This window comes from Callospermophilus lateralis, chromosome 17 (genome assembly GCF_048772815.1).
Source record: "Callospermophilus lateralis isolate mCalLat2 chromosome 17, mCalLat2.hap1, whole genome shotgun sequence".
In the NCBI taxonomy this organism is placed as follows: Eukaryota; Metazoa; Chordata; class Mammalia; order Rodentia; family Sciuridae; genus Callospermophilus; species Callospermophilus lateralis.
This window is the reverse complement of record NC_135321.1, coordinates 37,240,774-37,312,862: the sequence shown is the minus strand read 5'-3', so window position 1 is coordinate 37,312,862 and position 72,089 is coordinate 37,240,774. Positions and strand designations below refer to the sequence as shown.

Below are 72,089 nucleotides of genomic sequence, written 5' to 3'. Positions count from 1 at the left end.
TCTTTGAAACTCTAAAATGTAAAGTCAATAGTGTTACCAACTGGGTATCCTAAGCAGGAAGTTAAGCATGACCAGGGACTAAAAGCAATAGGTTAGAAACTAGTTAACAACACAATATCAGAACAGAACTGGCAAGAGCTCAGAGAGTGGAGAAGGAAATGAAGCTCTGAAAGCATGAGACAGCCATCAAGAAAGCATAGGAGACAGTCCAATCCACAAGGCTGGTACCTGCACAGGCTGGGCTGCGCCTGACTGGGTAGGAGATGCTGCTGCTATCTGGGCCTTATTTTTTCTTAGAATGGGTTCTAAGCTAACTGAATGCTTCTTTCCTTCTTGTGGAAGTAGTTGTAACCCTTCTCTTGTCATTTTGGCTCCCTTTACCTAAGAAGAATCATACATAGGCCCAGTGCAACTTTGCATCTTGCTGACATCATTACCCTGCTCACAATCAAATAGAAGCTAATCTGCATGCAGGGATATGTGTTGTGCAGAAAAAAAAATGTTATGTTTATAGAAGAAAAATTAGGGAAGTGTGCCTGTAAATGAATGAGTGGGCACAGATACCAGAAAAAAATGACATAAAACAAGTAGCTAATAGTTAGAACCAATTTCTACAGAGCTTCAATAGAGCAGCTGTGGCCAAATCATACAATTTAGGACTTTGGATCTTACTATGTATGATAAGAAGTAATCAGAGATTATGAGCAGGAGAAGGAAATAATTTGCTTTCCATTTTAGAAAGAACTCCCTGGTAATTGCTTGGAGAGTTAGATCTAGGGGTCAAGAAAGGAAAATTTCAGAGTTCAGTAGCTATCCTGATGAACAGACTGTTGGAGACTAAACATCATGGAGCCACAGTCAGGGTAATAAATGGTCAAATATAAAATGTATTTTTAAAGACAGAGTGACAGAGCTGGGCACGATAGCATGGGCCTGTAATCCCAGTGGCTTGAGAGGCTGAGGCAGGAGGATCATGAGTTTGAAGCCAGCCTCAGCAAAAGCAAGGTGCTAAGCAGCTCAGTGAGACCTCGTCTCTAAATAAAATACAAAATAGGGCTAGGAGTATGGCTTAGTGGTTGAGTACCTCCAAGCTCAATCCCTAGTACCAAAAAAAAAAAAAAAGAAAGAAAGAAAAAAAGAAAGAAATACAAAATGGCAATAGAAGCAGAAGTTGTGAGATTCCTGGGCTCTAGAATCTTCTGGCTTAGTGATTTTTTTGAAGATAACTTCTATATCACTGTGGAACATGAAGCCCGTGGTGGCGATGGGAGGATTAGGTTAGATAGATGGAACTCCGCTAAATTTCTAGGAGAGAACAGAAATGTACGTCTCATTTGAAAGATTCTGCATATCAAACTTAAAAATCACATAAGACAATATTAAGGAGAGAACCAGCTTACTCCCCATAACTGGAGGTAAATTTATTGCAGCTAACTGGAAAATTAATATCCATTATGCAAAATATTTCAAATAATTATATTTAGAATCCTAGATGATATTTAAGGGATATCTATCAAATGTCTACTCAGTGCAGATAGAATTCACGATTCTAGGTGTTATGAATAGAGTAGAAAAAAAAATGAGACAAAATCATTACCTACAATGGAGCTAAAATTCCAGTAAGTGTGATAATTGAAGAAACCACATCCACAAGAAGATACAAGAAATAATGAAATAGAACAAGAAGAAATGAATCATAAGGAGTCTATATATGGTTGATCAATTGAAATATTAGAAATAAAACAGTCATTGATGTTTTTCAATGCAAAAAAATTAATAAACTGGAAACTTGAAGGGAATCAAAATTGGAATACCAAGAACCCATACAGAAATGTAATATCATTTAAAACTATGAAGAAAGAGTTAAGAAATGTAGAGTAAATATTGCTTCAACACACATTTGAGAGGAGCTTTGGAATAGAGATCAGCAAACTTTTTCTAAAAAGATCCAGATAGCAAACATTTTAAACTTTGCAGACCAGACAATCTCTGTCCTTGAAACTACTCTCAACTCTGCCACTGAGCAGCTATAAAAAAAAAATCATAAACAAATAGGGGGCTGTATTCCTGCAAAAGGAGGCAATAGATCAGCTTAGCCTGTGGGCTTAGTTTATCAGTCTCTGTTCTAGAACTGAAGAAACAAGATTGGTGAAGTAATATTTCAAAGAAAGAGTTTTGTGATAAAGAAATTCTGGTAAATAGTTCAGTGGTAGAGTACCTGCCTAGCATACATGAGGCCCTGGGTTCAATCCCCAAGAACACAATTAATAAATAACTAAAAAGGGCCAGGAATATAGCTCAGTGGTAAAGCCCCCTCACCCTGGGGTTCAATCCCCAGTATTAAAAAATAATAATAATAAAGAAAAAAATCACTACATAGATACATTAAAGTATGACCACAAATACCAAAGATTTAAAAAATCTTAAAACCACCTAGGAAAAGTATTGCTGACTTAATAAAACAGCAGTAATTCTACTCACAGCAGATTTCTTATCTGCTCAGTTGTGCTAGGTAAAAATAAAATAATATGTGCAAACTCTCAGCCTAAATCTAAATATGATACCCTACTAATTATTATTCTAAAAGAAGACCAAAGTTAATCACTTTATAATGAAAAAGATTATGATAGTTTACCACTGATGAATACACTTTGAAATCTATAAAGCATAAACTTTGGCAAGAAGAAAATCCAACACAGAATGAAGAAATGAGACAAAAATATACACAGTTGGTTCTCATTATTCACAGTATTTATGTTCTATTAAGTTACTGGGGTAAACAACAACAACAACAAAAAGTTACTGGGAACCTGAATTCATGAACACTGAACCAATGCTCCTAGTGGGAATATATATTTATAGAGAGAGCTTCAGATACAGATCCACATCTATATTGATGAATATATAGAGATTAAAATCTTAAATCCTGAAAGTAACTTATCCTAGTAGATTCAGTTTTCTTTTACCTAATAAAAGAGAAAATGAGGTTCAGAAATGTTTGATGAATTGTCACCCCATGATTATGTGCCAAGGTTGGGAGTCAAACTCGGTTCCTCTGACCCCTGAACCAGAGCTTCCTGCAGCACATTGTAAACCCCTTTCATCTCCATGCACTGATCATCTCCATGTAAGAGCTAAACAAAGAAGGCAGCCTAGTTTGGCGTCATCTGCGAATGTGTGCATTAGCTGACTCAAATTTCTCTTGATCCTATGCATGCCCACAAATGAACATAAGCTCTGTGAGCATGGATGCAAGGTTCCAAATAAATTTTAGCAAAAAGGCAAATTTACAGATTTATCATCCAGGCATAATGAGGACCAACAATATATCTATCTATATTCAATGATATTAGTATGTTTTACTTTTACTTAAAAAATAAATATTATGTGATATATTTTGTTGTTTAGAAACATAAACTTAAATTGTCATGCAGAAAAAAAAAATATAACAGAGGATCATTGTTTGTAAAAACAGGCAGCTTGTTTTAAGTTCTATATCTCTCTAGGGAATAAATTAAACATATCAAATTGTACAGAAAAAAAATTAACATAATAGGCCCAACACTGCTGTCCTTATAAACTTGTAAGGTGAGCTCTTGGCTGGCATCTGGGAATACACTTTCAGGAGGATTCCCACCATTCCCTAAATGATGAAGGTGGCTCACTGGACCTAAAGGATTTGTGCAAACAATGTGGTTTATGCTGAACACCTGCCTTCCTTCTGGGAGTCTGCCATTTTGACTCAAGTTCAGCAGAGGGCACTGAATCTAAAACCCTTGGCACTGGGTTTCTAACGAACCTCCCTGATAGACACCATTCCACTCGTGTGGTTGGAACTCACTGCTGGGGCAATTAAGTGATCCCCTGGGAAAGGGCACTTGGCAGCTTGTGCCTGGCTTCCTCCAGAATTCACTCCATGTGCCTCTTTCCTGTGCCGATTCCTCTGCATCCTTTTGCTATAATAATCAGTAATTCACAGTCATATGTTTGTGAGTCACCAAAACTACTTAAGGAATCACCAAAACTACAGGTGGCCTTGGGGACCACCACACACAAATGAATTTGAATATTTTATTTACTCTAGACAAAGAGGAAGATACAGACATTTTTGAGAAGCTGAATGAATCTGAAGGACCCAATGCTAAATGAAGTTAGCCAGACACAGAAAAGAAAATAATGCATAATCTCACTTCTGTGGACATCTCACATCCCTGTGGTTACCAGGGATGAAGATATTGGTCCCAGGTACAAAGTTGCAGTTATTTAGGATAAATAAGTCTAGACATCCAACACACAGTGTGATGACCATAGCGAATGATATTTTATTTTAACTAGAAGTTTGCTGAGTGAGTAAATATCAAGCACTCTTACCACTCACCAAAAAAATGGTCCCTATGTGAGGAGATAGAGTTGTTAATTTTCTTATATATAGCAAGCATCTCACTAGGTAAATGGACATTAAAACATCACATTGTATACCTTCAACATCACAGTATATACCTTCAATACATACAGAATGTGTTTTAAAATCTTGAGTACAGCACAAGAAATATATATAATTGTGAAAAGTTTATAGCCTTAGGGAGTTGCTTCCAGCCATGATGGCATACGTACTAGAGAACTTCTTTTCCTGCCATAAACAATAATAAAGACAAAATATATAAGTAAGTTAATGCTCTTTTAGAGTACCAGGAAATAGGCAGGATCCTAATTCTTAAAAGGAAACAAATAGGTTGGAAGAACTTACATTGGCCCAGTTCTCTACCCAGAAGACCATTTCCAACCATAGTACAGGGAACAGAAGCTCAACTATAATGGCAATCTCAAGGACTGAGAAGCCAAGACATGTTCAAACATGCTGAAACAATTAAATTTGGGGACCAAGGTAGCAGAAAACAGAAAGCTGCATGATATGGTTAGAACTCTGTATTTCCATCAGGGCATTTTTAAGGGTCGGAGACACTAAGAAGCTCTTCAGAAAGAGAGAGAGATGATTTATGAATGTGAACAGGCCATGAAGACTCAGGGCCAGATGCCAGAATCTTTGTATTCAGAGTTCATTCTCACAATCCCTATGCAGTACGGCATAGCCAGGGAAGAACCAGAAAAAGTACAGAGTAGAAGAAAGAGAGTTAAGAACTAACTCTGATAGGCCTTGACAGAATCCGATAGACCCAAGTATTGAAAAATAACCTACTTTCTCCCAGAGGCTTGGGAGGCTGAGGCAGGAGGATTGTGAGTTCAAAGTCAGCCTCGGCAACTTGGCAAGGCCCTAAGTAACTTAGTGAGACCCTATCTCAAAATAAAATATTAAAAAGAGCTGGTGGTGTTGCTCAGTAGTTAAGCACTCTTGTGTTTAATCCCTGGTACAAGAAAAAAGAAAGCATACTTTTATTCACAAGTAGTTACCAGCATGAGATAAAGGCTACAATCAATTAATGGGGAAGCTGGAACAAAAAAAAAAGGCATTATCCTTGGAATAAATTGTCTATGTGACTTTATAGTCTAATGTTTACCTCATTTTACAGAATTTTCCTTTACTGCCTATGTATTATAAAAAAAAATCACCCATCCAGCCTGTTATAATCAAGTTTGTTGAAAATGTACCAGTTTATGATATGGAGTAACCCTTTTCCTATTTCGTCCTCAGCCTCCCTCTCAAGTACACAGCCAAAATATTTAATATTCAGAATATCTCCAAAAATTCTTAAATTGGATATATTTAGAAAATACAATAAGCATCTTTCCCAAACCTGATATTCCTGTATTTCCTTTTGTGATTAGTACAAATTAATATTCGTAGTACCAATAGCCCTAAACCTCAGAGTCATATTTGATGACTCCAAAAGACTCAGAGTTCCAAACTCTTGGAGCCACATTTGAAGATTTTCATTTCGCCTCCTTCCACCCTGCCCTGTTCAGCATCCAATCAGCTGTCAAATCATGTAGATGGCATTCTATACTCCATAACCCTGACAGATTAATGTTCTCAGAGCCCAGCTCTAACCACATCATTTCCCAGCTCCCAAACCACTCTTCACCTAGTGCACATTACTTTAATTGAAGAGGAGCTCTGAAAAATAAATAGTCTCATATACTAAATTTATAATCCTAAATATAGTAAGGGCAGTAATGTTGCAAGAACCCTGAATCATCCCAGCTCTGAAGGTTAAGGAAAGCATTGTGTACTATTAAGCCACTAATGAAGTACAGTAGACAAATTCAGTTATGACACAAAATGGCAGTAATATAAATAACCACAGTCTGTTTAATATGCAAATAGCAAATTTTGCCCTTAGCAGCAGACTTTTGGTTTCTATTTGCTAATTCTCAAAAGCATTAAAAATATTTCCAAATTATGTGTGTGTGAGTGTGTGTGTGTGTGTGTGTGTGTGTGTGTAGGGGAGAGAATTTCATTTATTTTTAGTAATCTATTCTGGTAACAGCAATGCCTACTGGCAAAAATATTTTGGTTTAACAGGACAAAGCATATATTACCAGGCAAATCCATTGAGGATAGAAAGATTGTTCTATTAATCCACTGCAAACATAATATATATTTTTAATATTATAGTTAAGGTCATCCTGTGTTAGTGTTCCATGTTAAATAAAAGAAAAGGGAGAGAAAAATGAGACATAGAAAAAGGCTACATTTTATTTAATGTCAGAAATATTATAAAGAAACAGCAGTCTCCTTAATAACAAATCTTATTTGGATTGGTGCTACGTCGGATATGGTGCTCCTTGCATCTGAGAGCTCTGTGCCATTCAAGTCATTTCACTAATCCACTTTATCTCCCTTCCTCATCACTGCTTACCTGATGCTACCTATATAACCCGTGAGTGTTTAACTGCCTTAGTAATTCACTGGAAAAACAGAAGTGAGATTTACAGCACAAACATGCTCCAATTTCTGCGAATCTTCCTTCAGAAAATTACCCACACTTACACTTATCCCTCTCGTCTACCTTCCTGTAGGTGAGCACGAGGTAGTCATATTCTAGATTAAGCCCTCCACTTGAGTTATGTTTGTAACTAACTTCATTCCTACTGGAAAAGTAATAGACACATATTAACATAAATTTTAAGACTAAACCATAAAAAGATCATCAATGAAAAATAAATCTTGTTAGGACAGGCCCTTAGTACCACTCCACTAACAAGTTCTTTGAAGCCTTCAAGAAATTTAATAACTTTTTACATAAATGAAGGCATATTGTGTCCCTTTGGATTCAATATGCTCTATTTCTCTTCCTATATTTTGGGCCTCTCTTTCTCGTGTTTGTTATTGTTGTTGTTTATATTCTCTTTTACTTGACTCAGATTTTTATGTTCTACAAGTCTTCAGTCCTGCCATTAACATTCTTTCCAAACTACATATAAATATCTTGCCTTTTTTAAAAAACAGTTTTTTAAGTTAATTAATAATTATTTTTTCCATTGTACATAGACACAAGGCCTTATTTTATTTATTTACTTTTATGTGGTGCTGAGGATAGAACCCAGTGCCTCACAGGTGCTAGGCAAGCACTCTACCCCTGAGCCACAGCCCCTGCCCAAATTGTCTTGTTTTTAATTATCAACTATTGCTTGACATTTAAAAACCTCCTATCGTTAAAGGAATTTAAGTTTCCTTGAAAGTAAAAAATGCAGCCTGTAATTCAGCAGCTCACGAAGCTGAGACAGGAAGATGGGGAGTTCAAAGCCAGCCTCAGCAACTTAGTTAGGCCCTAAGCAACTCAGTGAGACCCTGTCTCTAAATAAAATATAAAAAGGACCAGGGATATAACTCAGTGGTTAAGCGACCTAGGTTTAATCCCTGGCACCAAAAAATAAAGCAATAAATACAGCACCTAAGTATATTTCTGATGTATCTAAGACCTTCAAACTCATCCTGCCCCAAACTGAACTTATCTTTAGTAAATTCTTAACTTTTAAAAGTGATGGATTGTTCCTAGTCTGGCCTGGTAATTTTTGGCAATACAATCTTCTCAAAAATTTGGTAGGGTCAAACTTCATTGGCCATGTCATTTTCAAGTGTCTATAAACATGGAGATGGTAAAAACACAATCAATAAATGTCAATCTATCATCTGTTTCTTCTGCTTAATGGCCTTTAACTAAATGCACATTGAAATTCTAGGATTCACTAGGAGAATCTTTATCTCATTGTTTGCTACTGCTTAGTAGATAAACTTAGTAGATAAAGTTCAGTCAGATAAACTTGCTAAGGCTGAGACTTTCTTGCCTCTGTTTTTACCAACTTCAACCTTGAGTAGAAAAGTTGCTTTTCAATATTTAGGGTCTGACCTTACAAATTCAGAAAACTCTAAAAAGCTGCATTTTCTACCCTTCCTATTTTCAGAGCGTCTACTTTTAGCCTGAATTTATGCACTTCTTATAAACCATTGCTAACGATCATTAAATAAAAGTATTACCTGTCAATCTTTTTGATTTTTCCATAATTAAATTCATGAGGCATTAATAAACTTCACCCAGCACCAACTTCACTTAACTTTAAAATAGGATGAAGGACAAGAAACAATAGAGCACATACAGCAAAGCAGAGCAGAAGTCTTGTGATTCCTAGATAGAGCTTCTATTTCCCAGCCTTAATTTTCTCAGATTATGCATGGTCATGAGACATCATGAGACATAAGGTTAAATGTGGGTGGGAAAATCTAGGCTAAGAGAAGCCATCAGCTCCAGGGCATTTTAGTCCTGGCTAGTCAAGCAGTGCTCAGGTATACATGACTAGTTAGGCACACCATTCCCTAATTTTTTTAATCATATGGTAACATAATCTCCTCACCTGTGCAACACTAGTCCCAAATCCCTGGGGCAGCTTGATCTCATCAACACCAGGAAATTATAAGTCATTAATCTTAATGAGAAGTAAAAGAAATTATCCAGTATGCAGTACTTGACCAAATTTCCATTGATCTTGACTCAACTATGAATAATCTACAAAAATTTTTTTGATTTGATGTTGGAATAGAATTCACCTAGAGTCAAATGAAATTTGAAAAAAGGCTAAAAACCAGTCATTAACTTGTCTCTTCATTGAAGAGAAAATGAATGAAGAAGTTTGAATCACAAGTTCAAAGCCAGCCTCAGCAACTTAGCAAGGTGCTAAGTAACTCAGTGAGACCCTGCCTCTAAATAAAATACAAAATAGGGCTGGGGATGTGGCTCATTGGCCAAGTGTCCCTGAGTTCAATCCCCCAGTACCAAAAATAAATAAATAAATAAGAAAGAAAAAAATAAAAGAAAGAAATCATTTGCTGGAAAATGAACAGAATTAGGGATGGTAATTTTGAACAAAATAAGTCAGGTTTACAAAGTCAACAGTCATATATTTTCTTTCATGTAAGAAAGTGAGGAAGAAAAAAATAGGATATCATGAAAATAGAAGGGAGACCAATAGAGGACAGGGATCAGGAGAAGGAGAAAATGAGATTCTGGACAATTAAACTGATCAAATTGTATCATGTGCATGTACAAATACATCACGGTGAATCCTACAATTATAATAAACCAATAAAAATAAAACTAATAAAAATACTAAAATACACTAAAATTTATTTTATACCTAAATGATGTATCTATTATTTTTAATCCTGTTTTTCCTATTCTATTGATCACTTGAGCTGCTCTTATTAACTAATGACATTTGTAATTGGCTCAAGAGTATGTATTTTTCTTTCATTCCTTCAGAATAGAAGAAATATGCTGATACTTCCTAATGTAAGCTAATATTTTTATTTTAGGTGGGAAATAGAGAACTACACCAGAAATTAGAATGCAGTGATCAATGGAAGTGATAAATGGAAGAAATGTGCATCTAAGATTGGGTGAGGAGTGGATATAGTGGTAGATAGAGAAGAGATTAGTAAGAAAACTTTCCCAGAGGGATGATCTATGATATGATGCTAATAATTTTATTAAGCAAAATTCATGTGGGATTTATTAAAGTAAGTAGAACTTTCAATATTATTCTATACTAACAATTTCTAATGTGTAACATTTTAAAATTCCATGTTGAAAATGCCACTTGTATAACAATTATAGCTTCTCTCAACACACTGAAATCTAGGTGTCTAACTTAGCAGACTGTGACCATAAAACCTCATAACAATTTTGAACCCTGTCCTTTTTCTAGTTTTGATTATGTCTAAACAAGAAAATATTTCAATCTTAGATAAATTTTTACTTTTAGGAATGATTGCTGGATTGGCACAGAGTGATTAAATTGTGCTCTTTAGTTTTACTCTGCAAGTTGATACTATAATTTGGTTTCAATTAAGATCCCAGTTTATTCAGATCGCATTTAATTAGCAGGATGAGAAAGAACTGGAGGCTATCTTTTTCTGCATCAACAGAAAATGTGTTGTTTTTACAGACAGCTCACAAAAGCCCTGTGTAAATGACAAAGGAAAATATTGTTTTGTAGATTCATTTCATGTTCTCTTGACGTTGTGTTCATATAATAAATAAGAATAAGAAATCTGGAAGCCAAACTATATTCTGAGATAGCACGTGTGAGGCACAATTTAATTGTTCAAAGATTTCATTGGAGAAAATAAATGCTTCAGATAGAAGAAGACATTTTTATACTAGGTTGTTGCTTTCTTGATAGCATTTGACAGATGATTGCAAAGGTATTTCAAATGGGCTTAGATTTGCACTAACAGAATCTTTTTATGAGTGAAAGGAAGAAAAAACCCTTCACTGGTTCAAAATGTCAGAGAACAGTGTCGTTTAACCTCTGAATGATGCCTGAACTAAGTCACATGGAGAAAGAACCACGGTAAAAACTTATCAGGAGCTATAAATTGTGTCAAGATAAATCTTTGAATGTGGATGACACCTTTGCCCATCTGTTTAAATTACTTGAAAAATGCTTTTGTAGGTGAGCGTGACCTTGATGAATTAGATCCTGGAGGGGAAAAAAAAAAAAAAATAGGCTGTGAGGTTTTTTTCTCTTTAAACAGCAATTTTCGTATTAACACAAGTGTAAACTATTTAAAGAGGAACATGTTACTAGGAGCACTATAGTTTAAAGGAATTACCCAACACTTTTTAGTCACAAATAAACTTTGTAACATATCCTTATTTTTGAAGGATTTTTCTTTTATTTTCAAGTGGAATTACCAGATATAGGAAGGAAAAAATAACCAGGATGCTGAATGCAATTTAAATATTAAATAAATAAGAAACAATTTGTAGAATAAATAGGTTATAGGACACATTTGAGAGATCATTAAACTAAAATAATATTACTCATTTATCCGGAACACAAATTTACCTATACCTATACTCTATTATCAGAGAAAGAAACAACAACAACAAAACATAAACCACTTAATTTTGATGGCAATATACTTGGATTTATAAAGATTATAATCTGATATATATTGTTGTTATTTATATTTTTATTCCCCGATCTCATTTGTCATTAATATTAAGACTAATGGAAATTCATATGACTACAGAAAGTTAAGAGAATAAATGTTTAAAAATTCCCTTCTTGGGCTGGTGATGTGGCTCAAGTGGTAGCGCGCTTGCCTGGCATGCATGCAGCCCGGGTTCGGTCCTCAGCACCACATACAAACAAAGATGTTGTGTCGCCAAAAACTAAAAAATAAATATTAAAATTCTCTCTCTCAAAAAAAAATTCTAAAAAATAAAAATTCCCTTCTAACATAATTGGATATATTCTACAGGTAATCTATTATGGGTGTATCATTCACATTAATAACTGTGACAAAGCCAACAGAAGTATCATTTATTGTAATGCCAATTTGTGTACTTATTAAGACTGTATTTGTTTTCTAAGTTATTTGCAATAATTCTAAAAGCAAGGATTTTAGTGGATAATAGTCAAAGGGCTTGCCAAAGTGTAGCCTGAAGGAAATTTCACAATATTGATCTCAACAATCCCTCCCTTCCAATAAATTCAGTTCAAGGATAACCTCATGGGTGCCATTCCATGCCAGAATATCTCCTATTTGGAAGTATAGGTTCAGTTCTGGCTCTCTCTGAACCACTCAAAGTTTGTTCTCTGTGTTCAGTTTTGGTTAGGAATCAATAGCCTAAAGCATCCTTAGGTTACACCACTGTACTAGACCAATCAATTCTTCACCAGTGCTAACTCTTTGGCACAGTACAATCCTATCATCCCTCTGGAGTTTCCTACCTCCTGGAGATTTTGGTTTCTGCATCAGTGGAAAATATGATGTTCTTATATCAAAATTCACATAAAATAGTGTAACAAAATTTCATCAATTATGACAAAAATTGTAGAATAATAGTAGAACATATTAAGATCACCCAAAGAATTTAACCATTATATTTAACAATATATATCATATTATAATCTTTATAAATCCTATATTGCCATCAAAATGACCAATAAATTAGTCATTTATTGCCCTACACATAAGCATGTAAACAACCCAGATTCACTAGCCTACCTATTGTATGTCATAGACACTCAAAAGGAATAAATCCTCCTAATGAATTATAATAGACTGTGGCATGTATAACTTGCCCCATATATAGCATAACTTTTAAACTAATTGGGCACAGATTCTTTATGAGAGGGGCACACTATACAGATCACGCTAACTTTTCTAAATCATGCATGCTGGGGGCACACTTCTTGATTTTCTGAATTAGCAAATACGGAATAACTAGAAGATATCAGATTAAAGATTCCCAAAGTGAGTTTGATGTCCATACTTAGTTCAGAATTATTTTTCCTTATCTATGTAAGGATATAAATTAAAACTGACTTGCATAAGCAGCCAGGATAATCAATGTATCATTGTTGCTTTATTTATTTCTATTATTTTATTTAGTTATTTTCTCTCAGGAAATTGATGGTGTTAGTGCATAGATATATAATTTTTCTTATGAATATTTATTTTTTACTTTGAAGCATGAGCTTAACATAAATTCTGTAAACTAAAATGAAGTTACCCCCAAAACCTATTTCAAAACCAAGAATATCTGACTATCCTTATATTGTAAATAGAAAGTACAGATTTTCAGTTTTTCCAACTTAAATCCCTTTGAGAAACTGATCTTACAGTCAAATATAAGAGGCTGAACCACAGAATTAGAATTGTCTAAATTCCTTTAACTCCAATTTACTAGTTGACATTTAAATAACAATCTAATCCTCAATTTATTCACCTCTAAAGAAGATTAAGTAACCATAAGCACAAATAAAATAACAAAATTAGTAAAGCCAAAATTTGTATCATCGACATCTTTTTTTTTTTTAAAGTTAAGGACAAAGGGAGGATTTTCATTTTAGGTTTATTTTAATTCAAAACTTCACATACACACAATTTAAAGACCTAAGTAATTGAGAGAGGGAGAGAGGATTTTTAATATTTTATTTTTTAGTTATCGGTGGACACAACATCTTTGTTTGTACGTGGTGCTGAGGATCGAACCCGGGCCGCACGCATGCCAGGCGAGCGTGATACCGCTTGAGCCACATCCCCAGCCCTCATGGACATCTTATTAAAGCATGCTGATCAACAAAAAGAGAGAGAAAAAAAATACAATAATGTATCAGAATCAGAACTGAAAAGATTATATCACTAGAGAGCTTATGAATGTTAATAGAATAATAATGGAATTTGTAAGCAGCTTTATGCTGTAAATTTGACAACATGGATGAACTGGGCAAATTTCCTTGGGGGAAAAACTGTTTTGTTTTTGTTTTATTTGGGGGTTTTTGTTCTGTTTTTTGTTTGTCTGTTTTGTCTTTGTTTTGTACCAGAGATTGAACCCAGGAGCACTTAACCACTGAGCCACATCCCCAGCCCCTGTTTATATTTTATTTAGAGACAGGGTCACCCTGAGTTGCTTAGGGCCTTGATATATTGCTGTGGCTGGCTTTGAATTTACAATTCTCCTGCTTCAGCCTCCTGAGCAGTGGGATTATAGGTGTGCAACACTGCACCCAGATTAACTGTTGTTTTTTTAAAGTTTGTAATCAGACCATCAGCAACTGAAGACAGTTTGGGACGGTCTCGCATGAATTTTCTTCTCTCGTTGCAGTAGCTTAGACCACAAGAATAATATGGAGTCATGAAAGTGATAGGAGTCCTCTTGAATATCTTGATTTTAAAATTTTATTAAAAGTGACTGCTATATCAAAAGTCTTTTCAGTATCAAAAGACATTGCAGCATTGGAATCATTAATTTTGATGAAACATTTCCTTTTTGTTTTTTAAATGGGAATCTTTCTATGTTGCCCAGGTTCTCCTGGAATTCCTGACAAGAAGATCCTTCTGACTCAGCCTCCCAAGTAACCAGGACTACAGGTGTGCATTCTACTCCCTTCATTTCTTAATATTGAATCACCTTTGCATTCCAAGATGAACCCTACTTAAGCCTCATTGTTTTTAAATGTGTTGTTCTAATTTTAATTTGCAAACATTTATATAAAATTTTTGTATTTTTATTTAGAAGTGTCTTGTTTTATTTTCATATGGAGAACTAGAACTATATTGTTTCATCAGATAAACTGAAAATATTTCCATTTTTATATATGGTCTGACCTAGGTTAAATAACATAGAAGCTATTTTACGTTGAAATAAATATATGAAAATTTATTGTGGGATGTGGGTAACATTTCTCACTGCAGAAAATAAATGTTGTTTGGAAAGTAATATTGTAATGAATGCATAGTTATCATAAAAATATCACTTCACTGATTAGATTTTCCCAGTAAAGCAAAGATTTAAATGTGTAATAAATAAAACTAGAAACAGTCTAGAAACACAGAGCAAAGGAAATTTTTGCTATATTTTCTTTATCTGAAAGAACAGAAAGCCTTTCAAAGGATGACAATAAAAAAAGAAGCAATAAAATGAAAATTAGAAAATCCAATGCCATAAAATTAAAGATTTTTTTTTTCACTGAAAAAGTCACTTTTTTGTGAGTCAGGATCCCAGCAGAAAACAAAATTCAACTTAGATAGGTTTAGAAGAAAAAGTCTATAACCATGGGTAGAAAGAGAGGGTAAAGAGAAAGAATAAGGAGGTGCTGAAGTAACCAAAAACTAACACTGATTGACAGGAAAACATTCCTATCCATCCAAGTGAAGGAAATGACATTGCTGGAGCCTAGTAAGACCTGAAGCTATAGAGTAGTGACAGCCCATCAGTAGACATACGGCCACTGTTAGAACTATGTCTCAAAGTAAAGAAACAAACAAAAAAAAGCTCTACCCTTTCTTCCTTTCTCCTTGTGATAGGCATACTTTCAAAACAGCCCTCCATGACTTCCATATTCTGGATTTCATATCCTTGTGTAATCTCCTCCTTCACAGTGTGAGATAAATCTAGTAACTTGCTTCTAGCCAAGAAAAGATTTAAAAAACAATTTAATGGGACTGGGGATATAGCTCAGATGGTAGAATGCTTGCCTCACATGCACAAGGCCCTAGATTCAATCCCCAGTGCCAAAAATATTAATAATAATTATTATTATTATTAGGTTATAAAAGATTATCACCTGTTTCTTGCTAGTCAACTCTCTTTATTGCTTTTAGTAACCTTTAATGATGCAAGCTGTCATGTTGTAAACACCTACATGGTTTGTTAGGTGTGGTGACACACATCTGTAATCCCAGAGATTGAGGAGGCTGAGGCAGGAGGAGTACAAGTTCGAGGCTAGCCTCAGCAATTTAGTGAGGTTCTGAGCAACTTAGAAAGACTCTGTCTCAAAATAAAAAATAAAAAGAGGTGGGGATGTGTCGGGAGCAGTGATTAGAATCACAATCTCTGATTGTCCTACAGCAAAATCATGCTTGGGCTGGGAACTTCCTGTGCAAAGGTGCAGGTCAAGACTGCTATGGTGACACCCTGCTTAAAGAAGGTTCTATGCATGGCATGGGAGACCATCAGTTTTGACCCTGAGTTCAGACACCAGCTGCCAAGGGGAGACGATTATGACTGCAAAAAGATAATTATACATGGACTTCGTCCTTCCACCTGCCTGCTTTGAAGAAACTTTGTTACAGAAAAGCCTTTTGATAATAAAACCTATATAATAAACATGCTGAGCTAGCTCTGGGTCATTATACTTCCATCTCAGGGTAATATCCCATCTATCCCCAACTTTTTTTCTATATGTGTCTGACTTTTTTCAACTCCCCATTGCCCCTTGCTGGTTTCTGAATTAATGGCCATGCAAGTTGTGACAGGGATTTAGCTCAGTGCTAAAGAAACCTGAGTTCAGTTCCCAGTACCAAGAACAACAACAAAAAAAAAAACAACAAACAAAAAACCTATAAAGCAAGGAATTGAAAAAGACTTCTAGAGCAATATCAAAGGAAATCCAAAGCCTTCAGGACAGCAGCCCACGAACAAATTAATACTGCCAATAACCATATGGACTTGGAATTGAATTCTTCCCAGGCAGAGTCTTCATATGAGACTGTGCACCTGGACCAACATTACCAGAGACCATGAAGCAGAAGATTCATCTAGCCTTTTCTATAACTGCTAAATTTTGAGATAGATTGCTGAAGAATATAGATAACAAAGAAGATTTGGTACCTGCTAACATAAATGCATAAAAACATGAGAATGCTTTGGAACCAAGCTGTGATAAAGACTGAATGGATTTTGATAGTCATGATGGAGAAAGGCCTAAATTGCCTTGGATCAATTATCAGGAAAAAAACAAAAATGCATCCAGCTAATGAGAGTTCAAAGGGAAGAAAAGATCATGCAACTTGAAACTGGTGGATGGAAGACACACTAACCCCAAGAAACCAAGGTCTTTCAAGCCCCCATTTGCTTTGTCTGCTAATGTCTCATAGGTCAAAACATAGCCATTTTTTAAAGTCTACCATAATTTTTCTTCTAACCATAAATTTCACATATCTCCTATTTGCAAAACGTGTTTACCTCGATCTAGAAGCCTCAATGCCTCATCCAGTTATGACATCAACCAAGAAGCTCAAAACCTCACAGTCTGTAGCAGATCTGGATATAGTTCCCTGGATATTGCTCTTGGGGAGACCTATGAAGTAAAAAGAAGCTACCTGACCTTTCATATCCAAAATGCAATTATAAAATATGGGCAGGATAACCACAGTGGAGACTCCTTACAAAACAACAAACAAACAAACCAAAAGAAGAAGAAGAAAGAAAAGGAGAAATGGGAGTCCCTGGCCCATAACAATTCTGAAATCTACCTGGGAAAAAACTGCAAGTTTCCCTTACTTTTTAAAATAGAATGTGCCTAGATAAAGACCTGGTTCTACTGCCCAGGAATTCTATTATTTTTTGTCCTATTTGTGTCTTAACTTAACCCTCTGAGATGTCCTTTGCTTCCTATGAACAATTTTTGGTGAGTAGCTTTCATAGCCTGTTTCTTGACTATAAAATATGGGGGTCTGGAACCTTTCTGAATTTGAGTCTATTTTATTTCTAGTTGGTAGCTTTCCTGATAGTACAATCTCCCACAAAGTTTTTCAGACTTTTCTCTGTATTACATTATTTTATGATTAAATTCACCTCAATTAACAGAAACTGTACGCACTATTCCTCTTAAGATAAGCTTTAGAGACATATCTCTCAAAGATAGATTTTAAATGATATTTAAGTTTGTTTTTTTTTTTAATGTTTAAGTGGAGGGCTGGGGTTGTGGCTCAGCAATAGAGCACTTGCCTAGCACGTGCGAGGCTCTAGGTTCCATACTCAGCACCACATTAAAAAAAATAATAATAATAAGTAAATAAATAAAATAAAGGTATTGTTTCCAACTACAACTGAAAAACAAATATTAAAAAATAAATAAGTAAAGTTTAAGTGGATGGAAATGCTAACCACCCTGATTAGATCATTACACGTTGCATACATGTATTGAATTGTCTTGTTCTACCTCATAAATATATACAATTAAAATAATAATTATTATCTTTAAAAAGTAATTGTTCCAATCAGATTTTGTCCCTGAATATATATTTAAAATCAGCTATTCTGAAGTATGATTTACTTATATATGGTAAAATATGCTTCCCATAATATGTTTGCCCTATGAACATAACATACTCTGCAGCTAGAGAAAGCCTCCAGATAGAGGGTAGAAAGTTGAGTTTGTGGGATATGAAAAATCGTGCTCTATATGTGCGATATGAATTGCAATGCATTCTGCTATCATATATAACAAATCAGAATAAAAAATAAAAATAAATAAATAAATTCTAAAAAAAGAAATTTGAGTTTGTAGGAAGGGAATGTACATTCCCTGATACCTCTTCCTTGGCCACCACCCCTGAGTTCACACCAGGTAAGGAAGAATGAAGCCTCTCCTCTGCTTTCCCATTCAGATCTGGCAGCATCATGTAAAGTACCCAACTTAAGACAGATCCCTAAAGAGGGAATTGGCTGTGGCATAGACTTGTTTTTCTCTATTCCTTTCTATCTAATACAGCTATGAACTCTGAAAATGACACAAACAGCAACAAAAGGAGAACTTTGCAAGCTATAAAAAGGAAGGCAAACTAGTTAGGAATCCATGGACCTGACAAGCAATACAGCAGCAGGCACCATGACTCTATCTGATTTGGTGTTTTGGGGTGCCTACCGGGGATCGAACTCAGGGACACTTGACCACTGAGCCACATCCCCAGCCCTATTTTGTATTTTATTTAGAAACAGGGTTTCACTGAGTTCCTTAGTGCCTAGTTTTGCTGAGGCTGGCTTTGAACTTGCGATCCTCTTATCTAAGCCTCCTAAGCCAATAGGATTATAGGCCTATGCCACTGTCCCTGGTTACTCTGTTTTGAACTGAATAGCTATTCCCCACCACCACCACCACCACCAAGGAAGACATCTATATGTAGAAATAATAATTCTCAAAATGGTATTTGAAGGTGGAACCTTTGGGAGGTGGCTAAAGTAAATACCAGGCCATGAGGATGGGTCCTTATTGGGGGAGTAATGAGACATGGATTTGTGTCTCTCTCCAGCATATAAGGATTCAGTGAGAAGATGACTGTCTGAAATCCAGGAAAAGAGCCTTCACCAGAAACCAACCATGCTGATACCCACCCTCAGACTTTCAGCCTCCAGAACTAGAGGCAAGCCTGACAACTGTGGCAAGAATGGTGGATAGGGAAACTTGAGAACAGTAAGCACACAGGAAGTGTGTGCTCTAGGGCCCTAAGATCACCTTCCCACCAAGAGATAATGTGAGGGCAGACACCACAGCAAACGCCAGGCCCAGAAAGATCCAGAAAGGTCAATTCTTGTTGATTGAGCTGAAAATATTCTCCCCAACAAGAGACCATACAGCAGGTTTAGGAAGGGTTGTGGAAGACAAGAAGACTCTCCGTGAAAAGCACCTACCCCAGGAAATGCAGCCAGGCTGTAAAGCACCAAGTGGCTCAGCCTGTGCAAACTCCTTCCACCCCCTCCACACCCAGGCAGCACCAGCAAAAACAAGTGGAACCCCTGCAACACCAGATGAACCCAAAGTGTCAGAGTAGCCTTGGAAGGGCCCTGGAATTAAAGTTCTTTTGGGCCTAGAGCCCAAAAATTAGGCCAGAATCTGCATGGTAAATCCAAACAGAATGATTATCATCTGTCAAAAGAAAATATTCAAATGAGTCTCATAATAACTTAATTGCAAATGTTCAGGAAATAATAAAAATCACCCATCATACCAAGAATCAGGAAAATCATACTTGAATGAGAAAATATAATTCACTGATTCCAATACTCAGATGAATCAGATGCTAAGATTACCTGACAAGAATCTTAGAATGGCCATCATTAAAAAACTTCAATAAATAATTGCAAATTATATTGAAACAAATTAAAAAAATATAAAACCTTCAATAATATGGGTGCTATAGAAGTGAAAACTACAATAATGGCAATTAAAAAAAAGAAAAAGAAAACTAGCTAGGGAGCTGGGATTGTGGCTCAGTGGTAGAGCACTTGCCTGGCATGTGTGAGACACTGGGTTTGATTCTCAACACCACATAAAAATAAATAAATAAAAATAAAGTTTCATTCACAACTAAAACTTACATATATTAAAAAAAAACTAGCTTCATAGGTTCAATAGCAAAGATGACATAAAACAGAATCAGGGCCTTTAAGGATGGCTTAATAGAACCTACCATGTCTGAACAGCAGAGAGGAAATCAACAGAACTTCAGGAGTCAGAGGGACAATAACCAAGTCTCTAACATTTGTATCACTGGAGTCCCAGGAAGAGAAGGCAAAATGAAAGAGGCCAAAAGAAGTATGTAAAGAAAAAATGGCCCAAACATCCCAAATTTGCCAGCAGATATAAACCGAAAGATTCAAGGAGCTGAACAAATTATAAATAGGATAATTCAAAAGAAATCTACATGAAAACACAATATAAATTTCTTTTTTTAAGAGAGAGAGAGAGAAAGAGAGAGAATCTTTTTTGTAGATGGACACAACATAATGCCTTTATTTATTTACTTATTTATTTTAAGTGGTGCTGAGAATCGAACCCGGGTCCCACCCATGCTAGGTGAGCGTTCTACCGCTGAGCCACAATCCCAGTCCCACAGTATGAATTTCTAATAAGTAAATGTAAAGAAAAAAAAATCTTGGAAGTAGCCACAAACTTTTTTTTTTTTTCTTGGTACTGGGGATTGAACCCGGGGGCACTTTACCATTGAGCTACATCCTCAGCTCTTTTTGTTTTATTTTCAAACAGAATCTTGCTAAGTTGGTGAGGCTGACCCAGAATCTGTGATCCTCCTGCCTCAACTTCCGGAATTGCTATGATCCAGGCATGCACCAACACATCTGGCCCATAAGCTTTTAAAAAATGACAGCAGTGGCAACTATCACATGGTACACAAATTAGAAAAATAGAATGAACTGGGACAATACTCAAATTCGTAGCAAGTTTTGTTCAACAGGAAGCAGAAGGAGAGGCAAGTTCTGGCATCAGGTAGGGCCCAGTTTGAATCCAGCTTGGCCTTGCCTTATAAAGTCCTGTTTACCATGTTTTATAGCATTCACAGTTGTCGGGAGTGAGAAACAGAAATATTTATGTGGTCATTATTCAGCCTTCCCCACAAGTGCTTCATCTAAGACAAAAAGGAAGGAAAGAAGGAAAGAAGGAAGGAAGGAAGGAAGGAAGGAAGGAAGGAAGGAAGGAAGGAAGGAAGGAAAGAAGGAAGGAAAGAAAGGAGGAAGGAAAGGAGGAAGGGAGGGAGGGAGGAAATAGGAGAAAACAATAAAGATTTTGCATCATATGAATAAAAGCCAATCCAACACAGATATTTAATGAAGCACCAAACAAAGCAGTCTGTTATCATTACCAAATTATGTCATGTCCTTAAAAAAGAGAAGTGATTTGCTGACATTTGAAAGTAGGGGAGAATATATCACAAAGTCTATCCACTTTGAGAAGCACCACAATCAAGAAAGATGTGCATTACTCAGAGGAGAATTTTGTAGGGACCCCACTGATAAGATTCACAATAGAAGGGGGAATAACAAACCCCCGTTTTCTTGTAGCTCAAGTAAAACCCTGAAAAGGAACAGCCCTTTCTGATAATCCTGTTCCTATCCTGCTCACAAACCTCCCTAGTGTGAGCCTGATGGATCACACGGGAGAGTTCAGTGGGGGAGACTGCCACCCTCTGTTTGATTTCAGCACTAACATCCTTCAGCTGCTCAGCTGAGTGGTGCTGGGCTGTTTGAGCACAGCCTATTTTAAGACATAAAAGCAGTAGGTAGATTCATACTCTGGGGATAATTTCCATGCAAAGGATTCATTCTTTCCTATATAACCAGGTGGAAAAAAGCTTTAAAGATCAACAAAAATAGGCAATAATATGTGAGTTTACTCCCTGTAAATCCCAGCTAGAAATTATTTTTTGTTAAGTTTGTGTTTTTAATAGAGGAACAGTGTTAATTATTCAGACTACATAGGTATGTGATTTGAGATCTTGTCATGTCATTAAATTAGTCATGAATATGCATTGGTGAAACATATTTTCATCATATTGCATGATTTACAGATGCTTTTGCAAATGCCTGTGATGCAGTTTTTCATTAACTTTGCTGAGCTACATGCATTTTAAAGAAAGAAGTTCTTAAAAAACCATGAGATGTAAGCAAAATGACTAAACTGAATTTTAACATGGAAATTTTTTTAATAAAGATTATGAGAAAAATATTCATGAAGCACAAAATGAGAAGGTTATTATTGAAGTAAAACAGTAAGAGCTTCTATTTTTGTACACAGGCAAATTAAAAAAAAAAAAAGGAGAAAAGAAACATTTTCCCTCTCAATATAAGCAACAGTATACCTGCTACAAAATATTAGCTATTCCCATTTAAAGCAAGTAATGTAATATTCATTAATAGGATAAAAATAGGAATTGGATAGTTAAAACTCATGCAACTCAAGAGCTAGAAATTTCAGTTAACAATGTTTCTGTATTTGGCAAATGGACAAGAATGAATAATTACAACATACAGTAAACCAATTTGCTCTAATTTAAAGTGTGTGGTTTGGATAACATATCAGTCATGCAAATCAAACATTTGCAAGAACCAAAATGAAAGGGAGGAGACAAAACATGACATTTTTTCAAAATATTTTATTAATGGAAATCCAGATTCTATGAGTCACACACACTTGTTTTCATCATTCCTCCATCAAGGGTTTATCAAAAAACCCATTCTATGAATAATTACTAGACAAGATATTTTGTTCGCTGCCGTTCAGTGAATTCATACAATGATCCATGGGAAAACCACCTCTTCTGAATCTTCGTTAGTGGAAACTCTGAAATATATTAAACTGGAGGGTTACTAATATTGCCTCTCACTACCCAGAGACCCACATCCAGGTGTCTCTTCACTGCCTCCCCAACTCAGTCTGGGCCAGGGCCTCAGGAAATTTCCTATGCATCCTTACTAAGCCCAACATTTGAATATTTGGCCCATTTTCTCAGGGTCTTCCTATGTCACTGGCTAGTTAACTAGCAAGATTAATTCCAGCTGTGAGGCGGTAAAGACAGATAATACCATGCTTGTTAAATTGTAGTCTGAACTGGGAGGACAGCCAAAGCCTTGGGACAAATATGGAGCATTAGCATTAGTTTAAAGCGCTCTCAAAACACTTTTGTAAACATAGCCTCCATTTCTGCCTCAGAAAAACCTTCTTAGAGATTACAGTATATCTCTTTGAAAACCGGAGCTCAAATTATATTAGATATAATGTATTGATACTTGTCTTGGAAATACTCGTGTTATATAAACTGAGAAGCAGAAGTGTTTCAAGAAATGTTATTATTTGGTATAATAATATTTTTTTAATAAATCAACATTTTTTACTTGTATGATTTTTTAAAGTAGTTTTGGTTTGTTTTTTGTTTTGTACTAGGGATTGAACCCTGGGGGTGCTTAGCCACTAAGTTGCATCCCCAGTCCTTTTTATATTTTGAGACAGGGTCTCACTAAATTGCATAGGCCTCATTAAGTTGCTGAAACTCACTTTGAACTTGCCATCCTTCTGACTCAGCTTCCTGAGCTGCTGGGATTATAGGCGTGTGCCACGGCCATAAAATTCTTACTATATGTGATAATGTACTTTACTTATAAGGTATATTATCATATATAGTAATGATAAATAGTTTAATATTTAATATTATGTGATAATGTACTTATAAGGTATGAAATTTGGGTGGTCCCCACCCCCACCCCCACCACGCTTTTGGGGGCCCAGGGATTGAACTCATGGGCACTTAGCCACTGAGCCACATCCCCAGCCCTATTTTGTATTTTATTTAGAGACAGGGTCTTACTAAGCTGCTTAGTGCCTTGCTTTTGCTGAGACAGGCTTTGAACTCATAAACCTCCCACCTTAGTCTCCCCAGCCACTGGGATTCAAGGTGTGTACCACCACAGCTGGCTGAAATTTGGTTTTATTTCTTAGAATAATAAGAAAATTGTTGTATTTAACTAATGTTAAGCCAGAAATCGAGTGGCTCATCAAAATCCCAACCATAACAATATTCAATACAAATAATGTTCCATTAAGATCTATTAATCATAAAGTTAAATAATTCCTATCTCATAAACATATTTGACAGAATTATTATGCTCTTCTAGAATATTTTTTTTTAAGTTTTGCAGAAAAAAACAAACAGCTAACATTTTCTTCACATTGCAATGAGGGGGGGAAACCCCAAGATCCAAATTTGGGTAGTTTTGGTCATCTTAATGATCCATCCAGTCACAGCACAGTTCATTAAGTACATTGGGCTTTGTTAAGATGGACTTAGAAACTGAATCAACTGAAAAACAGCTGATTGATTGGTATGACTTGGCATAGACTTAGCAAACGTACTAATTTTCTCAGATTATTATTATAGGACTATTTCATTTAATGGAACTTTGCTAATCCAAATAAATGAAAATTTAACTACAAATCGGATTTTACACTACTTATGAGGAAAGGATATGTTGAGAAAATTGACAGGGAAAGATCCTAGGAATGTTTAATCCATTTGCAACTGTTTTCAAATATTATAGTAGTAACCAAGGATAGGAAAGCAATTAATGTGCAAATTACAGATGTGCCCTTATTCTATTCCTTAGAGCAGAGTCAGCAAGTCCTGGCCTCTGCTTGGCAAGACTTTTCACTTAGTTTGAAGAACTGAATGCACTTAGAAATCAAATTGCATTAAAAAAAGAAAGAAAGAAAGAAAGAAAAACTCTAATTTCATATGGCTCATTGTTCCCCAGATTTTGGTATTCCACTCATCAAATTTGCCCTTTGAAACACAGCAGATGCCTAGCACAAAGTTCTGTGGCAATATTGTTAATTTATAAAACAGGTGTTAACTCCTACCTTTTCTATTCCTCAGTCTCATTGTTTAAAAAAAAAAAGGCCCATATAATCTATAATTCAAATTTTAGGTTAATTTATTCAAATTTACCAACTTTACTATACGAGGGAAAAATTGGTCTGTGGAATATTTGAAAGTGATAAATTGGTGATTTTTCAATGTTAAACACATTCAGAAGTAGCTAAGAAGGGACATCTAGGAGGGGCAAGCCTTTTGGTTTGTGTTGTTGTTGTTGTAGCTGTTGTTGTTGTTTAATCTGGCTATTTGTTTGCTATTTCTGACAAGTCTACATGGTTTTCTTTCAGTCATATGACATTTTGTTCTAAAAGTTATATTCGTAATGCCAATGTTCACAGGGCCCAGGTGCTTAGTAGTGAAGGATTTAGATGAACAACTGGCTTTCCTGTGATCCTGGCATAGTTTTTCAGAGTTCTCCCTGTACTACAATGGTCCTTCCATTTCAGTGCCCATTCTCCTTTATTATTTGCCCTAGTTTACTAAAGGTAATAGCGAACATATGTAATAACCATGTTAGTCAAGAAAAATAAAGGAAGGAAAGGAGAGAGAGAGAAAAATGGAGAAAAACGAAAGGTATGAGGGCAAAAGGGAGAAAGTATGAGAGGAGGGAAGGAAGAAGGAAAAGAGATGAAAATAGAGAATGTAGAATTTGTTATTGTTGGTGTTATAATGGACTCCTCAGAGGCACCTGCATAGGATCTAAATATGAAAAACTGTTCCTTTTGCAGAAGGAAAGGGTGATGGCTGACGGGAGTTCAAAGGGGCTTTGGTAATAGTTTCTGGATCTGCTTTCTAGTTACATAGGCAGACACAATTTGTAACAATTCATCAAACTGTGCAAGTAGGACATGTGTACTTTTTTAGTGTATATATAGTTCACTTAAATATTTTTAATACATGAACTACAGGGAAATATGCATTATCCTCTGTCTGTTTTAAGTTTGCTTGGAAGAAGTGATCTTGAAAGTGATATAAGTCAAATCAACATTGATGTCAAATATGATCTTTCCTTATCAAAGAAAAGATAGCACTGGACCACTAAGTTTAGGTTTCAATCTCGGATTTATCTCTTTAATAATTAAGTGTTATTAACTCCCAAGTCTCAGTTTTCTGTTTTGGAAACTGTTGCAGGCTCATTTGATGAGATATTAATTCCTATCTTGTTTTTCCTGCATTAGAATGAACACCTCATCTAATGTTTTCAGGGCTTCTTTTTTTTTTTTTCCCCCAGAAGTAATTAACTATCTTCTCTGGATTTCAAGATCCATCCTAAGAAAACCTCAAACTTGTCATTGTTTGAAAGAACCAAACTGGTCTTTGAAAGAAAGCTGCAGTTTCAGCAATACTGGGTGGATGGCAAACAGTAGGTACATATGAAAGGAAAAGGAAGAGAGTTGGAATTCTGTGCCTCTGGTGTGTGGAGAAGTAGATTCTGTAATCAGTCCAGTTCTGGCCACACTCCATAGTCCTCCATGAAAACCAAAATGTTCATGGGAATGTCTGCAGGATCTATGATAGCTGGAAATAGTTCTCAACCTCAACCCTACTGATGGGCTGAATGAATCTTTGCTGTTAGAGCAGTCCTGTGAATTGTAGAGTGTATAGCAGAATTCTTGACCTTTACCCACTATGCTATTAGCACTTCTCCTCCAAACTGTGACAACCAACAATGTCTCCACTATTGCTAAGTATTTCCACTATTTTCAAATATTTCATACCCTCATTAAGAACTAATGGCTTAAAGCAAAGGGACAGACATTGAGTTTGGCATAGAAAGAATAGGGGGAAATCAATATTAGGAGCTGCAAAAGATAACTATCTTTGGGCCTCTGAATTTAAACAATGAGTACATAAATGAGCCTCATACAGACTTCTTGAGACTGTAAATCTCAATTGTGTGAATCGTGTGTCAGTTCGGGGGGGGGGGGTTGTGGAATGGGGGACAAATGACATTGTCTTCTTTTTTCTTTTTTTGGAGGGTAGGGTGGGGTATCAGGGAATGAACTCAGGGGCACTCAACCACTGAGCCACCTCCCCAGCCCCTATTTTGCATTTTATTTAGAGACAGGGTCTCACTGAGTTGCTTAGCACCTCACTACTGCTGAGGCTGGCTCTTACCTCACGATCCTCCTGCCTCAGCTTCCCAAGCCGCTGAGATTACAGCTGTGGCCCACCACGCTGGGCTTGACACTGTCTTCTTCATGAACCCAGGCAGATGGGGATAAAGACTGACTTGATCTGATTTCAAAAACCAAAAAAACCTAACAGTTCTTTTATATGAGTGTCATAATGCAAATTTGTACTTGTTACACGTGTTTCAAAAGAAAAACTTAGCCCTGTTCCTAACATACAGAAAACACCCAACAAATGGTAAATGTGTATTTGTCACTCTTACTTTATGATGATGAGAGTCACATGGAAGCCAAATACCTTTTCAAGAATCAGATCTGAGTAATAAAGAAAATGGGAACCAAAATAAATTACTTCTTGTACCCTTACTCTACATAAAAGTGTTACATGCATTAATGATTAATTTTTACTAGAATGTCTAGAAAGTACTACTGTGTCTCCTCTTTGTTTAGATTAGAAAATATGCATTATGTTCCTAACACCCTCTTTATTCATTTTAGAATGCAAATGCAATGTATAACTGTTGTCATTTATGCCCATCTTTCTTCCTTTTCTTCCATCTCTTCCTTTCTTCCTTCCTTCCTTCCTTGTACTTGAAAAAATATAAGAACCTGCCAGAATAAAGGTGCTTAAGTATCAAAATGATGGATACAGGCCATAAAAAAGCTAAAAATTCTGAAAAAGAAATCAGGGTAGTTGAGGAAGGCATCATGGGATTTGAGTTTAAAACTCAAGAATAGATAGAACAAGCAGAAATTTTGAGAAAAGGATTAGAGATCAGAGGAATAACTATGCATTTCTACTCCATAAATGTAGGCCCTACAATCAGCCCAGGTCTTCATCTCCAGCCTAGGGCCATTTTGAAACTCTGCGGCCCATCCATCTGTGCCTTCAATCACACAATCCTTCAGCTGTGTCATATCCCGTCAGGACCCCATCTTTGTTAACACTGCTCCCCTTTTCTGCAATCATTACTCTCACTCTGGCCCCCTTCATTTACAAATTCCTATCTTACCTTCAAATTCAAAACTCAATTTCACCTCCTCCTATTTCCTAAGAGAATATCAGCAGCTTCCACTTCTTTATTCCCAATTCCTTCATAGAGCTTGCTAAATTATTAGGTGACTTGTGCCTCAAGGTGCCCACTCCCCCTGTGTCAAGTACAGAATCTCCAAAAGTACATCTGAATTCATCCAAGCTCTGTTTTACCTTTAGATGAGCACCATCAAAATCTGTTAACATGAATACTCACTCACAGACCCTTTAAATTCATTTTTAACCGCACAGCTAATGCATAATTCCAATTTCCTTATACATTTTTCAAAAATGTTAGAACTGAATCTAAAACCCCTTTTCATCACCCTCCTCAATCCTAATATCCTTTCCCATTCCCCTGAGGAAAGCACTATTTCGTCTTTTGTGCATAGTTGTAAAAGAATTCTTTACTTTTAGTTAATGTGTATGTGTGCTGTTTTAAATTATTCTGTGTGTTTGTTTTTACTTGGGTGGTGTCAGATTCTATGTTCTGTGCAGTATGTGATTTTTAGAGTTATCTGGGTTGATGCCTTGTGGGTTGTGTATTTTCATTCACCAACAGTATTCCATAAGCTGTACATTCCATGTAGGGTTTAAACTTATTTTTAAGTTTGTTTTCAATGTTTTAGTAGTACAAATAATGCTAGAGTGAACATTCTTTTGCCCTCAGGCACAGATATCCACAAGTAGAACTGCAAGGTCACAGACTAAGAATATTTATTTTTAATTATACTTACAAATTTCTGCCTAAAGTGAGTAAATCAATGTATTCATAACCTAAAAATAGCTTAGAAGAGGACCTCTTTTCCACATTTTTATTGACACTTTTTATTGCCAGATTTTTTTTCTTTTTCAGAGTAGTAAAAATAATCCCATTTTTGTTATATATATATATATATATATATATATATATATATATATATATATTTCCTTGATTAGACTAATTTGGAGAGGACTGAACATTTTTCATAAGAGTGAATATTGCCATTTATGAATGCAGCACAGTGCTCTATTTAGATCTATTTATATCATTGAATAAAGTTTTATTACTTTTCCATAAATATCTACCATTTTTCAAATTAATGACTGTTTTAATCAGACATTATATATTTCTGTTATTATTGTAAATAGGCTCTCATTTTCTATTTTAATTCCTAATTTTGTATCAAAGGATGGGAAAGTTGACTTTATACAGGGCGTTTTATGTAGCCAACATGCCAAGGTCTTTTATTGGTTCCATTGCTTATTAGTTGCTTCTCTTAAATGTAGTAGGCTGACCAGCAGATAATCTCTTTCCAAAATTTGGGCTGTTTGTTTCTTTTCCCTTCTTAACCTGAATCACCAGCTTATTTATTCATCAATAGCAATGACAATAATCATTTATGACATTAGTTGGCATGTTTCTAATATTTCACTATTAAATGTGATGCTCACATAGATGATTTTAATGGATTTAGAAAAAAAATTTTATTTCTTATTGTTTAGAAGTTGTTATATTAATGTATGCTAGACTTCATAAAATTATTTGTCCACATCTATTAAAATAATCATACAATTTCTCCTTCAGTGTATTAACAAAGATTATTATTTTAAAAGAACTTCTTACTGATCCATATTTATACTATATGGATAAGCCTTCTTTGTCAATGTCTCAGTTTGGAATTGCATTCAGCTACTAATAAGAAAGACTCAGCTACAGTGCATTAAATACACAAGAGCTTATATTTCTGAAGCAATCAGAAGTCTAGGTGAATCAGTTTCTGGGATTGATTCAGCAATTTGAGGAGAAGAGAAAGTCTCTGCTTTTTTGTTTTTCTTGAATTTTCCTCACAGTCCCAAGATTACCATTAGAGAAATCCATGTCCTCCTGAGAGGCAGGAGAAATGAATAAAAGGGAAGAAGATGGTCTGGGGTTATAGTGCAGTGTCAGAGTGCTTGACTTGCATGTGTGAGACCCTGGGTTCAATCCTCAGCACCACATAAAAATAAACAAATAAAATAAAGACATTCTGTTCATCGACAACTATAAAAAGTATTTAAAATATTTTTTTTTAAAAAAGGGAAGTAGGCAATGATTTCCCAGAAGTCCAAACCAAGTCCAAACCCACCATTTCTTCTTGCATTTCATTAGCTACTCAACCTCAAAAAAGATGGAGAGGAATAAATATTTAAGCTGCTCATGTTAGCAACTGGATTAAAATCCAGGTTTCGACACTAGAGAAGAGAAACAAGTTTTAGCAGGCAATTGATCATCCTCACCACAGTCAGAATGCACTTTCCTTTTAATGCATTGCTCTATTCAAATAACAAATTACAATTTTTAATCATTGTGGGTACAAGCCACAGTTTATTCAGGTTTTACCAGTTATATAAATACTTGTTGGTGTGGGGGAGGGGAGGAGCATACCTTTATGCAGTTCTATCACAAAGGTAGCTTGAGGTAACTGTCACACCAATCAAGATGCATAATCGGCCCATCAGCAGATGCCTTCTTTCTACTTCTTTTTTACGTGCACTGATTTGTGCTTTCCTAGCCTAATCCCTAGTAATCACCAATAATTTTTTCTCCCTCACTGTGATTGTTATTTTTTGAGTGTTACATGGGTGGAACCTCAAATTGGCTTTTTCACTCAACATCATTTTCTTCAGGTTCATGCAACTTATGGAATGTTTCAATAGTCTGTTATTCCAAAGGAGTATTTCTTGCTGTAGGCATACTGTGCTTCATTAAGCATTCACCCACTGAAGGACATTTGGATATTTTCTAGCTTTTGACTACCACAATAAAACTAATCTGAATACCCATGTATAAGTTTCTGTATAGGTTTTTATTTCTTTGGCATATTTGTACAAACATGCAATGGCTAGGTCACATGGTAAGTCTATTTTTAGTTTTAAGATAAACTGCCAGCTGGGCCCAGTGGTACATGCCTGTAATCCCAGTGGCTGTGGAGGCTGAAGCAAGTTCAAAGCCAGCCTCAGCAAAAGTGAGACACTAAGCAACTCAGTGAGACTTTGTCTCTAAATAAAATACAAAAAGGGGCTGGGGCTAGGGTTCGGTGGTTGAGTGCCCCTGAGTTCAATCCACGGTACCTCGCCCCAAAAAATGATAAACTGCCAGACTGTTTTCCAGAGCACCTGTAATATTTTATATTCCCGCCAGTGATAGATTAGAAATCGGGTTTGCCATGTCTTCACCAATATTTCTTATTACTACCATTTTTTACTTTGGATATTCAGATAATTGTGGAGTGCTTTCCTATTATGATTTTAATTTTTACTTATCTAGTAGCTAAAGAGGTTGAAGATATTTTCATGTTTTTTAATTTGATTTTTAAAAAACATAAATGACAGCGGAATGCATTACAATTCTTATTACACATATACACCATATTTTTTCACATCTCTAGTTGTATGTAAAGTATGTTGACACCAATTCGTGTCTTCATACATGTACTTTGGATAATGATTTCCATCACATTCCACCATCCTTGCTAACCTCCTGCCCCTCCCTTTCCCTCCCACCCCTCTGCCCTATCTAGAGTTCGTCTATGTGTTTATTTTTAACCTATATATCTTCTTTGGTGAAATACCAGTTCAATTTTTTTCCCATTTTCTAATTTGGATATTCATTTTTTAATGTCGAAGTTTGAGAAATCTCTATATATTCTATATGTAAGTCCTGTAATATTCCCCATACACTTGTTTTATTGTTTCCTTAACAGTCTTTCACAAAGAGAGGATTTAATTTAGATGAGGTCCAACTTACCAGTTTTTCATTCTATGGTTCATGCTTCTTGGTGTCAAATCTAAGACTATTTTGCCCCAGGAATGACTTACAAGGATCTCCAACAATCCTCTCTTCCATAAAAGCATTGATAACATTGGCAAAAATTGTCAAAGTCAACTCTACACTTCTTGAAATTAACCAAAGACATTCAACAATGGAGAGATGGTTTATTCAAGAAAATTAGCTGAAATTTGATAAGAACAGTGAGCATTATACTATTTGACTTTCCTAATCCCATAACCCTTGCATCAGTCATATGCTGTTGAAAAACAACTGCTCCAAAATCATGGTGACAGCCTTCCATGGTGATTATGAAACAGCCTTACACTCTACTAAGGGGAAAGAAAAGCACTAGGTCTCTTCAGATGCCTAATTCCCAGATAACTGTCTTTATTTGACCAATCTGACAGTTTCCTGAGCAATCCCACCAACATGATTTATCATTATTTGACCTGACACAGAGCTGTGAACAGTCTTTTTCCTAAAGATGTTTGTCAAAATCATTCAGCCACAATTTCTTGGTATTCTAGTTGCCTCCAGTGACAGTAACAATTAGTATAAACAACAAACCAATCCAAATCTTTAGAAGACAAAGCTCTGGAATAAGATGTACACAATTGACTAAAAAGCTCTGACATATTCCTAAAATCCAGAAGGTTATGTGCCCTGTGGGTCTGTTAGCATGGCCATGAAAAAAACCAGAATTGGCCAAAAGTTCTTGCTTCTGTTTGAAATTGAAGGTTTGCATAAATAGGAAGTGAAAGTTAGGTGGACTTGTACAGCATCTACCTGATCATTAAAATAATGTACTAGGGCTGGAGATGGAGCTCAGTGGTAGAGCACTTGCCTAGCAAGTGTGAGGCACTGGGTTCAATTCTCAGCATTGCATATAAATAAAAATAAATAAATAAATAAAAACCCCTAAATCACATAGTCACTTTGGGCAAAATTTGAAAAAAAAAAATCACTTCCTTTGACTTTTAAAGGTATCTCTCTGTTAATCTTTCTCTAACCATTAACCTAACTGAGCAGACTTCAATGGCCACACATTAAGAAAAATCCAGATTTAAAAGAATTTAACAAGCTAACAGCAAAAACCAAAACAATAACAATAGCAAACTTATTTCAAATGTCTGGTTTTCAAAAGATTTATGAGTAACACAGAAAAATAAAAAGATATATTGTCCATACTAAGGGGGAAAATATGCAATTGATAGAATCTACCTGCGGATGTCTTGACATTAGATTCACTAGATGAAGATTTAAAAGGGATGTTTTAAATATGCACAAAGAACAATGGGACACCGTATCTGAAGAATTAAAAGAAAATTTGTACCTTTTCATGTCTCATAAATTTTTATTTTACTTTGGATATTATGTATACAAGAACAAAGGATAATTAAAGTGGAAGGTTTTTTGTGTGTTTTCCCTCAGATAATACAAGTCCTATGAGAGTAAAGATGAAGGGCTGATTATTCAGATTAATCTTAGAGTCAAGTCGAGTTGGTGTTATTCCTTATTTTTTAATTAGATTGGTTTCTCCAGTTATGTTTTCAATACCCAAACTCTCCATGCCTGCATTTCTGGGTAGCCACGCTTAGAACTGGGACAGCGTAGCTGGGTTTTTGGGTCATCTAGTTCACCTTTGAATTCAGCTCAGTCAGGGCTTTAGAAGGCCATCACCACATCAGTGCACAGGACTAAGTAATTTTCCTCTCCTTTCAACGCCTGTTTTTATTCATGCTTTCTGTGCAAAATTTAAAGAAAGGGACATGTTGTATGAATTAATTGTTGGATTGATCCATTCATTTTGGAGTTTAGAACTCTTCCAGAGCTTAATATATTCCCCCAATCCATTTAACCTCTCATTCCTTCAATCTCTCTCTATGGCCTGAATGGTGCTCACTCTATTAGAACCTGCCTAAGCTCTATACTTATCAAAAGGGCTTGTTTTCATCTATAAATATCTCTTGGTGTCAGTGTTAGCTTGGGAGCAAAACTATATCACAACCATTCTCCTACTAATCAGATGGGGGGAAAAAAGAGTTTACATAGTTTATCTTTTTGTTCTCTAATCAATATATTTCAGTTCTGCATTTTTGTTTGAGCTGCAATATCCCACGTGTTGATGTATCAGTGCTTAGCTGTCATTAACTTCTAAAGATGAACAGTTACCACTTAGATGTCATCTTTGATTCATAACTTATTATTTTCAAATTCATTGGACAGCACTGTTATTTGGCAAGATGTTTAACATTCATTTTTCTTTTTGCAGGGGGCAGGGGGTCCCAGGGATTGAACTCAGGAGCACTCAAGCACTAAGCCACATCCTCAGTCCTATTTTGTATGATATTTAGAGACAGAGACTCACTGAGTTGCTTAGCGCCTTGTCATTTCTGAGGCTGGTTTGAACTCTAGATCCTCCTGTCTCAGCCTCCTGAGCTGCTGGGATTACAGGCGTGCACCAATGCACCCAGTTTGGCACATTTTTTAAACCTACTTTTATATTTACTGCATTTTTTTCAGGACAAACATTGCATATTGCATATTCTCTCTCATGTTTTGGAAGCTTCTGAAGTTTATTATGATGCTAGTACACACTTAAAATTCTTTTTTAAATTCTTGAGTGTTTAAAATAGTATGTGTGCAAGTAATTCTACAGAATGTGCAAGTTTTATCAGGCTTATTTGGATCTAAGACTTCTAGTTTTACTTTCCTCATGTCGATTAATCAGAGATCATTTAAAAAATTTTTTAGTTGTAGATGGACGCAGTATCTTTATTTAATTCATTTATTTATTTATGGTGCTGAGGATTGAACTTAGTATCTCACATGTGCTACACAAGTGCTCTACCTCTGAGCCATAACCCCAACCAATCTGAGATATTTTAAAATTGCTCAGTAAAACTAGATTTGTTATTTTAGAGGGGTTTTTTTGGAGGGGGGTTATTTTGGGTTTTCTGTTTGTTGCATTTTTTGAGGGGCGTGGTTGACTTACCACCACAAAGGTTTATTTGTAGCTCTTATTATGTTGTGCAGGCTGGAACAGCTTGGAGGTGCATGATAGGGACTGGGTTCGATTCTTATCAAGCTCAACCAGTTTAGGTATTTTGTGAGCTCCTGACTATTACATTGTTTTGAGAAGTATTCATTTTGTCAAAAGGAAATAACACTCTTCAATCCTTTTAATGCTTTGTGCCTCAAATTCTGACTATGAATAGAGTCTAACCATTTTCTTTTTGGTAGCATTCGCTAGACTTTTTCCTACTTCTTCATTTTACATAATCCTATTTCACTTTGCTTTAGGCATGTGTCTAGAAAATCAAATGTAGATAGCTTATTAAATATAAAGAGCTAAGATACTTAAATCCAATTTATTGTTATTGTTAATTTATTTGAACTTATTGCTGCCATCTTATTTGATGTTTCATATTTATGATACTGTCTTTTTCTTTAAAAAAAAATTGTGTCTATTATTTGCCTGATTACATGTTCTTTGCTCTCTTTACTTTTCTGTGTATATGGAAGTTTTACAGTTTCTTTCTAATGTAGTTATTTGCTTTAAACTTTATTACAAATGCAGGATTGAATTTTTTTTTAACGTCTACATTTCATCTGTTCTCAGTTTCTTCATGTGCTTAGCCTGCCATCTTGAAGCCAGATGTCTCCCCCAGATATATGAGGTTATACATCAATGAACTTTTCAGGGAGATGAGTTTTATTCATATGTTGGCAATCATTTATGCCTTTAAAACTTCTCTTCTCCAACTCTGCATTTCAGTTTCCAGTGCTTTGTCGAGTTCATGCTTTGGTTTCTGACCTAGTAAAAATGGTGCTGTGAGAAGATAAAAAATGTCCCACTAACTTGGTCAAGCAGGCACTTTGAAAATTATGGCAGTTACAAAGAAGACAGGAAAAAAAATCAGTAGTTTATTTTGCATACAAATGTTCAGGTTAAGATAATATTTGCAGGCTGGGGCTGGGGCTCAGTGTAGCGCACTTGCCTGGCATGTGTGAGGCACTGGGTTCGATTCTCAGCACCACGTGAAATAAATAAAGGACTATCAACAACTAAAAAAAAAAAAAAAAAAAAAATTAAAGTTTAAAAAAAAAGATAATATTTGCTACATACATGAAATTCAACAAGAAAATACAACTTGCTTTTATGCTGTACATAGAGATGACGACAATGAAATTACCTATAAAATTCTTACCCCCAAATTCAGAGATTCAAGAGATGTTTACCAGGTATGTACTATGGTGCAGTTTGTACAAAGGTGAACAAAACAAACATGTTATAATGACTTTAAGTAAACAAGCACATAATGCATTTTCTCAGATACCCCAGGGATGGTAAATGTTTGGATTACTTTGCCAAAAACCTCAATAGAATCACCAAGAATAAGTTTAAGGACCTGGAAGCAATGAACTATTCACTTCAGTTGTCTTGGGAAACTTAATTAAACTTTTTTTTGTTCTAGAAATGTAAAAAATAAAATAAAATATTTTTTTTAAAAAAAGGTCTAATTTCTAAGGAATATATTCCCCAAGGAGAATGCAAAAAATATATCTTAACTCCACATTCTCCTTTCGATATCCTATGACAAACACATATAAATCTGCATTAGTGAAGTTATCCCTTTTCACCAGTGGAAATGATGTTTGTGTATGCATTAGGTGAAATTTATTAGAAATAAGTCCTTTGAAAATATTTAGACTAGAAAAACTTCCAAATGAAATGCTGAACGAAAGCAGGACTGAATAGAGCACTATTTAAAGAGTATCAAATTAGCAAATCACTGTAATAAAAATGGTGACAGGTGATCTGTGCCATACATTGATAAAAGATCTGCTTTTCTGATGGGATTATGAAAATCTATGAAAAGAGGAATCATATATTTGTTGACATGAATAATTAATTAAACTGACGTCGTTAGCAAATAATTAAACCAGGAAAACTGAAATCAAGTTCATTAATCATTTTAAATTAATTATGACAATGATGTTAATAACAGTTTTTTGCATTTACATTTGAGTGAACATTTTTGAAAAGAAATATGAGACTCAGAATAGTGATTCTCAAAATGTAACATAAATCAAAATCTTGGAAGAAGAGTTTTATAAAACACATATGAGTTCACTATTTATAGGGATTGGGTAGATGCAACTTCCAGAACATGGCTTAAGAAGTAAACGTGGACTAAAAATAAGAATTGTTATATTATCTATTGTGATTAGCATTTATTTGATTTTTAACTGTATATATACTGTATTTTCAAAGTGATTTCATTGCTAGGTAGTGAGATTTAAATATTTAGATAATAATGTTAGTACATCTAGAAACTAATAACATGACTATAAAATAAGCTAGTGTAGCCAGGCACGGTGGCTCACACCTGTAATTCCAACAGCTTGGGAGGCTGAGGCACGGAGGATGGGGAGTTCAAAGCCAGTCTCAGCAAAGGCAAGACACTAAGCAGCTCACTGAGACCCTGTCTCTAAATAAAATACAAAAATAGGGCTGGGATGTGGCTCAGTGGTTGAGTGCCCGAGTTCAATCTCCAGTACCACAGTACCCCCCAGCCCCCAAAAAATCCAGATATTGAAGTAAATAGGCAAAGACTTTTAAATAATTGTAATTAATGTATCCAAGAAAATAGGGTAAAAACTGTAAAAGGTACATTAAAATATTAAAGGTTTCAGTAGAAAGTTGGAATATACAAGGGAAAGAAAATACACAACTGAAATTACAGAACTTACAGTATAATAACTGAAACCAGAAATGTAACTAATAGGTTTAAAAGCAGATTACCAATTGTGGAAGATAGGATTACTAAAATGAGGCCCAGAGCAATGGAAACCCAAACACACCAAGAGACGCCTATGAAACATGCAATAGGAACTCAAGATAGAAAGGAGAATGTATCAAAAACAATATTTTAAAAAGCCATCATTGAGTATCTTTAAAAATCTCTACATGGGCTGGGGATGTGGCTCAAGCGGTAGCGTGCTCGCCTGGCATGCGTGCGGCCTGGGTTGGATCCTCAGCACCACATACAAACAAAGAAGTTGTGTCCGCTGAAAACTGAAAAATAAATATTGAAATTCTCTCTCTCTCTCTCTCTCTAAAAAAAAAAAAGGATAAGGAAAGGCAAAATAAAGTTTTAAAAAAAAATCTCTACAAACCCATAGAAGGATAACTAAAAAGATAATCTATCCTAAGTATATCACAGTAAAACTGTTGGACGGTTAAAAACCAAGAAAAAATTCCAAAAGCAATAGGGGATTAGGAGAACACATTACTTTCAATGGAGGAAAGATGAGATTCAAAAGGGAACACAATAGATTGACACAGTTAAAAACTAAAAAGAAAAGTTGTCAACTTGGAATTCCTTATCCAGTAAAAGCACTCTTCAGCATACCACTGTGGAGGCAAAATGAAGAGGTTTTGTGATAAACAGAAACTGTAAAAATGTGTAAGAGATGAGAATGATGGAAAGATGAGGTTAAGAGAATAATTCTATAAAATAGGCCCACTGCGCTCAAGAGCCCACTTTTCCAAAAAGCAGTTCACCTGCAGCTCTGCCTGGCCTAAGTGGACAGGATATATCACATTCCTCAGCAAACTACCTGTTAACTGCTGCAGAAAAGCAGGCCCAAGATAATGTTGATGGGAAGAAGATTTTTGTGACCAGATCCTAAAACTCTGGGAGATAAGGATAATTCCTCCTAACCACTGAGTCTTATTATTAAATGGATATTTTTTTTTAATATTTATTTTTCAGTTCTCGGCGGACACAACATCTTTGTTTGTATGCAGCGCTGAGGATTGAACCCGGGTCACATGCATGCCAGGAGAGAGCGCTACCGCTTGAGCCACATCCCCAGCCCCTTGAATGGGTATTTTTTTCCCTCTTCTTCCTATACCCTCCCTAACCTTGGGGGAAGCAGGATTACCTACCCTTCTTTCCTATCCTAGACCAGGTTATCTGTTCTTGAGCACACACCCACCAGAGGAATAAAGTAATTCAGATTTAGGATGGACCTGACGATCTAAGACACGACTCTCTCCCAGATTAACTAGTGAATTACATCACCACCCCACCACCCCATCCCCACCCGAGTCAGGACACATCTGGAATGTACTTCTTCAAAAACCCTCTTTTCACCTTGATGGGTAGAGATCACAGCCTCTGGGTTAGGAGTCCCCTTGTTTCTCTTTTGCTAGCAAAGCAATAAAACTTCTTTTTTTATTTTTCTCAAAATATTGTCTTCTTTATTGAATTGATATTGGGGCACAAAAAGGAAGAAAACAACAAGAGCACTAGTGAGAAACCAGCCTCTACCTCAGAGCAAAGCCTGTCCAAGGAAGGGGGCATGACCCTTGTCATTGAAAAAACCCACAGAGCACTCCTAGGCACATACCTACCCTGCTGAGTTGTTTATCTACAAATAACAGGAGAGATCTGTGGAGCCAGGTGTCCCTGCCTCAGCCAGGCTAGGTGAGGATCCCTAGCAACCCCCTAGCAACCACCAATCAGCACTGATTATGGTGGTTGATAACATGTTGGGAAACCATGTAGTGCAGCATGTACTCCCCTCATGGCTTAAACCAATCAGTTCAAACGAATCCCCCTCTTGTATTAACCAATCACCCTTACCCAACTTGTTCCTGCCAGTGAATGTGCTAATCATGTTTTAGAGTTGTTTTATGATTTTCCCGCGGTGTGTGATGATTTGCTAAGAGATGCTATGATGTATATGAAGTCTCTGCCTTCCCCAAAAGGTTTATAAAACTTCTGCAAACCCTGGGCTCGGGGCCTCTCGGTGTCACCAGTTGCTGTGTGTGTGCAGAGGACCGAGCTAGCTCGCAATAACTGCCTCTTTGTTGCTTACATCGATCTTGGTCTCTGGTGATCTTTTGGGGGTCCCAAATTCGAGCATAACAAATAGCCCTTTATTTTATTCATTCATTTATATGTGGTTCTGAGAACCAAACCCAGTGCCTCATACATGCTAGGCAAATGCTCTACCACTGAGCCACAACCCCAGCCCCTATCTATGGTACTTTTTAAATACTGTTTAATATAGATTTTAGGGGCTGGGGTTGTGGCTCAGCGGTAGAGCACTCGCCTTGCACATGTGAGACCCTGGGTTCAATCCTCAGCACCACATAAAAATAAATAAGTGAAATAAAGGTATTGTGTGCAACTACAAGTAAAAAATATTAAAATATATATATATATATATATATATATATATATATATATATATATATTTTTTTTTTTTTTGTTTGTTTGTTTTGTTTTGTTTTGTTTTGTTTTGTTTTGTTTTGTTTATGGCCAAAACATTTTCCCAATACCTATTGAGCATTCATTTTGATCAGTGCCCCTATCTAGAAGCTATAAGCCCATAGACTAGTACATTTAACAAGGAAAACCTGCTATTAGCTCCCCTCATATATTGAAGGAGTTATCTCTTTTCTTCTCACTTAAATAAATCTTGAATTGTAATGCCAGATTCGTGGGTCCCCAATAGACCTCTAGGATCCGAATCCAATGCAATCACACAAGAGTCTTTATTGATAGCTCGAGCCTGGACTCACAACCGTTTCTGATGCAGCGGTTCTGAGGAGTGAGTCCTAACCCTTAGTTCAGTGAGGATTTATAGGTTTTTGGCGGGATACTCTATGCATTACAACATCAAACAGCAAATCATTTCATACTTCGGGAAAATCAAACAACTCTTAACATTGATTAGCACATTCACTGGTGGGAACAAGTTGGGTAAGGGTGATTGGTTAGTTCAAGTGGTGGACACATTTGAACTGATTGGTTTAGGCTGCAAGCGGTTGCAAGACTATATACACTAAACTGCAGGGTTGCCTAATCATGGTATCAATCACCGAAACTATTGGGAGGGTCACCTGGCATTTCAGATATTTTTCCTGTCTCACGCTGATTTGTAGTTGCTAGGGGGCTGCTATGGGTCCTCACCTAGCGTAACTGAGTCAGGGACACCTGGCACCACAGATCTCTCTTCTTAAACAACTCAGCAGGGTGGATATGTGCCTAGGAGTGCTCTGTGGGTTTTTCCATGGACAAAGGTCACGCCCCCTCCCTCTGGACAGGCCTTGAGATAGAAGCTGGTTTCTCAAAAAATGGAGTCACATCAGTTTCTCACAATGTGCAAGCACTAGACAGTGTCAAAATACCTAATGCAAAAGCAGATAGAATGACAAAGAGAAATTTACAAAGCCACTTTTAAAGTGAAAACTTCAACATCCCTCTATCAGTAATTCCAACAATGAAAAAATAAGTTAAGAGGGAATTGAACTGAATAACATCAACTTGATCTAATTGACATTTATAGAAAACTCCATCCAACAACAAAAGAATCTATATTCTTCTCAAGTTAATATGGAATATTAACAAAGACAACATTCTGTGCCATAAAACACATCTTCACAAATTTAATAGAATAGAAATCATAGGGGCTGGGGATGTGGCTTAAGCGGTAGCACGCTCTCCTGGCATGCGTGCGGCCCGGGTTCAATCCTCAGCACCACATACAAACAAAGATATTGTGTACACTAAAAAATAAATATTAAAAAAAAAAAAAAAAAGAGGGCTGGAGATGTGGCTCAAGCGGTAGCGCGCTCGCCTGGCATGCGTGCGGCCTGGGTTTGATCCTCAGCACCACATACAAACAAAGATGTTGTGTCTGCCAAAAACTAAAAAATAAATATTAAAAAAATTCTCTCTCTCTCTCTCTCTCTCTCTCTCTCCCTCTCTCTCTCTCTCTCTCTCTCCTCACACTCTCTCTTTAAAAAAAAAAAAAAGAAAAGAAAAGAAATCATAGAAAGTATGTTTTTATTTGTTTGTTTGTTTGTTTGTTTATTAGTTTTTGGTGCCAGGGTTTGAATCCAGGGGCACTTAATCACTGAGCCACATCCCAAACCCTTTTAATTTTTATTTTGAGGGACTGGGGATGTGGCTCAAGTGGTAGCGTGTTCCCCTATGGCATGGGTGCAGCCCGGGTTCGATCCTCAGCACCACATACAAACAAAGATGTTGTGTCTGTTGAAAACTAAAATGTAAATAAAATATTTAAAAAAAAATTTATTTTGAGACAGGGTCTTGGTAAATTTCTCAGAACCTCAATAAATTGCTGAAGCTGGCTTTGAACCTGTGATCCTCCTGACTCAGCCTCTGAACCCACTGGTATTATAGGCATACACTACCATACCAGGCTGCAAGTATGTTTTTAGACTATAAGGGAACTAAACTACAAATGAACAACAGAGAAATAGCTAGAAAACAAACTGGAGATTAAATAACATTTCTAAATTATACATGTGTCAAAGAGGTCTTGAGAAATTTTTAAATATAACATCAAATTTGGTGGAATACAGAAAAAATCAATGAATATGTAGAAATTTATGTTATTTAATGCATAAACTAGAAATGGAATATATCTAAAATAAGTAAGCTTTTACCTTAAGAAATTAGAAAAAGGAAAGCAATTGAAGCTGAGACAAGCACTTTAAAACAAAAGTCAGCCCTAATAAAATAACAACTACAGCAGAAATCAGTGACAACTCAGGAAATCAATAGACAAATCAATGAAACCAAAATTGGTTCTTTAAAAAGATTTAAAAAAAAAAAAAAAAAGGTATACACCTTCAGCCAGAACATATAAGAAAATTCAGGGGTGAAGCCACAAATGAAATTCCTAAGGTTCTTCTAGCAAAATGAAGACAATCCCAAATAGCTATTTAGAAAGATAAGAAGCAGTGAAGGTGAATGAGATTTAAATAGAAGGATATTTATGTTAACTATACAAAATAATAAAACTAATGTGTTGTGAGATTTAAAATATATGCAGAACCAACGTGCATGACAATAGTTGTTAAATGATGAGAGGCGGATTAGGGGTTTAAGTGTTCTAGAATCTGGCATCATCAGGGAATTGACAAAACTCCTAATTTTATTAAATGCTTTAAATCACACATCTTTTTTCTAAAGTAATGATCTTTAAATTAACCACTAAAAAAAAAACTAGAAAAAAGTATACATTTTCCAATTAAATATAGGAATATAAAATAATTTCAAATATCTTATTAATTCAAAAAAAGACAAGAATGAATAGAATAATGAATGTAAAGACATCAGTCACATGTAAAGTAAATTGAAAGACTGTTGCTATTATCCCAAATATATCAATAATTAAACTTAAGTCAAATGGATATTTCAAGAAAATAATAAGATATCAGGCTCAGTTTTTAAATGATATGGTAATTAGAATACATGCATCATAAATACTGTGATGCATAATATTTGAAAGTAAAGAGATGAGAAGCATCACCACAGTCACGGAGATATGTTTGATAATGAAAGAGACAATCCATCCGATGGACATAAAAATCCTAAATCTATGTGCACACAATTACACATTTGAAAATACATTCAACAAAACTGACATAACTAAATGGTTACACTAACAAATCTACAATTATGCCATGAGATTTTAATGCACCTCCTTTAATAGCTAATAGAATAACAGAAAGAGACTTCCTTCTCAATTTGGCATCTATCAAAAGATGAAATTTGTGCTCACTTCAGCAGCTCATGTACTAAAATGGGAATGATACAGAGAAGATTATCATGGCCTCTCTGCAAGGATGACACACAAATTCATGAAGCATTCCATATTTAAAGAAAATTTTAAAAATAAAAGGTAAAATTTGAAATCTAAATGAGAAGAGTTTTTCTAATTTTGGGGGGAAAGCGGGAGTACTAGTGATTGAACCCAGGGGTGCTTAACCACTGAGCTACTTCCATAGTTCTTTTTATTTACTTTACTATTTATTTAATTATTTACTTACTTACTTACTTCTTTGGTACTGGGGATTGAACTCAGGGGCACTGGACCAGTGAACCACAGTCCCAGCCCTATTTTGCATTTTATTTAGAGACAGGGTCTCACTGAGTTACTTAGCCCCTTGCTTTTGCTGAGGCTGGCTTTGAACTTGCAATTCTCCTGCCTCAGCCTCCTAAATTGCTGGGATCACAGTTGTGGGCCACCATACCTGGAAGAAGAGTTTTTCTAAATGACAAGTAATTTTGTAATTTCCTGTCATCTGAACCTTTTCAAACATACACCATGTCAGATCCTTCTCTTGAAACTCACAGGGCTCTATGATTTGAGATCCCATCTCCCAGACTCACTTCCAACAGGGTATCTGATATGTCTAGGAGGAAATGTCCACATAAAATGAAGTAATAAATTTGAAGAGAAAAACCACTTGCAGAGACAAGAATATACTTATAATAAAATGGTCTTTCTGAAACAGAAGGATCAGAACAAACATAATCAAAAATTGAAATAAATCTAGTAGAACAAACTAAGCCATCTCAAATGATACACAAGATCTTTTCAATGTGAATTAGAGTAGGAGCACTTTAAAAGAAAAATCAGGAATAAAAACAATTGAAAAATAAGACAGTTGCTAGAAGGGTCACGGTAGTTAGATAAGAGTTGGATTGAAATGTATAACTGAGGGATGAATTAGAAAATGGAAGAAACACTTGAGTAACTACCCAAAAGGGAGAAGTAAAAGACAAAGTAATTATTAAATTTAAGACAACAAAAGCAAAATAAAAATCTGTAGAGATAATAGAACCTTAGGAAGAATAGTATAATAGAAAACAAGAGGAAAAAGTATTTAAAGAATGTTGAGGAATCCTTTCCAGGAACTAAAAATAATAAATGGAACACATCTTTATCCTTTTAGACCATTATACCAAACATACTGGGTGGCTTATAAACTGGCTTACAAACCACATAGAGTTATTTCTCATGGTTCTGGAAGTTGGAATTCCAAGATCAAGATGTCAGCAGATTTGGTGTCTGGTGGGGCTTGATCCTCATGCATGGTCCCTTCTCCAAGCAACCTCACATAGTAGAAAAGGGGCACACATCTCCCTTGGGCCTCTCTCATAAGAGCACTAGTCCCACTCAAGAGACCTCTGTCCTTGCAGCTTCAGCATCTCTAAATACTGTCCAACTGAGGATTAGTTTTCAAAATAAGAATTTTGAGAAGACACAAACATTCAGACCGCAGCAAAACATTCTTTCTATAAGAACTCAGAGATTGTTAAAAGAGGAAGTATTAGTGAAAGAGTCATAAAACTCCAATTTCCTTGTTTCTAAAATCTGTTCAAGTTGTCTTTCAAAATCAGGTGTAAAACCCTAAGACCTGCCAGGTGTGGTGGTGCATGCCTGTAATCCCAGCAACTCGGGAGACTGAGACAGGAGGATTGAGAAAGTTCAAAGCCAGCCTCAGCAAAAAGTGAGGCGTTAAGTAACTCAGTGAGACCTGTGTCTAAATAAAATACAAAAAATAGGGCTGGGGAAATGGCTCAGTGATCAAGTGCCCTTGAGTTCAATCCCCAGTACCCACCTCCAAAGAAAAAAAAAAAAGACCTGATCCAAAATGACTTTGAAACCTGGTGAAACCAAAAGTCTCTGATAAGTGGACCTCAAGGAACTAGAACAGGGTTTGGTGGAGCTAAACAGAAGCAAGGAATTCTGTCAACAGTGCAGGAAGAATCACAATTATCCAAGATTCCCTGCACTGGCTTACTAGGTGCTGACTATTTTATCCCAACTCCAGATTACAAGCAATCAGCTCTCCATTCCCCTTACCCCAGGCCAATTACCTTCCTTCCCAACTAGCTGACCCTGAAGACAATTTTGACCATGCCTCCTCTCTCCTTGCCAGTCAGCCTATAATAAAGTGCCAATATTTTGCAAAAGCTGATGCCTTAGATGCCATAGTCTGGGTTTCTATGTGATTTAGGCACCAAGCACTTGCTATGTAATGTTAGTGGAAGAACACACCTGGTAATTAAAGAATCAATCAGAGATAACAGAAATTTCTAAATGCTTCAAAGGAAGGAGCCAATCAGGAAAAATATTCAGAGCTACACATTTCAACAATATCTCTAGAAGCAAGATGAAGATAAAAATACTTGGAAAATATTAAAAGAAAAAATTTGAACATGGATGGAGATTCACCCAAACTCATTCAAATACTAGAAGATGATTTTTTAAAAGGCCCCAGAAATTCAAAACCTTGCCCTTTTAAAGAAAAGACTCACATTAAAAATAGTTTTGGAGAATATTTTAAATAGCACTTTAAAGTATAACATTTAATAAATCTGAGATGCAAAAAATAATAATAATAAATCTGAGATGCTACAAAAGACATATAAGAACAAATTAAATACATCATTGAAGTTTGCTATTTAAAAAAAAAAAAAATAGTGAGGACTTGAGAAAAGACTATATATCCCCATTGTTCCAAAATTAAAATCTAGATAACAACAAATGAAAAAGGAGAGAGGGTGTGGCAAAAAAAAATGAGAAAGTAAAATGAATAAGATATTTTGTTAAAGATGAGATTTAGATGACATTTAAAGAGAAGGCAAATAAGATTTAAAGCAGACACAGAAAACAGAATGATATAATAAACTGGAATCTTAAAATTAGATACAAACATATCACGAACTCTATTACTATAAATTATCTAACTTCACTGTTGGTATATTTCACTAGTAGAAATGCACCTTAAGAATCTTAAAAAACAAATTTCCAATAATAAACTAGAAAATCTGATCAGCCCTACATCTGTTTAAAGAATTGAATTCATAAGTAAATCAGCTATCACAAAATGACTCCATCCCAGATGATAAATTCTAACCAAGATTTCATAAGAAACAATATCAATCTTACATAAAATCTTGCAGAAAATAGAGGAAGAACATCTCTATCCATGTTCTTGGGCTGAGTTAGTTAAACATTAACCTGATACCCAAACCAGTAAATAAGTACTACAGAATATAAAGAAAAGAACAGACCAATTGCCTTGATTAATAGTTAAAGGACACTTACCATAAACAATGTTTTAGATCATCTCTTTTTTAAGTACCTAGGAGATGTGATGTCTTGAAGGCAATGTACCATTGTAGACTTTGGGAGGTGCAGGGCGACTGTGAAAATGGGTGATGAGAAAGACCAGTCAATGTGATTTGGGCAAAGGGCAAATGTGGAAGTGTGTGATCAGGAAACTGATATCCTTAAAACTTTTGTTATCCCTGATATGCTAATTCTGTAACCCTAAACTGAAATACTAATAATATTACACAAGTATCTGCACTGTTGCCTGAATGGGCTTTACAGAGTCTTCGGAATGGAGATCCATCTTCTAGGACTCGGCTCTGCTCTGTTTTTTCCATAGCTTGCAAATGTATTTTATTTACTTTTCACTTGCACTAAATCATTTTTACGCAAAGACTTAAAAAGCGTAGAGATAATGCCATAAAGATATCTCCATTATAATGTTATCTTGAAATACTTAATGTAGTTGATAGTTTATTTAGGCTTGAGGATTCTGTTCCCCAGCTGACTCGTCATTTACCTAATCATGTTGTTAGAATATTGTAGCATCTGCTTCCAATAAAAGTTTCATGCAAAGTACTTCCATCATAATTCCTTATGGACCAAGGAAGGAGACTTTACCAAGTTAAAAAAAGAAAAAAATAGGTTGTTTACTGTTTGTATGCTTGCCTGCTAATAAATATTTAATTGTGGCAGAATTTCCTGAAAATTGCTTTTATTATATCATAAAATCTAGCAGAAAGATTTTGGGGGGTGAGGTCTTTAAAGTGCTCAGGTCCCTCAGATGTCATAATTATAGATGCCAAATTGGCTTGGATTGGCTGGGTTGACAGTGACATCTCCTTAAAATGAGAAGTAAGAAGCAATCTTCTTACTGCTTTCTTTTTTCTCCTTTGTCTTAATATTGCACAAGCATTCAAAATGCATGCACATAAATGTTCCAGTGTATTTAATCCTCATTAAGTAGGTTCTTAATGATTTTTCCAGCTCTAAACAACCGTCTAAAAATGAATATAGCATTTTGAAAATTCATCACAGGAGCCCCTCTTACTGGAATGATACAGTGGCCAAAAGATGTCTCAATATTTTTAAATAATTTAACTGAAATTTTAAAATATTTAAGCATTAGTAGAACCAATTTTAAAATGCTGATTAATTACAGCAATTATTTTTCCAGTACCATTTGTGTAATCATCTGTTCAGTCAAGCAAAAATCATGAAAGTTTGGTCCATAAAAACACATACCATATCTTTTTCTTCTTTGCAACCGTAACCTTAGCAGCCAGCAGAAGTTCCTTGGGGGTTTTAAAAACATCAATCAGTTTCACAGCTGGAGAGAGAGTATTTTCTTAGCGAACAATTTTAGCTAAAAGAAGAATAAGCTTTGTCATTTTTGAAAGCACACAACCAGTTAAATTTAAGAAATTGCAAGAAACAGCTTTTCACTCACAACTGGCTTGATTTGAACTGAAAGAGAGAGAGGTAAAGTAATCGCTGACCTAAGTTCTTCACATCCTGGTTATACTCTGGACAAGAGTTAACGGTGGTGATGGCTACCAGGCAGGCTGGGCCCAGGGATGACTGTCTGTCCGGCCCTGAAAAAAACCATTGATATGAAATGCCAAGACAAAAGCATTTTATTCCGTATGTTTCTCTTTGGGTTGCAAGGTCTTAGTCTCATGTCCCTTGATTTCACTTACCTTTCCCTTGAAGTTTTTACTCCTAAACATAATAAACACATACTCATATTGTCAAGCAACCTCCATTACAACTTTATCTTGAAATACTTATTATAGGGCTGGGGATGTGGCTCAAGCGGTAGCGCGCTTGCCTGGTATGCATGCAGCCCGGGTTCAATCCTCAGCACCACATACAAAGAAAGATGTTGTGTCTGCTGAAAACTAAAAAAGAAATAAATATTTAAAACTCTCTCTCTCTCTCTCTCTCTCTCTCTCTCTCTCTCTCTCTCTCTCTCAAAAAAAAAAAAAAGAAAGAAAGAAAGAAATACTTATTATAGTTGTTATTATTAGTTCATTTAGGCAGAACACAGTAGTCTATTAATTGCATCTTCTTTGCATTTAAAAGGAAAACATAATTTTTCAAAAGAGATAATTATTTGACATATCTACTAAAGCTTGGTTCATGGAAATTTGTTTTTACCAGTATTTGAAATGGGATCATTTCTTTCCCTATGTAACTGTCACAATATTTTGATGAATATGCAAAAGAATCAAGGGGATACTTTAGTCAATTAAGATAAATGTACAAATGTACTATTGAATAAAGCTCATTCATTTTTATTGGTTCATACATATGAAAGAAAACTACCATGCTATATAACAATTGAGCTATTGCTCTTTCAAAAGTTAATATATCTGCATGCAAAAATGCATTCATTCGTGGCTGAAATATGAAATAATAATTTGGTAATTAACATTTAATTTCACCGAAAGAGTTGTTTTAAATAAACCATAGAGATTTCCCTCAGAAAATCTATCAAACTTGGAAGCAAAGAATAATGTTTTATTTCTTTTGTAATTTTTAGCTGGTGAGTCTGAAAAAGGGGGAGGGGGAACCATCAATTATAAAGACAGATTAATGCTAATAAAATCATTCAAAACTTTCATTTTGATTTTTGTTGTATATGTATAAAAATGCATGACTAATAGGACTCAAATGTACTTTGAAAAGACAATTTGAGGCCTCCCATTTATTATCATAGTTACTTGCTCTTATTGTTTATCTTGTGCTATTTGTTCTGATTCTAGTCTTTGAAATTACCCATTTTGCTCCAAATACATTCACCAGAATTCTTCTAAAAATTCAGATGTGTCATTTTTTTTATCATTTATTTAAAAGTGTTCTTTTTCTGTTAACAATTATAAAAATTAACTGAATTGGAAATAAATATTCTCAGTAATGAGTGTGGAAACCAGTGGTGTGAAGTAGGAGAAATAGTGAGGGTATAAAGAAGAGAAGTAAATTGAGCATCTACATAAAGTGATCCTGGGCATTTCATTTTTAACCTTCATAGTTACATCCTTGTCAGATAACCATCATTTCCTAATTTTACAAATAAGAGAACTGGACGTCAAGAAGATCTGTTAATTCTTGTGGAACTTCAACAAGCAAAGTCAGGCCCCACAGACCTCAAGGTCTATGAAATTGAGATGTGATCCTTTTTCATGGTCCAGTGGAGCTGAGCCAGGATCCTCTCCAGTAGCAACTGTAGAATAGATACAGAGGGGACCCACTAAGGGTTGCTGCTTGAGTGTCTTATTCTAGGAGTTTATATAACTCTTGGGTCAATGCTGTTGGTCCAAACTTTGCTAATAAGGTCTTGAAAAAGTACTAATGCCATTGGTTAGCCTTTGAATCTTAACTTTCCTATAATCTCCATTTGGGTCTCCTCTCAATTCCATTTTCCCAATGCTATACGACAAAGACTTGGATTCAGTACTAACAAAAAGAGGAACAAAAAGAGATGGTAATCTGCAGTAACCTTTACAAAGGATTGGTCAGGGCTGAAAGATAAAGTAGGTACATAAAGAGGTGGATTAAGGAGAGTCTTGACTAGCAAAATAAACTGTGTCATCTGTCTGCAAATCTCTAGCTCTTTGAGAGAGGAAACCCCCTGCAACTTTTTATTATTCATTTCTGCATCATCACAAAAATACCTAGCAGTTTGTGTTGTACATTGTATGGATTCTCTACTGTTTGTTGAATGAAAGTAGCAAGGAAAAGAGCTAGTCATAATATCTGACTTTAAAATGTCATATATTAGTGATATGTAAGTTCTTAAGTGACATTATAATCTCATGCCCTCTGGCTCCCACAGTAATGGTGACTTGAGAGATCTGTTTGTGGCTTTCAACTTTTGGGCTGGTTCTCTGTAGTAAAAAAAAAAAAAAAAAAAAAAGTTTGTTATAATTATCTATTTCTATCCACAGAAAACTTCTGACATTGAATGAGTACGTTTTTTTGTTTTTGTTTTTGTTTTTTTTTCTCACACCAAAGACCATTGCTTCAACTCTTTAGACGCTAACTGGGTGTTCTACAATTTACTTCAATTCTACCACTAATTACCTGAAATTAACATTAGATCCCACCACTTAAGGATTCAGTCCCACAAAACTACCTCCACTACAGACACAGTTGCAAGTTCTGGGCCACCGGAATTCTGACCTTCTGACTATAAATCCAAAGGGTTCCCACAATTCCCTCTTCCGTTTCAATTGTTTTCTAGAACAGCCTAACAGAATTTAGAAAAATGCTTACATTTACCAGTTTATTATAAAAGATGAACATGACTCAATGGGTAAGGTACAGAAGCATCCTGAGCCGTAGGGCTTTCATCCCACAGAATCGGGGTGTGCCACCCTCCCTGAGCAAAGATATATTACCCAAACCAAAAGATCTCCAAACCTCATAATTTAGACATTTTATGAAGGTTTCAATATGTAGGCATGATGAATCATTAATTAACTCAATTTCTAGCTGTTCTCCCTTCCCTGGAGGTTGGGTGGAGTAGGACTGAATGTTCTTGGCTTCTGATCAAGCTTGGTCTTTCTTGGATCAGGCCCCATCTTTAAGCTATGTAAGGTCCCACCAACAGTTGCTTCATTAGAACAAAAAAGGATCCTATCACCCAAGTGATTTCTGTAGACTTTGGAGCTTTGTATCAGACACAAACAAACAAACAAACAAACAAACAAAAAACCATGCCTGTCATCACTACCATTTAGGAAATCCCAAGGGTTTTAAGAGTTCTGTATTAGGAACTGAAGTCAAAGATCAAATACAGATTTCTTATCATGCCCTATCCATATATTAGTCAATGCTAAATTTTTTAAGCAGTGAACCATGAATGTCTATAATGTGATCATTTCTTAAGGCCCATGACTGACACTGGTACTTTCTTGAATTTTTTACCCTAAACTCCTCAAATCTTCTGTATGTTCTGCTGAACACTATGCATTGAATCAGGCTGACCCATTCAAAGGCACACTAGCCATGTTCAAAATAATCCCTTAGGTATGTTCTTTCCAACAGCCTCCATTTCCCTGCACCAATTCAATGTAATCTTGATTTTTGATCTTTGGTTTGGTCTCCTTTCTCTGATACCATGCATAAAAATTTTCCTAGATAAAATTTATGGTTGGACCTCTAAATCTCTGGGTCAGAGTTTAAGCCACTCTTCAGTTCTTTCGGTTCTTTGGATAACCATAATATGTAACCCAATTTCTATCTATTCCTGGATCCATAGTTCAGCCAATGGGGACTGATACTCTTCTCAGGCCTATTCTAGCTCCTCAGGAAGAGGAATTAAATTCTCATGCTGCTTGTGTAGATAAACATCTTGAATCCTGTAATTAGCTTGATTCCACTGTTCTTTCTCACCATGGATTAAGCTCATTTCTGCCTTTGGACCTAAATCCTCACTTTTCCATCTTTTGCCTTTTATCTCCTTCAGGTTTTGTCAGCTTGAATGATAGATATCTGGCTTTTCTCTGTCAGAATATTTCATTTTCTGCTGTTCAAATTCTATGCCTTAACATACTATGGAACTATTTGGAAAACCAATTGACGCTAAATCCGGAAGGTTACCAAGTCAGAGTATGGTTAGCCAATCTTCCCAATAAAAACCTAATAAAAGATATGGAGAAGCCCGGTGCAGTGGTACACGCCTGTAAGCCCAGCAACTCGAGAGGCTGAGACAGGAGGATCACGAGTTCAAAGCCAGTCTCAGCAAAAAGCAAGTTGCTAAGCAACTCAGTTGAGACCCTGTCTCTAAATAAAATACAAAATAGGACTGAGTGTGGCTCAGTGGTAGAGTGTCCCTGAGTTCAATCCCTGGAATCTCCTCAAAAAAGAAAGTAAAAGATATGGAGTAACATTTACCATTTTACAAAAATATGAATATAAGGTTCTGCTCTAAAAAAGTGATTAACAGGGGCTGAGGATATAACTCAGTTGGTAGAGTGCTTGCCTTGTATGCACAAGGTCCTGGATTGAATCCCCAGCATTACAAAACAGAAAAACAAAACAAAACCAAAAAAGTGATTGACAAATAGAGAAAATAATGGAAGTCCAATGCTTTCTCTTTCCTCAGTTTAAGATTTTGATTCTCAGATTTAAAAACATCCTAGCAGGGAGTTTCCCTAGTTTGCCTTTGCATGAGATTCTGGGTACCACCAAAAAAATAAATAAATAAAAATAAAAAATATATATATATATATATATATATATATATATATATATATATATATATATATATTTTAGAAGTTATCTCCCTCATGACTTTGTAACATTGAGTCAAGTGTTAACATGAATGCTGTTTACACATCTTTGTTATCACTGGTCTCTCTCCAGGATTGCAGAAAATAGAAAAGAATTGAGTCAGTACGGTAGTTATTTATTTCTGTGAGGCTAGCACAAATTTATCCAAGTGCCAAAAGGTCTTTCAATTCCATGGGGCACCAGAACTAAGGTATCTGAATACTTACCTGAAGGATTACATCAATTAAGACAGACTTACTTAAAAGAAAAAAATAATAAATTCATCCAAGGGAATCTTTTAGTTTAAATTCCAGAATATAAGTGTGCCAGAGCATGTTACCATTCTTCAATATTAGATTTATAACCATATATACATCTATATCCATGTGTGTTTGTGTATATATATGTATGAATATTTCTTTATTGCCTAAGGGGAATGTTATATATCTTTCTCCACTGAATACATGCATATTTAGCTATGTTTATAGAAGAACAGAGAACATTTGGGCAGAAAAAAAGAAGGGTACTCAAGGGCAAGTGTGACTCTCTGACCTGAGATTTACAACCTCCCCTTGATGTGGAGACAGTTATGCACGTAAATCTTTTTGCACTGAGAAGTGAATCTATTCCCTATGCTCTGTGTTAGGTGGGGGGAAAGTGCTCAGCAAGAACAGATGTGGCCATTCGCTTAGTTGCCCAATGAAAACAAGTAATTGCCATGGCAACTAGAAAATACCATGTGGGACATGAACTGACCCCTAAGACTCAGGGTGCTTTACGCTTAGGAATTGCATATGTATACTTGCTTGTAATGTAGATTTCCTTCCTATGTGAGTGCTACAGTGTTGAAACAGTGATTTCTTTTTCTCTCGCTAATACCCTCTAGCTTTACTCCCATCTGAAACTGAACAAACTAGTCCTTGATGTCAGAACTAGAAAAGGTACTATTAAAAGATGTAAATAAATGTGGAACTACCATGAAAAGATGAAAGGACTCCTACTTACAAACAGCTTGAGGAATAAAAAGCACTGATTGTATTTGAGAGCATTTTAGCTGCCCTTCAAAATGGTTACACACTGACCCAAGCTGTATTTTTAATCATATTTATTTGATCCTTGTACCAACCATAAATTCTTTCAGCTGGAAAAGTAACAACAAAGCTGAATGAATAAAACGATTGCTGTAACTAATGGATGTGTGCGTATAATGCAGATATGCTAAAGGTAAAACTAAGTAATTAAGCGTTTACAGTGTTTAGTACTTTTCCAGTTACAGGAATTTGTTATAAGCATAGGAGACTCTAACAGGGTAATTACAGTGTAATTACTCTGAGGTTAATGTTCTCCATAATATGAACAATATCTGAAACTGAACTTTTGCATGTGGAAAACTGGTCAGGCTTGGCTAGAAAATTTCTCTGAGACCGAGAACAGTTTCCTGGGAGGTGAAACTGGTAAACTTCTGCAAGTTAGATTCTCTTTCATTTGGTTTCCCTACCACCTGCAGAGTGTGGCCCACAGGAAAAGGAGAATATGTGGTTAGTGAGCACATTTGCCCTTCTCCTTCCTTCTCCTTAGCTCACTAGTTTAAAGAGCCTATTTTTTTTTTATTGGTTGTTCAAAACATTACAAAGCTCATGACATATCATCTTCCATACATTTGATTCAAGTGGGTTATGAACTCCCCTATTTTAATTGTTGGTTCTTATCGGAAGTCTGAGTACGGACTGTCCAATGTCACTTAATTCTGAAAGGAAAAGAAACATGTTTGTTAGTAATACCATTAACTTTGATTCTGAAAAATAAAATCCATCTACTGTTTCTTGGAGTTATTTTGAGATTCAAGGGGGAGGGGAAAAAAGGGAGAGAATTGAACAACAGCAGAGGAGGTAGAGAGGGAAGATGGGAGGGGAGGGGAGGGGAGGGGGGATAGTAGGGGATAGGAATGGTAGCAGAATATAACAGTCACTAATATGCCATTATGTAAAAATGCGAGTGTGTAACCGATGTGATTCTGCAATTTGTATTTGGGGTAAAAATGGGAGTTCATAACCCAATTGAGTCAAATGTATGAAAGATGATATATCATGAGCTCTGTAATGTTTTGAACAATCAATAAAAAAAAAGAAACTGCCCTGAACTAGGAATGGACTTTAGTTCTAGCTGTATGCCCTGCATGGATAATGGGACCTTGGTTAACACATTCTCTGTAGTTTTGTATTGTGTAAAATAAGGAAAAGATAATCACTAAAGGCTCTTTCAGTCCTAAAATAGAGCAATTATCCAAAGTTAGTCTTTAATCAGCCATCAACTTTAAGAATTCAAAGCTTGCTGGGCACAGGGGCACATAAGTGTAATTTCAGCAACTTGGGAGGCTGAGACAGGAGGATCTTAAATTTAAACCAACCTCAGCAATTTAGCAAGACTCTAAGCAACATAGTGAGACTGTCTCAAAATAAAAAATAAAAGGGGCTGGGATGTGGCTTAGTGATTAAGCACTCCTGGGTTCAATCCCCAGTACCCCCCCCCAAAAAAAAGAATTCAGAGATCACTAATGTTACTCATCAAAGTGGTATAATAATCATAATATATTCTCAATAAGGTAATGGTTTCAAACAAATATTTCCTAGAAGTTAAAATATTACTCCTCAAGCTGAATGCCAAGTTGGAATTATGTCAAGAAGAATTGAAACAAGAATTATTGATATTATACTTTCAAAGTCAATGAGAAGAAACATCACAATCTACATATTTAATAATTAAAAACAAATCATATATAAAAATATCATAATTAAATTTAAAATGTAAGCAACATATTGAAAGATTTTGCAACATAGTACACAAAGATGTTGTATCTAGAATACATAAAGAATTCCTGCATGCATATAAATAAGAAACAGAAAAAAACACAAATAGGAAATTCACGAGAGAAAGTCTGAGTATCAGAAAAAGTACAACTAATATAATGAAATCTGTCACTCATCATGTTGAAAAATGCTAAATGTTTGACATATTACATATTGACTAATCAGTGAAGAAACTGAAATTTGTTCATAGCTGGTAGTATAATCACATTATTGAACACATTAATGGAATCTAGCAAAATTGAAAATATACATGCTAGATGGATCAACAATTTCCAAAATATCTACTCTAAAATACCACCTACATGTTACACAAAGACATGTATGTATATAAAATTGTTCACTGTAGTCTTCTTAATTAGCACAAAACAAGTTATCAGTTGGAACATGGATTTAAAATGTTCACTGTTTTTATAATCAGAAAATAATAGTCTCAACAAATACATAAGAATATAGTCATAACCAGGAATCGTGGCATACGCCTGTAATGCCAGCTGCTCAGGAGGTTGAGGCAGGAGACTCATGACTTCAAAGCCAGCCTCAGCAACTTGGTGAGGCCCTAAGCAATTTAGCAAGACCCTGTCCCTAAATAAAATATATAAAAGGGTGGGGGGTCTGGGGGATTTGGCTCAGTGGTTAAGCGCCCCTGGGTTTAATCCCCAATACCATAAATAAATACATAAATAATTAAAGCAATGTATACCACAGTAAACAGAGGTTACTGGTAAGATATGATGTTGTATCAGTCCAGTCCTGGATAATAATTACTCAGCCAAAGGAATAAAGGAGGTTAAATTGGGCAGATTTAAATTGTGATACAAAAGAAACTCTAGAAATATGTGACATTTCCATTGTTTCAGAAAAAATGGAGGAAAAAAATATTGTGATCCTGTGTGGGTATTAGAGTACTGAAACAGCACTGAATTTCTTGGACATTAAACCTTTCCAAAAATATCTGAATAACATCTCTTAAAAGATCAAGGAAAAAAAAAAAAAAAACTTGTACTTTGTTAACAATGATAAGGAGAGGGTAGGAGCACATTAGAGAATAGGTTTTCTTTCTTTCTCTCTCTCTCTCTTTCTTTCTTTCTTTCTTTTTTTAAGCTTTCTGGCTTTGAGAGCTTGCCCTCAAAAAATGATAACCATTAAGCAAGCAGAGAAGGCAGGTAGGGAAACCTAGTGACCAAGTTCTCAATGGGGCAAGATTTTTATTTTCCTGCTTATCGGAAACCAAACAAATAATCTCACTATTTTAAATGTTTTAATGTGTTTCTCTGAACAGGATCATTCCATTAACACTAAGTACAATGATCTATAAAGGAGCCTGTTTTCAAATGTGGGTCTTAAAAGAGTAGACATAAGGTCTCTTTAATTGAAGCCAGCCACTGCATGACAACAGGAACCAGGATAAAATCAGGGGAGGAAAAAGTGGTAAGATTAGAGCAAAACGGAAGGTGGGAAATAAAAATGAAATTCAGATCAAATAGAGAGATGGTTTGGATAAGGATCCAAACAGGAAGGAAAGAAGCAAAAGAATCTGGGGAAAGATGGGAGGAAAAGCCAACTAAACTGGATTTGTGGGAGTTTTAATTAAGGAAACTGACTTCTCTTAAATAGATGCAGCTAATAGTATTCAGGAGCAGCCCAATTCAGGTAATCACATTTGCAACAAAGAAATTTTTTTTTTTTTCCCCAAATTAGTTTCTGGATCCTGGGAGCCAGCAAGTTATTCTACATTCTGAAGAATGGCAAAGAAGGGATTTCATGGAAGGGAGGGGGGATGGGATTAGGAAAGACAGTAGAATGAATCAGAAATAACTTTTCTATATTCATATGTGACTACACGACCAGTGTAACTCCACATCATGTACAACCACAAGAATGGGATCCTAATTAGGATAAGCTATACTCCATGTATGTATAATATGTCAAAATATACTCTGTCATGTATATCTAAAAAGAACAAATAAAAAATACATTAAAACAAGAAAGCAGTAATTTCAATAAGACTTAAAATTTTGTCATGTATATCTAAAAAGAACAAGTTTTTGAAAAGACTTAAAATTCAGTTTAAACAGGCCCCTCATATAAAATGTAAGACAAGGGACTCAAGCAGAAATTTCTGCCAGGATCCCTTCATGCTTTCTTAACTACAAAATACACATCTTTCTAACACTCTTGAAGGGTTGGAGATGCAGCTCAGTTGGTAGAGTGCTGGCCTTGAAGGCACAACAAGGCCCTGGGTTCAATCCCCAGTACCACAAAAAAAAAAAAAAAAAATGTCTAACACTCTTGAAATTCAGATTTACTTGTGCTGGGTTTAAAGTAAGAATTAAATATAGTTGAAGTGACTCAAAAACTTTGGGGAATTCAGGAAACACTTTCTCAATGGAATGAGTATATTCTAGAAGTACTCGATCAGATATTAACAGAAAAAAGGTACATAGTGTTTGAATATTTTGACGAATATAAGAGGAAAAAATAAATAAAGAAAATATTTCCAGATATGGAAAGAACATTGAGGACGATTTTGCCTGTAACTCTTTATGAAGTATGATTCAACAAACTAATGGAGCATCCCCCAAACCCTCCCCCCAACAAATTCCTACTTTAATAATCATTGTTCTAAGAGAGTAATTTCCAAGCTTGAACCTGCATCACCATCACATGAAGAACTTCTTAAAACACAGACTCGTGGGCCCCACCCCAAAACATTCCAGCTCAAAATACGTAAGGTGGGATCAGAGAATCCATTAGCATGTGCTTCAGATTTAGTACCTTTCTTTGAGCACCACTGGTCTATAAGATGCACACTGTTAACCACTGTTAATTTTACAAATAGAAATTCTAAGAATTTTACCTAGATATTTTGACAGGATTTTGATTTCTGTGTCTGGCCTTATACTTTATGGTGGTGATGGTACAAGAAACCAGGGATACACCAAGGCAGGAAGGGCTACAAATATCAGAAAAAAAAAATATTTTTTTTCCTCATTGAAGGATATATCTCAATATTCCAATGCAAAAACAGCCCTCAGAGGTCAAGGGTATATTTCATTATTCACAAGACCCTACAGAAAGATCTTTACCAAAAATGATTAGAAATTGCTATGGTATATCATGGCACATGATCATCCAGGTATAAGAGGGTCAGATTCTAAGAATGAGTTTTGAGTTTACAGAGAATATTTCCAGTTCACACATTTTAAATTATTGTAGAAATAATGTGCCAGACTTTTCCAATATTAGTTCTAGTAAAACATGTTGAAAATACCAACTCCAGAGAAAAAACTAAATCACTTTCTATTCCAACAATTATAATTTATTAATCTGTGCGAAGACAGAGGACAAGAAATATGGAACGTCAGAAATGAAGGTCAAATGGGTAAGCAGGTAGATGTCCATTGCATCAAAGCTGTACTGCAAATATGTGCCCTTAGACATCCATCAGTGGTGCCTATATCTAATTTCTCCTTCTAACTAGATGGTCAGTCCCTGGAAAACAGAGACCAGTTCTAAGTTGTCTTTAATATTTTACCATGACCATTACTAAGTTCTGGTTTTGAGAAAAAAAAATCCTATTTGTGGAAAATAGGAAGATCTCTTTTATTCATTCAAATTCATAAAGTATATGTTACCTGGAGTACTACAGGTAATGCTATTTCCTGTGGCACAATATCAATCAAATTCTTAGCTGACTTGTTACCTCAGAGTTCTACTACTGAAACTTTTCTGGTAAAATGGGGGACAGGGTATTCATCCTCTAGTTTTATAATTCTCTGGTCTTAAACTATAATTATGGAATGGGTGAAAACACCAATGGACCCAAGTAAGATAAATAAGATAATCTAAATCCAAAAGTGTACACTCCTGTTTTAGTCAGGTTTTTGCTTCTGTGACTAAAAGACCTGACCAGAAAAAATTATAGAGGAGGAAATTTTTATTTAGGGGCTCACAGTTTCAGAGGTCTCAATCTGTAGACAGCAGGTTCCATTTTGGGGGGCTCCAGGTGAGGCTGAAGAGTGTGGCAGAGGGAAACAGCTCCCAGGATAATCAGAAAGCAGAGAGAGACTCCACTCACCAGATACAAACATATACCCCAAAGTCATGCCCTAATTCCCACCTACTCCAACCACATCCTACCACTTCAGTTACCACTGGATTAATCCCATCAGGAACAAATTCACTGATTGGGTTAAGGCTCTCACATCCACTCACTTCCCCTCCGAATCCTCTTGCATCCTCTCACATGTGAGCTTTTGGGGGGCACTTCACATGCAAACCATAACAGCTCCATGTCCCTTCTCCAACTGATACTTTCAGACCTTTGTACAACAATGGCGATTTCCAGTCAGTGGTGGACTGGGCCTGCCACTCATTGGCCCATGAGACTCCATTGTCAGCCTCTCTTGCTGTGTCAACTTCCTGTTACTGTGACAAAAATGCTTGAGAAAAACAATTTAAAGGAGGGAAGATTTATTTTGTTCATTATTTCAGAAGTTTCAGTTCAGAGTCACTTGGCTCCATCATGGTAGGCTGGTGGTGAGGCAGACCATCAGAGCAGGGAGAATGGGATGCAGCAAAATTGCTCACTTTCTGGTGGCCGGGGAGCACAGAGACAGAGGGAACAGAAGAGAGGGTGAGCAAGAGGCCTAGGGAAAACTACACCCTTCCAAGGCCTGTATGCCTCCAGTGACCTACTTCTTCCAACTAATCCCACCTACTAGCTTCCACTACTTCCCAAAAGGGCTACCATCTGGGGATAAAGCCTTCAACACATGAGCCTTGGGGGGACATTCCTGATCTAAACTGTGACATTTCTCCCTTCTGCATTCATATTGGAAGATGAAATTAGCCATGGGGATAATTCTTAGGGAACAGAATAGGAAAACCCAACCATGATCTCCTGTTTCCCGGAGAGCCGATTGGTAAGCATTTGTCCGCACAGTGGTGCTCCAGTTCAACAGTAAGACAGCAAGTGTCTAGGCTGACTGTCTAGAGTAGGCCATTCTTTCTAAACCATATTCCAAAGAGGCTGTAATATTTGTTGAAAATACACATACTCCAACTCATGTACTGCTGAGAACTGCCCATTCAGAGAGTTTCAAGAAACATGAAAAAAACACGCTCTTAAAGCATCTGTGGGATTCCACAAAGTGATGGTGGAATATCTACCTTTAAAATGTCAATATCAGGGCTTGGTTTCTAGCTCAGTGATAGAGAACTTGCCTAGCACATGCGAGGCACTGGGTTTAATCCTCATTTTTAAAAAAATGTTAATATCTTAATATCAGATGTTTGTTTTATGCAAGTAGCAACAACTTATCTTGAAATCACTTAATGAATAAACTTATGTTTACAGGAAAAACTTCATAGCAATACCAGCAATATGATCTTATTTTACATGATATAAAACTTCTTCAGATCCTTTGTTTTTCAATCTTTAAAACAAAGAAGAAAATCCCTGCTTTGTTTATCTTGAAATGTTATTGTAACCATCAAAAGAGATAATGGACACAAAAGTGCCAAATAAACTTAAATAACATGCCCATATGTAGTGTGCAAGACGTTTCTTGGAAGTAGGAAAGATAGCCATATGATTCTTCTTATCTATAATTCACGTTTTTTAAAATAACACTTGTATTCCTATAATGCAATTTTTTTTCTACTTTGGATACCCTTTGAATGTTTCCATTATTGTCATAGCAATATCATATACAATTTACATACGTTTTGAAGACATTAATGGAATCATCCTGGGTCAAAATAACAAAACATGAAAAAAAAATTACTGATCTAATATGTAGAGAGATAAGACACAGAAGAAATACATTAATGACAGAAGTTTACATTTTCACTTGAAAGTGAAATGCAAATGATAAAATTACCTATACTTTCCAGTATTTATTGTGTTTATTTTCTTCAAAGTTGCCTCAATTAAATGTACTAAGCCACTTACTTAACTTCCTAGTGCACTTCATTAAATTAACTCTAAAATGTCTTGTTAGAGGTAATTTAGACAAGAAAAAGCTCAATATTGTATTCATTAACATCCATTTATTCAGAGACTGTGGTAAATTTATCCATAGACTAACCCAGAATGTGTAGTAGAACTACAAAGACAAAGCATTAAATTGATTTGGGGATGAGGCAAATAAATTTGTTTTTAAAATCTGAATCACCTGGCAATTAGCATAAAATCTGGCTGTGGATATGACTTTTGCAATCAAAGGATTCTCAGTTCAATTTGCCAAAAGATGGCTTTGCCTGAGGCTCAGTATTTTGAATGTATATCTACATTCAAATGTAATTCAAATAATGAAAGTGTATGTTCTGTTTGAAACCACCATATGGCCTATTCTACACAAAAAATATAATCATGACAAGGAAGTTTCAGAAGTGAAGTAAACTCCTCTGATATTTCTAGCTCAAGACAGTTGCAATGAAGCCATCTACAGTTCTTCATATATCAGAGATACTAACCCTTTAGATGAGTTGTAAATAGTGACTTTTCTCCAGTTTATCATTTGTGCCTTTTTAGATGTGCCTTTTCTGTTTTTGCCATTGAAAAAGTATTGCTTTTTTTTTCATGTAGTAGACTGCCGATTTTTAAATATTACATCTGGATTTTGACTCAGAAGCCTCTTCTATCCCCACATTATTGAAAAACATACATCTGTTTCATTTTACTATTTGTATGTAGTTTAAATATTTAGGTCACTGATGCATTTGGATATTCCCCCCCTTATATATGATATGACACATGAAGCTTCATGTTTTCCAAAATGGATAGCCAGTTGTCTCAACATCATTGATTTAAAAGCCTATCTTTGCCCCAGCAATTGTTAGGCTATCTCCATCCCTTAATTTCCATATGTACTTTGGCCTGTTTCTGAAATTTCTATTCTCTGCTGGTCTGCTTATGGCTCAATTCTGTACTGTTTTACAGAGGTTATTTCACCTTTCTTATCTTGTGAGGATAATTCCTTATCATTTTCCTTTTTCATTGTCTTTCCAGCTATTCTTACATGATTATTTTTCCACATTAAATGTATTAAGTTTCCTGGCTACATAAAACTACTTTATTGGTACTTGAATTGTAAAAAATGTACAGATTATATTCAGGAGAATCGGCATCATATGAAGTTAACTAATCCTGTCAAAGAACAAGTGGATGGATTTCCTTTGTATAAACTCACATTTGTGGACTTTTAAGAATGTGTTCAACTTCTCTTTATAGCTTTTTTTTCCTGTTAAATTTACTTCTTTTATTTTCTTTAGAAATAGAAAACAGAGTTTTCACTACCATTTTTCCTTCTGATTGGTTATTTTTATCTATGAAGGGTACTGATTTTTATACGTTATATATTGCCACATGACTCATTTTTAAAATTTGACAGTATTATTGATTCTATGTGTACTATTATATCTTTTGCTAACAGAATATTTTTAACTTTCTTTCTAATTCATATGCTTTAATTGACCTATTTAACCGACTTGGACAAAATCTGTAGTACAGTGTTAATTACTAGAGAGGGTGGTGGAAATATTCACCTTACTCCTGATATATATATATGTGTGTGTATACACACACACACACACACACACACACATACACACACACACACACACACATATATATATATATATATACACATATATGTATATACACACATATACATATATACATATAAGTACATAAACATACACACATATGCATGTAAATATATATATATACACACACACACACACACACACACACACACACATATATGGATTTAATTATCATTGTTGAATTTGCTTCAAAAAATGCTGGGATAATCGGGCATGGTGGCAAGCACCTGTAATCCCACTGGTTTGTGAGGCTGAGACAGGAGAACTGCAAGTTCGAAACTAGCCTCAGCAATTTAGCAAGGGGATGTGGTTCAGTGCTTAAGTGCCCTTGGTTTCAATCTCTGGTACCAAAAAAAAAAAAAAAAAAAAAAAAAATGCTGGGACATTTCAAAACACTCGGTATAGCACTGTGATTATCTGTTCTTTAGAGATTTAGAGATTTAGTAGATTTCCTCTGGAAAACTAACTGGACTTGGTGCCTAATTGTTCAAAATTTCCTTTAAAAACTTTAACTTCTTCTTCTAAAGACATTAATGTGTTTAAGTTTTCTATCTCTAATTGGACCAGTTTTGATAAAAAGTCATCTTCTTATCAATGTATTAATTTCAACTAGGTTAAGTCTATTTACAGAGTTCTTCAAAGTAGCCTTCCAATAGTTCTTCCAGTATTCTTTGAATGTTTCTTCTGTTTCAATATGTTACCCTCATGTCATCTCTTACTTTGTCTATGTTCTCTATTGTTAGTATCTTAGTTAGAATTTGAGTTTTTTTTTTTCAAAGAACCAGTCTTTTATTTATTATTAGAGCTATCAATTTTATGGGCTTTACCTCATCACTTTCTGCTTTTATTCTTATTATTTCTACATTGTATTATTTATTTTGGTGTGCTTTATTCTTAATTTTCCAGTTTGATTTTTGGTTGGAGATTTAATGCACTTATTTTAACCTTTAAGTTTTCCTGATTTTTTTTTCTTTGTACCAGGGATTTAACTCAGGGGTACTTAACCACTAAGCCACATCCCCAGCCCTTTTTTATATTTTATTTAGAAACAAGGTCTCCCTGAATTGCTTAGTACCTTGCTGTTGCTGAGGCTGGCTTTGAACTCATGATCCTCCTGCCTCAGCCTCCCAAGTCATTGAGACTTGTGCACCACTGTGCCTGGCCCTTCTGTGATTTTAAGGTTTTATTTTCAATGTTTCCCAGAAGGTCTGCTATATAGTATTTCCATTTTCATAATTTAAAAAGATAATTCTGTAATATTGAGTTTTATTTCCCCTTTCACCCAGAAGTTGTTTCATACAGGTTTTTAAATTTCCAGAAATAAAATCTCTTTTGTGTTTTCGGTTATTACTAATATATAGCTTTATTGCATGGTGATCTTGAGTGTTATTTAACACTTCCTTATGAAAATGAATGACATATATTTGTTGACCTACTATATGATTGACTTTTAAAAAACTTTTAGCTAGTTTGAGTAATTTTATTCTCCATTTTTTATGGTATGATATACATGTGATGTACCAATTAATTGTGTTGTACAGTTCTTCTGTATATTGATATATTGTATTCCTGTGTCATGAGTAATATGTTTAAAATCTCCTATTATTAGTATAGTATTTATTTGTCTCCCCATTTTCTTTTTCTTAAAGGTGGATCTTATGTTATTTGAACTATAAGTACTCCTGAAAGTTTTGTTTATATTATAAAGTATAGCCTTCAGAAGTAAAATGTGTCCTCCTTTGTCATTGTTGAGTGTTGTTTTTTGGGGGGTGGATGGGATCAGGTACCAGGGACTAAACTCAGGGGCACTCAACCACTGAGCCACATCCCCAGCTCAATTTTTGTATTTCATTAGAGACAGAATCTCACTGAATTACTTAGCGCCTGGCCTTTGCTGAGGCTGGCTTTGAACCTGTCTCAGCCTTCCAAGCTGCTGGGATTACAGGTGTGTGCCACTGCCCCCAGACTGTTGAGTGTTTTTTTTAACTTGAATTCTACTTGACCCCACACCAGCAGGGAAGGCAAGGGGGACTTTATTACTAGTCACAGTGAAGGTCCAGGCTCCCAAGTGATCTTTATTGACACTGCAGAGGTGGGGAACCTCAGTTACACCTGGCATGGATTAGGTCCCAGATCTCCACACAGCCTTTTCTTTTCTTTTCTTTTTATCCCCTGGGGGCAGGGGAGCAGGGGTTGTGGATATCATGGATTGAATTCAGGGCCACTTGACCACTGAGTGATATCCCCAGCCCTATTTTGTATTTTATTTAGAGAAAGGGTCTCACTGAGTTGCTTAACACCTCATCTTTGCTGAGGCTGGCTTTGAACTCTTCATCTTATTGTTTTAGCCATCTGAGCTGCTGGATTACAGGCATGCGCCACAGCGCTGGCCACTCAGCCTTTTCCCACAGGACACTGCCTTTGTAACCCAAAGCTTGGTCCTCATCCAACGCGCCAATCCAAGGAAGACACGGTCTTGAGGAAACGGAAAAGGAAGGTTTATTGCTTTGCTAGCAAAGGAGAAACATGGACTTCTGTCCCAAAGGTTGATATTCTTTCTACCCATCACCAGAACAGGGCTTTTAAAAGAGGTGATTGGTTTTATTTTTTTATTTTATTTTATTTTTTTTTTTTGAGAGAGAGAGGTAGAGAGAGGTAGAGACAGAGAGAATTTCAATATTTATTTTTTAGTTATCGGCGGGCACAACATCTTTGTTTGTATGTGGTGCTAAGGATCGAACCCAGGCCGCACGCATGCCAGGCGAGCGTGCTACCACTTGAGCCACATCCCCAGCCCGGTGATTGGTTTTAAAAGAGGTGATTCAGAAAAAATGAAATTAAGGAGGGTGGATCAGGAAGAAGTTCATGGAAAAGAAGATCAGGGAGGTTAGGAAAAAGAAGATTGGGAAAAAGAAAAAAAAACTTAGTCAAATATCAAGTGAACCCTTTAAGCTTGAGGGTGTAAAGAAAGAAACAAAAGAAGGAAATAAAGAGTTGAGAGGCAGCTCAACAGCGACACAGGTTTACTCAAGACAAACCCAAGGAGGGGGCCAGTAGAGAAGGAAACCCATCGTTCCCTTACAACCTGGGGTAGATGTCTGTGAGTAAGGCAGGGGAATTTTTGTGGTTAGGCCATTGTTAGAGGTCGTCAGTGAAGGGCAGAGACCCTTTTTTTTTTTTTTTTCCAGAGTATGTGGTTGGTGCATCACAGTTATTGTCTAAAAGTATTTGTGTCTTGCTTGGCTGGCACTTTTCTGGTCATTTGGCTCAAGAGAACAGGCCATTGTGAGGCTTTATAAATATTGGCAAGTTAATATTTATTTCCAGCTCCTCCATACAAAATCTCACCTATAATTTGGGACATAATGCATCCTTCTTTTGCAGAGCCTGGGACTCCACTACTGTCTGGGATGTATGAAGCAAAGAACAAATAACAGGAGAGATCTGCTGCGCCAGGTGTCCCTGACTCAGTCAGGCTAGGTGGGGATCCATAGCAGCCCCCTAGCAGCCACCAATCAGCATGAGACAGGGAAATACCTGGGATGCCAGATGACCCTCCCAGTAGTTTATGGTGGTTGATAACACATTGGGAAACCATGTAGTTCAGCGCGTATACCCACCCCTCTTGGTTTAAACCAATCAGTTCAAATGAATACCCCTTTTGTACTGACCAATCACCCCTACCCAACTTGTTCCCGCCAGTGATTGTACTAATCATGTTTTAGAGTTGTTATTTGGTTTTCCTGCGGTGTGTGATGATTTGCTAAGAGATGCTATGATGTATGTGGGGATCCCTGCCTTCTCCAAAGAATGTATAAAACTGCTGCAAACCCTGGGCTGGGGCCTCTCAGCGTCACCAGTTGCTGTGTGTGTGCGCGTGGAGGACCGAGCTAGCTCCAAATAAACATCTCTTTGCTGCTTTACATCGATCTTGGTCTCTGGTGGTCTTTTGGGGGTCCTGAATTCAAGAATAACAAGTGCCCCTGAGTTCAATCCCTGTTATTCTCCCCCAAAAAAGCCAAATATATAAATATTTGATGTTAGATATTTGTTCTCTTCATTCATCGAATATTGAGCATTTTTTTTTCCTTTGGTACTGGGGGAATGAATCCAGGGGTGCTTAAAAACTAAGCCACATCCGCAGTCCTTTTATATTTTATTTAAAGACAGGTTCTCACTGAGTTGCTTAGGGTTTCACTAAATTACTGAGGCTGGCTTTGAACTCATGATCCTCCTGCCACAGGTTCCTGAGCCACTGGGATTACATGAGGGCACCACCATGCCTGGTGAATATTGAGCTCTTAAAAATAGAATAATAGTGACCCGTTATTAAGTACTTTGTGTTTGTCAAACACTGTGTTAAGAACTTTAGAAATAATATTTTTAATCTGGATAGGGAATCTGTAGGGCAGAGACTATTATCCTTACTTTACATTTAAGGAAACTGAGGCTCACAACAGCTTTTCCCCCTCCTTAATCTTCTCTTCCACAGAGAGCGAATGGTGGCATTTGGGGATCAGAATCTAAAGTCATTTTTATTCACTATCTCTGTAATTGCCTTTAGGAAATCATAGTCTAGTGGATACAGATATGCATATAAACTGGCTTGACAGTTCCATTGAAATATAAAGCTTGACTGAGTTAGTAGCTTTCACCATAATACTTGACAATCTTACAAAGTGTTAGTGCAATTACAGTCATGTTGTGATTAATCTCTTTCTTGGCGCTTTCCCTCACATACTATGGGTCTGTTCATATTCACAGCCAATCCTGACTAAGGAAAGGGGTATAAAGCACCTCCTCTGTTATAACATCCAATGGGGATTAGAATAGTCCAACTCATGCTTGCAATTGTTCCTGACATTTAGGTTCTTATCCCCAATGCCAATTCAACAACAAGGACATAATTTTCAGAAAAAAAGTAAACTAAGTTTTATTGCTTTGATAGCAAAGGAGAAAAACAGGAAACTCCTATCCCAAAGGCTGTGATTCTGCCTATTAGCAGGAAAAGAGGGATTTTTAAAGAGAGATTCAAAGGCTACATTCCAGATGTGCCTGTTGGGTGGTAATTCATGTGTTAATTTGGGAGATATCTTAGATCTTCTGGAGTCAGCCTCCAAATCTGCATTTCTCCATTCCTATGATGGGTGTATATGCTCAAGGACAGATAACTATCTAGGATAGGGAGGAAAGGGAATCCTGTTTCCTCTGAGATTAGGGAAAGAAAGATTAGGGAGTAGAGAGATTGATGAAGGGGAGGGAGAGAGGAAGAGAAAAATATACATCCATTTTAAAAATAAGCCGCACTGGCAGAGCTGCAAGGGTTATATTCAAAGCATAAAGTGCACATGTTACAGGATCTAAGGGCCCATCACAGACACTGGGCTCCTTCATGCTCTCCTGCTATTCTCCAATCAGACTTCTCCACTGTGGGCTAAAGGCTCATTAAATATTGCCAGGCAAGCACCACTTGCATACCTGGCTCCTGGTTTCAGATTCCCAATTCTTGAACCTTGTGGCACAATATCCTAAGGTGGCATGAATGACAATTCCTGTGAATGACAATCCCCATTCTTTCTTGCCAGATGCTCAGGAGACTGAGATGGAAGGACTTCAAATTCGAAACAGTCTCCGCAACTTGGTAAGGCCCTAAGGAACTTATCCAGACCCTGTCTCAAATATACAATAAAAATGATGGGGGGGGGAGGCCTCTGAGGATGTGGCTCAAGTGGTAGCGCGCTCGCCTGGCATGCGTGCGGCCTGGGTTCGATCCTCAGCACCACATACAAACAAAGATGTTGTGTCCGTCGAAAACTAAAAAATAAATATTAAAATTCTCTCTCTTTAAAAAAAAAAATGATGGGGATGTGGCTTAGTGGTTAAGGGCCCCTGGGTTCAATCTCTGGTACAAAAAAAAAAAAAAGAACAACAACAAAGTTGGCTTAAAGATTATTTGTATGATGCTTTTAACAAAAATTAATTTGTTCTAACTTGCAATCTTTTTTATAGTAATGCATGGCTCTCAGCAGTATGTTATCTACAGGTGCATATATGTGTGTGTGTGTGTGTGTATGTATGTATATATATATGTGTGTGTGTGTGTGTGTGTGTGTGTATATATATATATATATTATATATATTCTTTATATATATATATATATTTATATATATATATATTTATATATATATATTCTTTATGTAGATATATCATTTTAAAAGCAATTGAGAAAAAGAAGTTGCTTTTTCCAAGATGTAAGGGTCCCGCGAATGTCAGAGGAAGAGACCACCAAGAGACTGACTCATGCAATCAGCAGAAGGGGTTTATTGAGGATCCAATCCAGCGCCCCGGGGCTCTGTGCTCACTCAAGAGGGGAGAAAAGCCCAGAGCCCAGAGCTGAGGTTAAGCAGTGCTTAAGTACACTTTTTGAGGAGGGCGGGGGCTTTGCATACATCAGAACAAATCATCATGAGGCTCGGGAAAATTGAACAACAACTCTGAGACATGATTAGCACATTCATTGGTGGGAACAGGTCTGGCAGGGGTGATTGGTCATTCCTACAGCGGGGTGCACATTCAAACTGATTGGTCTGGGCCCTGAAGTGTGTCCGTGCTGGACTGCACGATTTCTGGGAGGGGGTTGTTTTTAGCTTCTACATGAATTGCAGGTTCCAGGAAAACAGAACTTAATTTCACTTCAGGAAATTGCAACTTAACAGAACTTTAAAAACTTCACAGAACTTGAAACAAATCTTAATCTTATCCTTTACATTTTAACTTAGGCTTTGTAGTTTAAAAACTTTACCCTTTCAAAGAGTCTTGTAGAGTAAACGAAGACATAAAAATGTATATTTGAAATGTTACTACCATCATTAAATTTTTGTTGCTATAATAATTATTTCAATTTTATAGAAAATATTTTCATCTTTAGCCAAATTTTAAAAATTGGAAACTATAACAGGTTATTTTGCAAATGAAGAATTTCAGAAATTTCTTTTTAACCAATTTGCTAAAGTTATTTATATCCAACATCTTTCAATTAATTTGCTAAAACAATTAATTGACATTGGAGAAGACAAATGTTTTATCTAAGCTTCAACAAAAACCCTTGCATTTTTGATGAGCATAGTTTGAAAAACAGACATCATGATTTAGTAAGGGCCTCAATGAAAGTTTTCTGCCATTGTGAAATGGCAACTTTGTTTATGCAACTTTGTAAAATACCTTTTCTATCTGTACTATCCATTAGAAGCAAAACTTGAAGTTCAATTTAGAACAAAATAGCTTTAGTTCTTATTTAGTTAATTAATTTAGAATTACGCTAGCCTTCACAAAAATATTTTATTTACAGGGCTCTCACAGAAATCTAATATTAACTGGTATTTTAATGAGAATAAAATATTTGGTATTGTTTCTAAATTGAGCAAAATGAAAAATAATAATTCTTTCTAAATTTTATAAATTTTTTAATGTTTGATAAGTTATAAACTCGCTACTGTGCTAATATAGTATATAGTAGCATGCAGATCATATAAGGAGTTTTAACTCATCATTTTAACTCTTTGGAATGTGTGCTTAGGAAAGTATGTTGTAACACCAATACCTTTGACACTGTTGCTGCCTTCTACATTCTCTCTGAGACTAATCATACGCTGGAACTCCACACCAATGTGAAGAGGGGGCAAACAAGGACCCCTCACCACAAACTCAAAACTTAAAGCTAGGCCATGAACACAAACACACAAATATTCTCACATTGAACAAGTGCAAAAGAAGTTCTATTGACAATAATATTGAATCTAGGTGTTACTGAAAGCTCTGTTGTGGTCCCTGGTGCCAATCCAGCTTTGAGAAAAAGGAAAAGGAAGGTTTGTTGACTTGCAAGCAAAGGAGAAACAAGGGATCTCCTGTCCCTGAGGCTGTGATTCACCCCATCAGCAGGAACAGGAGGCTTTTAAAAGTGTTCTCCATCTGAGTTGTAATTCACTTGTTAATTTGAGAGAAAGTCATTTCTGAGATCTGGTACCATCTCCCACGTACTTTTATCCAGTGGTAGGTGTGTGCTCAAGACAAATCTGCCTAGGATGGGGAAGAAAGGTAATCCTATTTCCCCAGAGATTAGGGAGGGGGGAAGATTAGGGAGGAGCAGGGAGAGAGGAAGAGAAAGAAATATGTCCATTTTAAAATAACTGTCAGGGGCAGAGCTGCAAAGGCTATATTTGAAGCATAAAGTAGACCAACATTACACACACACACACACACACACACACACACACACTAATTACACTGTTGAGTAATTACACTACTCTAATTACAACTACAGCACCAGCAGAGTATTCACTAAGTAAGAAATGTTTTAAAATTTCTGTTTTACTATAAGATTATCTGTTTTACTATGACATAGTTTTAATACATTAGCTATTCTAACATGGAATTTATTCATGGTGGATATATTCTCTAGTTTCTATTCATATTCATTTTATTTTAATATTTTCT

The 72,089-nt window shown here is 36.0% G+C and overlaps 1 non-coding gene across 1 annotated transcript; it reads left to right on the top strand.

Annotated features, from left to right (window-relative positions):
• Positions 1 to 43,485: 43,485 nt before the first annotated feature.
• Positions 43,486 to 43,592, top strand: LOC143383037 (U6 spliceosomal RNA). The gene has a single exon (XR_013089087.1). It is a non-coding gene; the product is annotated as a U6 spliceosomal RNA (small nuclear RNA).
• Positions 43,593 to 72,089: the final 28,497 nt, after the last annotated feature.